The sequence below is a fragment of the Neofelis nebulosa genome, chromosome 17, assembly GCF_028018385.1.
Source record: "Neofelis nebulosa isolate mNeoNeb1 chromosome 17, mNeoNeb1.pri, whole genome shotgun sequence".
In the NCBI taxonomy this organism is placed as follows: domain Eukaryota; kingdom Metazoa; phylum Chordata; class Mammalia; order Carnivora; family Felidae; genus Neofelis; species Neofelis nebulosa.
This window is the reverse complement of record NC_080798.1, coordinates 18,952,012-19,020,592: the sequence shown is the minus strand read 5'-3', so window position 1 is coordinate 19,020,592 and position 68,581 is coordinate 18,952,012. Positions and strand designations below refer to the sequence as shown.

The 68,581-nt window shown below is 44.6% G+C and overlaps 1 protein-coding gene, 2 long non-coding RNA genes, 1 other non-coding gene and 2 pseudogenes across 7 annotated transcripts; 3 read left to right on the top strand and 3 right to left on the bottom strand.

Annotated features, from left to right (window-relative positions):
* Positions 1 to 9,519: 9,519 nt before the first annotated feature.
* Positions 9,520 to 25,529, top strand: LOC131499393 (uncharacterized). 2 transcript variants are annotated; one of them, XR_009255852.1, is made up of 4 exons: positions 9,520 to 11,370; positions 11,842 to 11,880; positions 12,891 to 13,013; positions 22,680 to 25,529. It is a non-coding gene; the product is annotated as an uncharacterized LOC131499393 (long non-coding RNA). The 2 variants fall into 2 exon arrangements; XR_009255853.1 differs by lacking the exon at positions 22,680 to 25,529 and having other exon boundaries at positions 12,891 to 13,198.
* Positions 25,530 to 34,878: 9,349 nt separating this feature from the next.
* On the bottom strand, positions 34,879 to 35,008 carry LOC131500526 (U1 spliceosomal RNA; annotated as a pseudogene).
* A 9,026-nt stretch (positions 35,009 to 44,034) lies between these two features.
* LOC131499113 (histo-blood group ABO system transferase-like) lies at positions 44,035 to 46,151 on the top strand (annotated as a pseudogene).
* A 1,667-nt stretch (positions 46,152 to 47,818) lies between these two features.
* LOC131499432 (uncharacterized) lies at positions 47,819 to 52,241 on the bottom strand. The gene is made up of 2 exons (XR_009255873.1): positions 51,352 to 52,241; positions 47,819 to 49,455 (listed from the first exon to the last, which is right to left on the bottom strand). It is a non-coding gene; the product is annotated as an uncharacterized LOC131499432 (long non-coding RNA).
* A 60-nt stretch (positions 52,242 to 52,301) lies between these two features.
* LOC131499340 (uncharacterized) lies at positions 52,302 to 65,145 on the top strand. Of its 3 annotated transcripts, none has more exons than XM_058707281.1 (3): positions 52,632 to 53,158; positions 53,944 to 54,061; positions 62,971 to 65,145. In XM_058707281.1, the coding sequence occupies exons 1-3, from the start codon at positions 52,977 to 52,979 to the stop codon at positions 62,974 to 62,976; spliced, it is 306 nt and encodes a 101-aa protein (XP_058563264.1). In that variant the 5' UTR covers positions 52,632 to 52,976; the 3' UTR covers positions 62,977 to 65,145. The 3 variants fall into 3 exon arrangements, 2 of the variants coding, with proteins under 2 accessions (XP_058563264.1, XP_058563263.1); XM_058707280.1 differs by lacking the exon at positions 62,971 to 65,145 and adding an exon at positions 57,189 to 58,396; XR_009255810.1 differs by lacking the exon at positions 62,971 to 65,145 and adding an exon at positions 56,670 to 56,705 and having other exon boundaries at positions 52,302 to 54,061.
* A 2,828-nt stretch (positions 65,146 to 67,973) lies between these two features.
* LOC131500524 (U1 spliceosomal RNA) lies at positions 67,974 to 68,137 on the bottom strand. The gene has a single exon (XR_009256338.1). It is a non-coding gene; the product is annotated as a U1 spliceosomal RNA (small nuclear RNA).
* Between the last annotated feature and the right edge of the window lie 444 nt (positions 68,138 to 68,581).

Sequence of the window (68,581 nt, the reverse complement as noted above, 5' to 3'; positions counted from 1 at the left end):
AGGGACAAAATACGTTCTGAATGATCTTAGGGAAAATTGGTTACTCAGCAGTGGCACAGAAAAACATACAATTTAGAATTAGAATTTAAAAGCAAGAAAGGGCTATTGGTGACTTCCCTCTGTGTTTTACATGTGAAAGGGAAAAAGCAGGGCAGGGAAATGCAGGATTTCAGGCTCTGGATGAAGGACAGTGAAATCCCTTCTAAGAGAGGTTTCCATGACAATTACCATCTAAAAATACACATATTTTCAGAAAATAGGGAACTGGCAAGTCCCCAAAGTTACTAAATTGCTACCTTGAGTGGGGGGCAAGGCAAGCAGGGAGGGGGTGGGGGAAGCCAGGAGAGACCTGCTTTGCTCCACTGGACAGACAGCAGCGCTGTGGGGTGAAGAAACCAAACGTGAGGAAAGGGGACCTTTGTGTGGCTCTGTGGTCTGCCCCCGCCTGCATCCTAAAGGGACTCTTCAACCTCACAGGTTGTTTTCAGCTTCTGAAATGAGGAGATAATTTGGCTTAAAGCCGAAGACTTTTACCTACTGGTTCAGAGAAAATATTTGCAAATCATGTACAGTAAAACCTTGGCTTTCCCTGTCCAGCCTGCATTACCCAGTTGTAGCAGAAATATTAAGCTGGCTTACCTAAAATCCCCTCCACTCAATATCCAATCAAATTCCTTATCCCCCACAATCTACCAGGTTCTATCCAATCACCTTGGCCTCCCTTCAATAAGACTCCTATTAAGTCTATTCTGCCAGAATCCCTCTTACCCTTGATACTTCCTGTCAGCAATTTTCTACTCACTGACCTCCCCCCTGTTCCTTGGATATTCTTTTAGGGTACCCAGCTGCAATTTCAACATGCACCTGTAGGTTTCCTCCCCACAACACCAAGCAATTTTCAGCTCAACTCTGCCACCATCTACCTGGAGATAGCAACAGGTTCCACAGGTGAAGGGTTCAGTCCTACAAGACACCTTCCACCCCCCACCGCAGATACTTATCACAAGCCCCAGGCTGTTACCTGTCTTTTGACCACCTGCCTACACACTTTAGTTTCCAAGAACCTCCTCCTTAGGTTTTTTTTTTAATTTCTTAGAGCAGCATGCAAAACTCAGGGAAACACTCACTTGCATTAACCAGTTTATTAAAAGATGTGATAAAAGATTTGAATCTGTCACAGACTTTGAGTCTGGAGTTCTCTCTTGTCTAGCCAGAAAGCAGATGCAGAATTAAATGTGAGAGGGGCTAATGTCCGGGTAGAGACAAGAGCCCTGAGTAAGGGTCCTTCCTCCTCTTTTATTTGGATCAGAAGGCTAACAAACATGGTGGACAATGAAGCAGTTATCATTAACAGTTATCACACACTCAAGTGTGTGAAAGAGGGTTTTGAAGATATGGGTGTTAGGGGTTTGGGTCAATACAAAACAAAATCCCAGCGCCAAGCAGATGGCTGTTAATGGCAGGCACCGGACACCAGGCGCCTTGTCTGTTATCTTAACTTGCCTAGGGGACAAGACAGATAGAGCATGCTACCTCAGGGTCAATGAGGCACCTTTCTTTTGCAGATTAGCTCCACTCTGGGCAATTTCACCCTATGTGGTGGTCTATTACCCTGTTTAGCTATTCTGGACGCTTTTGTCCTAAGCCTTGTTAACCCACTGGTGCAAGCTCAGGGAATTCTTGAACTTATTTCCCACATGAATCAACAGCTAGATGAAGAGATACATAGAGGGAGGTCTGGGGAAAGGGTGTGGAGCTCTCATGCCTTCTCTAGGCCCACCATTCTTCCCAAATCTCCACCTGTTCACCACCAACCGGGAAGCTCTCCAAACCCAGTCCCTTTGCTTTTTTTTATGGAGGCCTCATGGATAGTCACTATTGACTAAATCATTGGCTGATTCAACCTCCAGCCTCTCTCCCCTTCCCAGAGGTGGGGGTGGGGCAGGGCTGAAAGTTCCAGTTCCCTGATTACAGGGTTGGTTTTCCTGTCAACTAGCCCTGCCCTTGGATGGGGTCTAAAAGTCACCATCATTAATAACAAGACACCCCTTTTACATGTATGGCTCTAAGGAGTTTTTAGGAACTGTGGATGAAGAGTAAATATAACTGAGAAATATATATATGTGTGTGTACATATATAAACACACACACACACACACACACACACACATATATATATATATATATATATATACACATGATTTGAATGATGAAATATATCTTTTTTTTAATGTGTATTTTTGAGAGGGAGAGAGAGGGAGAGAGAGGGAGACAGGGAGTGAGTGGACGAGGGGCAGAGAGAGAGAGAGGGAGGCACAGAATCCAAAGCAGGCTCCAGGCTCTGAGCTGTCAGCAGAGACCCACATGGGGCTCGAATGCAGGAACTGTGGGATCGTGTCCTGAGCCAAAGTCAGATGCTTAACCAACTGAGCCACCCAGGTGCCCCTGAAATATATATTTCTTATAAATCATTATATTACAGCTATAAATCCTGACTTTGACTTGTATGCAGAATTGAGCCCAGTTCCATTGAGTCTGAAATCTAGTGTCCCTATTGCAATAGTTCCTGAAGAAAATCTGTTTTTACTACTTAAAGCAGTCTGGTTCTGGTTTGGTGTTTTGTTTTTGTTTGCTTGTCTTTTTAAATTTATTGTCAAATTGGCTTACATACAACACCCAGTGCTCATCCCAACAAGTGCCCTCCTCCTCAATGCCCATCACCCACTTTCCCCTCTCCCCCACCCCCCATCAATCCTCAGTTTGTTCTCTGTATTTAAGAGTCTCTTATGGTTTGCCTCCCTCCCTTGTTTGTCTTTGTTTTTAACATACGTAAGCTTATGAATTAAGAAATATTATCAGGATAAGACAGTGTTGCTCCTGGATTGGAAATAGACTGGGAAGTGTTCTGTTTGAACCAGTGGCCCAGCACAACCCTTGTGTTATGCCCAGAATTCGTGATCCCCAAAGACCGCCAGGGAGCCGAGTCCGATGCAAAAGCAAAGAGCCTTTATTCGAGCTAGCTCGAGCTCAATCCCCTACCTGCACCGACGCAGCGGGGGAGAGAGAGCGAGTTTCAAAAGCACAAAGGTTTTATAGGGGTCTAGGGGCCGTTGGTGAGGTACTGGCTGTGGCCTCAGGGCTGGGGAAGTGTGGGAGTCCTGTTACCCAGGTCGCTGGGCGTGTTTTGATCAGGAAGTTTGAAAGGGTGAGAGGGAGGTTACTCAAGGGGAGGAGGCGTGGTCTGAGGTTTCTGCGATTTTCCCGGAAAAGGGGCCATGTCAGGACATAGTCACTCAAGGTGGAGGACACAGAACAAGATGGAGTCGGTCGCTCTTTCATTCCCCCCTTGCCATGTAGCTTGTGGACCCAATCATGGGACCGGCTGCATTTCTATTTTGTAATCTGGGAGCGTATGGTGACAAGGGGAACAGTTTGGAGGTCTACGTGAAGTTCTGGGAACCAAGTGTCCCTGGGGTGGCTCTGGGAGGTCTGATTAAGTATTGTCTCTGAGCTGGTGTCTATGATCTGCCAGGTGATGTCTTGGGGGGCATGGGGACTCCCGGCAGCATGAGCAGTGACAAGCAGAGCTAACAGAGTTACCAATATTAGGTGGGTCGAATGCACTGTAGCTTGAGCTTGAGCGGGTTGTGTTGGTCCCGACTGACGGCCCATCGCGTGACAAAGTCCTTCCGGATCGAGGAGGGGTCCGCTGGCCGAACGTGGGTGTGATGGACCCAGGTCACGATGCCATCTACTTTGAGAGCGGTGGGGGTTGTCAGCACCACGATGTAGGGTCCCTTCCAGCGTGGCTCGAGGGTCTCTCGGTGGTGTCTCTTGACGTAAACCCAATCTTCCGGCCTGTACTGATGAGGTGTTGGGGTCTGGCCAGCCTCGTAGATGGCACGGAGGCGTGGCCAAATGTCCTCGTGCGCCTTCTGGAGCCCTCTCAAGGAAAGAAAAAGTTCTTGATCTTTAAACTCAGCAAAAGTTCAGCTCAAAGGCTGGGAATAACAGGGGGTTGCCTGCCAAACATGATCTCGTAGGGAGTAAAACCCAGAGTGTAAGGAGTGTTTCTAACCCGGTAAAGGGCATACGGTAGGAGAGTCACCCAGTCCCCGCCAGTCTCCATGGCTAATTTGGTAAGGGTCTCTTTTAGGGTTCTATTCATTCTTTCTACCTGTCCTGAGCTCTGGGGCCTATAAACACAATGTAATTTCCAGTTTGCCCCCACCGCCTTGGCTACTGCCTGCGTTACCTACGAGATAAAAGCTGGTCCATTGTCTGATCCTATTGTGGCAGGAAAACCATACCTGGGTAAGATGTCTTCTAGTAGCTTCTTAGCCACCATCTGAGCCGTTTCATGCTTGGTTGGGTATGCCTCCACCCAGCCAGAGAAGGTGTCTGTAAATACTAAAAGATATTTATAACCATACTTTCCTGGTTTGACTTCAGTGAAGTCGAGTTCCCATTGGGCACCCGGTCTGGTGCCTCTGAGCCTGGTTCCTTTTTTATTTGATGTGGCTCTCGCGTTGGTGAGTTGGCAGGTCTTGCAGGCAGATATGACGTGTTCTATTTTGGTGTCCTGTTGGTGAATCTTGATTCCGGCATGTCCGATTAAGTCTTTTAATTTTCGGGCCCCCATGTGAGTAGACTGATGCATGTGCTCTAATATTGAGACTCGGAGCCGGTCTGGCAGCACGAGCTCCTTGTTAGGTGTATACCACCATCCCTTTATCTCCTGGGCCATGGGGAGTTTCTTGATCCTCTGTAACTCCTCCTGGGAGTATTTGGGCTGGTCTGGTAAAACTGGGTCTCCCAAGTCCGGTAGTTGTTAAGTCGTTTTCTAGCTCCCAACGTTAGCGCCTTGGTAAGGGCGATGAGCTCTGCTCGCTGGGCTGATGTTCCGGGGGGTAGAGCCTCCGCTCATACGGTGTCCGTTTTGTTGCCCACTGCTGTACCCGCATACCTGTGTCCGTCCCGCACAAAGCTGCTGCCATCAGTGAACCAAGTAGCCTCGGCATCGGGGAGGGGCTGTTCGGTCAGGTCCGTCTGGAATCCATGTACTTGTTTCAGGATTCCTGCACAGTCATGTAGTGGAGCACCTAGGTCAGGGTCAGGCAGCAGGGTTGCAGGATTGAGGGCTGCACTGGGGTGGAACCGCACTCGTGGAGGGTTGAGTAGGAGGCTCTGGTAATGAGTCACACGTGTGTTGCTCATCCATCTATCAGGAGGCTGTTTCAGGACCCCTTCAATGGCGTGTGGGGTTGTGATCCAGATCTCCTGTCCTAGGGTCAGTTTGTCTGTGTCCTTGACTAGGAGTGCTGTCGCCGCAATAATTCTTAGGCATGGCGGCCAGCCGGCAGCCACTGAGTCTAGTTTCTTGGACAGGTAGGCCACCGGGCGGTTCCAAGGGCCCAAGGCTTGAGTTAGAACCCCTTTTGCTATTCCCTTATGTTCGTCTACAAAGAGGTGGAAGGACTTTGTAATGTCTGGTAGGCCCAGGGCTGGGGCACTTAGGAGGGCCTTTTTTAACTGATTAAAGGCAGTCTCTTCTTTTTTAGCCCATTTAAATGTTTTCCCCTCTCTGGTAGCTTCATATAGGGGCCTGGCGATCTCAGCAAAACCTGGAACCCAGAGGCAGCAGTAGCCGGTTGATCCTAAGAATTCCCTCACTTCTCTTCGGGAGGTGGGAGTAGGGATCTTTAGGACAGTTTCTTTTCTGGCATCTGATAACCACCGCTGTCCGCCCTCCAGGATATATCCCAAGTAACTTACCCTCTTCCTGCATATCTGAGCCTTCTTCACGGATGCCCGGTACCCTAAGGCCCCCACGGTAGCCAGCAGGTCCTGGGTCCCTCGCTCAGTCTTTGGCTGTGCCGGCAGCAATCAGGATGTCATCAACGTACTGCAGGAGGGTGAGGCCAGGGTGCTCCCTTCTGTACTCACCCAGGTCCTCGTGTAGTGCCTCGTCGAAGATGGTGGGCGAATTTTTGAATCCCCGAGGTAGCCGTGTCCAGGTGAGTTGCCCACTGTAGCCCTCCTCCGGATCATGCCACTCGAAGGTGAACAAGGGTTGGCTCTGGGGTGCCAGCGGCAGACTGAAGAAGGCATCCTTTAAATCTAGTACAGTATACCAGACCTTGGAGGGCGCCAAGGAGCTCGAGAGTATATGGATTGGGAACAGTTGGGTGTGTGTCCGCGACCCTCTTATTTACTTCCCAGAGGTCTTGTACCGGTCGGTAGTCATTTGTGTGAGGCTTTTTGACCGGCAGTAGGGGGGTGTACCACAGAGACTGGCAAGGAACTAGTACCCCTAGGCTTCATAGTCTCTGGATGTGTGGCTGGATCCCCTTCCGGGCCTCCTGAGACATGGGGTATTGTTTGATCCTTACCGCACTTTCTCCTGGCTTGAGCTCTACCAAGACCGGGGTCCTGGGAGTGGCTAGTCCTATCCACCCCCCCCACCCCTGTCTCTGCCCAAACCAAGGGGAATTCTTGTAGCCATCTGTCTATATTATCCTCTCTCGGGAGCGCCTCCTGGTGGAGGCGGTATTCATCCTCCAGTTTCATGGTCAGGACCTGGATGGGGTGGCCCTTGCCATCGGTGACCTGAGGCCCCCCTTGTCTGAAAGTTATCTGAGCTCCAATCTTGGTCAGTAAGTCCCGTCCTAACAGCGGGTAGGGGCATTCTGGTATTACCATAAAGGAGTGGGATACCCGGCCCGTTCCCAAATCTACTGTTCTTCGGGTAGTCCATGAATACTGGCTCATACCAGTTGCCCCTTGTACCCAGGACTTCTTGCTAGCTAGTTTCACTTGTGGGGTGCCGAGGACCAAATGTTGTGCTCCAGTGTCGATGAGGAAGTCAACAGGGGTCCCCTCCACTTTAAGAGTTACCCTGGGTTCGGGGAGAGGGTCCGAACCCCGACTCCCCTAATCACTCAGTTCATCTAGCTCTAGGACTTTTACTCGATCAGTCTTGCTTCCCTTCCTGCCGGCCTTTTTCGGACAATCTCGGGCCCAATGCCCTATCTCCTTACAGTATGCGCACTGATCTTTCTGCAGCCTCTGCTTCCCCCCCCCGTGGTGGTTCCTTTACCTTTTCTTGCGTCGTTTGCCAGCTGCCGGAGACGGCGGTCTCGTTCCTCGGGGGAGTCAGCAGTGATAGCTAGTAGTATTCTGGCCAGGTCTCGAGTCTGCTTACTGCTGGCAGCCGCCATGGCACGAGCCTGCTTGTCCTCAGGAGACTCCTGGTTATTATATACCTTTTCGGCTACCACCAGTAAGTCCTGCAGACTTTTTTCTCCTAGTCTATCTATTTTCTGTAATTTTTTCCTAATGTCTATGGCCGATTGGTTTACAAAGGCCATGATAACAGCTGCCTTGCTTTCTGGAGCCTCTGGATCCATGGGGGTATAGGTACGGAATGCCTCCATGACCCGTTCTAAAAAGGCAGCCGGAGATTCATCTTTTCCCTGTTGCACATTTCCTACTTTGGCCAAATTGGTTGGCTTTCTAGCAGCCATTCGGAGACCCCCCATTAGAGTCTGGCGGTAGACCCGGAGCCTCTCCTTACCTTCTGCCGTGTTGAAATCCCACTGGGGCCGAGTTAAGGGGAATGAGGCATCTATCTGAGCCTGGCTGGTGGTGGGATTCCCCTCTGCGCCCGGAACTAGTTTTCGGGCCTCATTGAGGATTCTTTCTTCAGTCGTGAACAGGACCTGCAAAAGCTGCTGGCAATCGTCCCACGTGGGCTGTTGAGTAAAAAGAACAGAGTCTAATAAATCAATAAGCCCTGCCGGTTTCTCGGAAAACTTAGGATTCTGAGCTTTCCAATTGTAGAGGTCACTAGTGGCGAAAGGCCAATAGTGATGGGGCTGATTCCCCTCCGTGTCTGGGGGTCCGGTGGCTCGCAGGGGCGGAATAGTGGAGTCAGCAGTGGAGGCGGTTTGCTCCCTCTGAGCCCTTTGTCTGGTAAAGGGCGGGCTTCCCACTGGAGCGTTTCCGCCTCCCGCTCTCAGAACTGCGTCTGCCTCCCCCGGAGGGGGAGGATGGTGTTCTTCCGGCATCCTAGGGGGGTTATACGGGGGAGGAACAATTAATTCTTCCTTAAAGTGATCAATCATAATACTTAGAGGAGTAGTCTGAGTCTGTCCCATAATGTCCATCCAGTAAGTCCACAGAACAAAACAGAGAAACACAGAAACAGACAAACAGAGGGCCCTAGAAAGTCTTCCAACTCCATGGAAGCAAAACTGAAAGCTAGACGATGGCCTCGCGCTGACCGGCGGGAGCGACCTGCCTCGTCTCAGACCTTTGAGGGGATTCCACATCCCGCCAAGACTGATGAGGGGATTCCACGTCCCTCCAAAACCGATGAGGGGATTCCACGTCCTTCCAAAAGGGAGGATTGGAACGTCTTCCGAAACTCCCAGCCCGTGGTCCTCCAGTGCGTCCACTTAGACCGCGTCGGGCACTACCAGAATTTCAGAAATGAGCTCACACAGAAAAGACGGAACAGACACTAACCGTGGCCAGTCAGGCTCTCCGGGTCGGGGGTCCCTTGAGGGTCTTGGGGATCCTGGGCCGAGCCCCCAAATGTTATTCCCAGAATTTGTGATCCCCAAAGACCACCAGGGAGCCGAGTCCGATGCAAAAGCAAAGAGCCTTTATTCGAGCTAGCTAGCTGGAGCTCAATCCCCTACCTGCACCGACGCAGCGGTGAGATGCCGGGGAGAGAGAGAGCGAGTTTCAAAAGCACAAAGGTTTTATAGGGTCTAGGGGCAGTTGGTGAGGTAATGGCTGTGGCCTCAGCCGATTGGCTGGGGAAGGGTCGTGGCCTTGGCTGATTGGCTGGGGAAGGGTCGGAGTCCTGTTACGCAGGTCGCTGGGCACGTTTTGATCGGGAAGTTTGAAAGGGTGAGCCGGAGGTTACTCAAGGGGAGGAGGCGTGGTCTGAGGTTTCTGCGATTTTCCTGGAAAAGGGGCCATGTCGGGGACATAGTCACTCAAGGTGGAGGACACAGAACAAGATGGAGTCGGCCGGCATAGGTCCGCTCTTTCTCTTGTTCACCTAAAATTTCTCCTGAAAGATGCCCCTCATAGCCTTGTCTGGAGTGTTTTCCTCTCTCCACCTTGAGGAAATAAACTGAGGCTCACAAAGTGAACTCTAAAGCTTCAGTCCACATATATTTGTAAAGAATCAAAATAGCATCTATTAGCTCCCACTTAATAGGGAACACATTTTGTAACAGACTGGCATTGGGATATTTTCCAGCTTTGGAGGACATCCAGAATCAGGTCTCTAAACATCCATGATCAGTTGCATACTACACTTCATGGAAATCGGAGGGCGTCTCTTTAAGAAGAGCGAAATTCCCTCCAGTTCTCAGAGCTTGGCGGGGGCGGGGGGGCGGGGTGGGGGGAAGGCACCATTTCTCAGCTTCTACCCCTTCCTAGGTTCGTGCCCCACGCTTGCAGGGAGCGCGTCTCACTAAGGTCTGAGGCTCCTGGGAACTACATTACCCAGATGCCCCTGCGTCGTGCATCTGCAAGCGCTGGGCCAATGAAGGCCCTGGACAGACGCCTTTCTGAGAGGGGGGAATCGCCCAGACGGGACTTCCGGCTTCTCTTGGCAGTGGTCCTTTTTATCACTCTTGAGCCTGGCCGTTTGATCCGATTCTTAAATAATTGTTGGAGCCCAAGATAAAGTGAGCGGGAGGCATGAAAGTAAATGTGTTCCCACCGACAGGCGGTGCTGAGACTTGGTGAGAGTGCTGCCTGGGGTGATACTGTGTGTTTGGCTGAGCCTGCAGCACTGTGGCCTGGTTCCTGGCAACTCCCGGCTTTGCCTTGAGGGTCCTGTGTGCCCTGATGGAGCCAGTGCAAGTTGGTACTGTATCCCTCACATCCACATCAGTGGGAATCCCATCTCTGAATCCCAAAGACCCGGATGAGTCCCTATGCACTTCGCTTTCAGTCACGCCCTTTGTTCGGGACTGTGGCGCCTTCCTGGCCGGGATGCCCATTTTTGACTTTCGGTGTGATAAGGAGTTGAATAGTGTTACAGGCAGAGGGACTGTCACGTGGAGAGGCTTGTAAGTGCTACTGAGTGGAGTGTTCGGGGAAACCTGCAGCCTGTTTCCTGTATACAGGAAACAGTGAGTGGTGTGGCAGCCTGAGCAATTAGGCTTTCATTCTGAGGGCATGGAGAGTTTTGAATCGAGAGACCTGGTGTGAGATAGGATTTTAAAAGGTTCCCAAAGGCCGCTAAGTTGTGGAAGGGACTTTGGGGAGGGATGATGAGAGGAAGTGGGGAAAGTTTGAGAAAGTTCCTGTAACAGAGTCTGGGAGCACTACCATGAGGCTGGACCAGAGGGGTAGCCAGAGGACTGTCAAAGTAAAACTCCCCCCTGGGCAAAGTTGAAACAAGGAAGGAAGACAATTCAAGGCTATTGCAGTAGGAGAGAGGGACTGAATTCAACTCCAATGAAATGAAAGGCAGGAGGGTTTTTAAGTCCTGGAGTGAGCCATTGGAAAAGTGCTGGAGGACGTCAGATGGGGAGGTTGATCAGTGGGATCTGCGGGGCGCAGGGAGTTACTCCTGAGATTGCACGTCCTTTTCTCTGTGATTAAGACGTATGTGTTTTCTAATTGGTATTTATAGAAGTTAGACTTCTCCTGGCCCACGGAGACTGAGATAGGGCTGCTGTGTCTTTTGGTGTTCACATGGCAAAGAGATGGTTCCCAAGTCCTTGAGAAAGTCATTTCCTGGGTTGAAAACTGGGCCAGGAGAAGATTTACATATATTTGGGGGGAAAAAAATGGAGAAAGAATTTACAATTGCAAGTTTCCTAAAGTAAATGCTCTAAGAAAAGGGAGTTTAGGAGCCTATAGTCAGGAAGAAACCTGATTGACACTTAGTCAAGCTGAGGAAATGCTAAGGCTGTCTTGGTAAGGGGGTAGAAATGATACAAGGTAGACGCTAAGGAAAGAGGACTATCATCTGCCCACCTGCCAAGGCCTATCCTCCCTACCCCCTATTTTTAGCTTAATGAACTTAAGGAACACCATTTGTTTTAAAATTAAGCAATCACTGTTTCTCTAAATGTGTTCCTATAGGTAGTCAATTAAAATTTAAAATGGATTTAGCAAGGTAAATTAAAAAAAAATTTTTTTTAACCTTTATTTTTGAGAAGGAGACAGTGCGAGCGGGGGAGGAGCAGAGAGAAAGGGAGTCAGAATCTGAAGCAGGCTCCAGGCTCCAAGCTGTCAGCACAGAGCCCGATACAGGGCTCAAACTCACAAACCATGAGATCATGACAAAGTCAGATGCTTAACCGATGGAGCCACCCAGGTGCCCTGAGCAAGGTAAAATTTTAAAAGCAATTAATACTTGGTTTACCCTTAATACGCAGCTAAGCAGTGCACTAATATACTAAAATCAAAAGTGTTAAATGTCATATTTTCTTAAATGAATAAAATACCTGAAACATTCAGAATTTCAAAATCCATCACTTAATTTGCATTGAGAACAATGACAAATATGATAGTCATAGCACACACTCAGCACTTAATATGGACTAATGTGTTTGATCCCAACAGCAGCCCTATGAGGATGGTTCCCTTAACTATCCCCATTTTACAGAAGAAGACACTGAAGCAAGGAGAGGTTGAATTGTCCCAAATCACAGAGCCGATGAGGTCAAGCTAATGACTGAGGCTTCTAAATTAGACATTCAAATGGAGGTCACCTTGATTCAGGGCAGTGAGGAAGGTTTGGATGAACCCTTGAGACCCTACCATGGATACGTATCACTCACAGTCTTACTCTTCTCACAGGGACCCATGGCTGCAGAAATGTTTGTGGATCATGCACAGGTGAGTGGGGGGTATCTCAGTCCCTCACCCACCCCATCTTTACCCATATAGTCTCTGGGGTGTCCTGGAATGCTGTACCTGCCACCCTCATGGCTATTGGGACTGGGGCCCCTGGATTCCTTGAGATTCAAGGTCCTGAACCCACACCAGGCATTATATGAAGGGGTTTCCATTTCTGACAACCAAGAGAATGCTATTTAGGGGTGTTATAGATCAGCATTTGCAGATACTTGGAGGTGAAACTGAGTTGGCAGGATTCAGGGAACTGCACGTCTCCAATACGTCTGGTGGGACCAAGGAGCAAAAATGTAGGAATCAGGTCTAGAATGGCAGTCTCAGGAACTATGCCTCTATTCTGAGGATGTTAGGAATGTTGGAACATTCAGAGTAGAGAAGGGAGGTCATTTGAATCAGGTCTTAACAGATTTCCTCTGGCTGCAGACTGGAGAACAGAGAGTAGGGGTGGGGGAGGAAGGTACTGAATAGTCCAGATAAGTATTGGTAATGACTGGATCATGATGTTGGTTGTGGAGGCAGGGGAAAAAACGTATGGCTTCTGGGTTGGTTTGTAACGTAGGTCTGACTACTTTGTGATATGGATGATTAAAGAGAAAAAGAGGAGCTGGAGATAATTCCAAGGGTTGTGGCTTTTGCAACTGGAAGAAAAGAATTACCCTCTATTGAGATGGAGAAGTCATTTGTAGTGTTATGGAACCAGGCTGGAACGCTGGTGGAAAAACCAAGCGGCACTCGGAGATCTTGGTGGATTGGAGATTTATTTAACATCGGCGGGCGGGCTCAGAGGAGACCGTTTCTCCAAAGATCTGAATCCCGGATGAAGGGTGGAAGGGTAATTTATAGTTGTCAGCTTCCATATCTGTGGCGGGTTTTCCCCGCACAGCAAACAGGGCAAGAAGAACCGGGAAGAGGGGTCTCTAAGCTAGAGACCAGAGCTTGTTTTAGTCCCGTCGCCATCTTATGGTATAAAACTTTATTCATTTTCTCAACAGTAGGAATAATTTTCAGAGGGAATATCAGGAGTTTGGTTCAAACCTGTTGAGTGTGAGAAGTTCCGGAGACTTCTGAGTGGAGGCATTGAATGGACGGCAAGATGCACATGTCTGGATTTGAGGGTAAGGGCTCAAGTTCCAGACACCACGAGGTGATGTCCTATATGGGGACCAGGGTAGAGCTGTGAGTCACATTTGGGAAGGGACATCTTCAGGTCATGGTGACTGAGGGGCAGAGAAGGGGAGGACAAGGCCAGAGGACTGGATCTGTGCCTTGGGCACCTGAGTGGTGTTGGTGAGCATCACAAAGACAGCTGAGGGAGGGTGGTGGCCGTGGGAGAGGAGGTGGGGCTTGTGAGGGTTTGAGGCTTCCACAGAGTGCACATGGGATGGATGTGGAAGCACAACAGTAACGGGAGTGAGATGACAGTGAGGCCAAGGCCAGTGCTTCCTCAGCCCTCTGCGGGCTGGCCAGGCTTTTGTGGTGACCTTGTGGGGCCTGGAGAGGTTTACACAGGCTGGTAGACGAGCTCAGGAACACACAAGGCCAGGGGACAGTGGTGGGAGTGCTGGGTGAGGCTTGACTGGAAAGAGGGAGGCCGAGACTAGTGAGGGGACAGTGTGTGCAGCACAGCAGCAGAAGGGCCTTAAGGTGTGGACCCCTGAATGTGGTTCCAGGTGGGTGAGGCCGAAGCAGGAAAGGATGTGGTGCAGAGGCCTTTAAAGCAGGGCTGGGGGCTTCCCCTGCCAGTGTGGGCCACCCGGGGACCAGTGCAGGATGGATCTTCATTGTATTTGCCAAGTGCTCTTTGGGTGCCAAGGGAAGAGTGGAACATGGGGAGGCCAGGGACATACCCTGGATGGGGGCTGGGGTGGAGGAGGTGACCGTGACCATGGGGGTGATGGATGGGAGGGCAATATGGTCCATGGAGTGATGAGTCAGTGGAGAGAGGGAGAACTGAGGGTCCCAGGGCCTCACTCCTAGCAGCTTAAGGGAGAAAGCTGAACCCGTGTTTGCTTGTGTCTCAGAGGCATGATCTGGGAACCCCTGGGGAATTTGCTGGCAGCAGAGGAGGTGGAGCCTTTCATGCCATGCCTAGTGCTTGAATGACATTTATTTATTTGCCATCATGCCTGTGTGGGAATGATATGGGGTGACACAGGAATCAGTAAGAAGGAGGAGAGAGCTAGCACCAGGAGCATCCGGGCCTTGTCGATCCTGTGAGGGGATGTGCATGGAGTGGATGTCTGGGGGGGGTAGACGGAGGGTCCCAGTGAGCGGTGGCTCAGGGCCACTGCTCTCCCCACCATGGTGGGCTGTTGTGACCTTGGAGCATGTGGCCGTGGACTGGTCTCAGGAGGAGCGGGAGCTCCTTGACAGGGCTCAGAGACTCCTACCGTGCTCTGGTGCTAGAGAACTTTGCACTTGTGGCCTCACTGGGTAAGTCTTTCACACTCACCCCGGCGTCCTTGGCTAGGCTCTTTCATTCTTCGTTTCTGCTCTTTTACTTCCATCCCCTAACATTTAATTTTTTTTTTTTTTTAATTTTTTTTTTCAACGTTTTTTTATTTATTTTTGGGACAGAGAGAGACAGAGCATGAACGGGGGAGGGGCAGAGAGAGAGGGACACACAGAATCGGAAACAGGCTCCAGGCTCCGAGCCATCAGCCCAGAGCCTGACGCGGGGCTCGAACTCACGGACCGCGAGATCGTGACCTGGCTGAAGTCGGACGCTTAACCGACTGCGCCACCCAGGCGCCCCCTAACATTTAATTTTTTGACGGCACAGTTTGCATCTTTTTATGTTGTATATCCATTAACTAAGTTATGTAGCTATGATTATCTTAAATACTTTTTTTCTTTTAACCCTTGTACTAGAGTTAAGTGATTTATACATCACTATTACAGTATTAGAGTATTCTGAATTTGACTACATATTTACCTTTACCAGTAATTTGATACTTTTATATGGTTTCATGCTACTAATTAGCGTCTGTTCATTTCAGCTTGAAGAGCTCCCTTTGGTGTTTCTTGTAGAGTAGGCCTAGCTGTCATGGATTCACTCAGCTTTGTGTTTCTGGGAAAATCTTTATCTCTTCCTCATTCTGAAGGACAGCTGTGCTGGGTAAAGTATAAATATTGGTTATCACATGTTCCCCCAGCACTTTGAATATATCGTCCTACTCTTTCCTGCAAGGTTTCTTTTGAGAAATAGGGATGTAGGTTTATGTGGGTTCCTTTGGATGAGATGACCTTTTCCTTTTGCTGCCTTCAGAATTCTGTTTTTGACTTATGACGGTTTTATTATAATATGGCTTGGTGAAGTTTTCTTTGAGTTTAATCTATATGGGGACCTTTGAGCTTCCTGTACCTGAACATCCATATCTCCTCCCTGAGAGGTTTTTAGCCATTATGTGTTAAATAAGCTTTTTGCCTCCCTCTCTCTCTTTTTTTCTGTGATTCCCATAATGCAAATACTGTTTATTTGTTGGTGTCCCGTAATGCACAGAGGCCTTCACTCTTTTTCATTCTTTTTTCTTTCTGATAGGGGAATTTCAAATGACCTGTTTTTGAGTTCACAGATTCTTTCTTCTGGTTGGTCAGGTCTGTTGTTGATAACCTCTATTGCCATTTTCATTTCATTCATTGTATTCTTCAGCTCCAGAATTTCTGTTTGTTTTATTATTATTATTTCAGTCTGTCTGTTGAACTTCACAGTTTGCTCCTGTATCATTCTCTGGAATTTATTGAATTTTCTGTGTTCTCTTATAGATTGCTGAGCTTCCTTGAAATTATTTTGAATTCATTGTTCAGCAGTTCATAAATCTCCATTTTTCCTCCTGGTCACTTATCAGAAATTACTGTGTCTCGTTTGAAGTGCGTGTTTCCTGTAGCCTGCATTAGCATCTGTATATTTGGTTGAAAGTCACCCCTTCTAGACTTTACGGACTGGGAGTCACCCCTTCCAGACTTACGGACTGGTGTGCGTGGGGAAAGACCTTCCCTGGTAGGTGAGTGCAAGGGCACCAGCCGGGTGGGGTGTGGCGGTTCCAGCTCTGGGGAAGGCCCAGCTGCATAGTCTCCACGCAGCTCTTTCCGTTGAGGCAGCGACAGTGAGGATTGCAGCAGTCCTCGACAGCCAGTGTTGTAAGGTGTCCACGGGGCCGACAAAGACCACTGGGATCTTTGGTGGCAAAAGTGCTGAGGACCACCTCATCTCTTTTCCTCTCATAGCCCATGTTGTGGCCAGGGGGATCCCTCTTGGTAGCAGGTGTGGCTTTCGGGCACCCTTGCAGTTGTGGTAGCACTGGTGTCCCGGGCATACGTGCCATGGAACAGCCATGGACCTGGAGTCTGGAGTTGGGTGCTCACAGAGCAACAATGTCTCTGGGGTCTTGGGAACTGGCTAGCCTACGGATGCAGTGGTTCCGGTGTCTGAGGCACGGGCATGTGCAGAGCAGCCACAGAGCCGGGGACTGGAGCCCATGTACCAGTGGAGCAACAGTGGCTTTGGGCGTTGGGCGGTCTGAAGCAGCAGTGGCTCTCATGCCCGAGATGTGGGCACATGTGGAGAAGCTACGCATCTGAGGTCTGAAGTGCCGGCACACGCAGAGCAGCAAAGACTCTGGGATCCAGGGCATATGCAGGCAGCGGGGGGGAGGGGGGGGCTGGCAGCCCTGGTCCCGGGGTAGTGTAATAGCAGCTCCCTCTGAGGGAAGGACCTGCAGCAGTGATGCCCTCCCCGAGGGTTCCAGGGTGGCACGGCTGTGGCAAAAACTGCTGGTGTCCTCTCTGGAACGGAGTATGGGTCTGTGCTGATTAATGCAAGGTTCTCTGCCGTAAAAGCTGCAGGTGTGGCTGATGTGGGGGATGTTTAAGTTCTCAATGGCAAGGGCTGCCAGGCTCCTTGCAGAGCAGGCTCTGAGGGTCAATGATGGCACCCACCATGTGGTTGATACTGATGAAAGGTCTCTGCCCCTTCTCTCTTCTGCTAGCCATCTCCAGACATCTCAGGTAAGCTGAGCTCCCCGGCAGTCCATCCTGTGAGATTAGTCTTCATTTTTTTGCTCTACTGTGTTACTGTAGGTTCTTTTTTTGTTTTGCTTTGTTTACTTATTTATTTTGAAAGAAAGCGTGAGCAGGGGAGGGGTAGAGAGAGAGAGGGAGAGAGAGGGGGTAGAAGAGAGGGGTAGAGAGAGGAGAGGGATGTGGGGCTTGAACCCATGAAACCATGAGATCATGACCTGAGCTGAAATCAAGAGTCAGACGCTTAACCAACTGAGCCACCCAGGTGCCCCTGTAGGTTCTTAATTGAACTCTTGAGTCCTCTCCAAACTATTTTTAGTCGTGGATAGTTTTTTTAATTGTTGTTTTTCTGTGGGAGGATGAAGGCTTGTAGCTCCTACCCAGCCATCTTGATGACATCAATCTTCCCAGAGTCTCACGATGCAGTAGTGTGTGGACCACCTGCTACGGGTGCCTGTATGAGCCTGGACCTAAAATGTGATATTTTAACATATGTGTATACCTGTGAAACCACCATAATAATGATAATGAATATATAGATCACCCTCAAAGTTACCTCATGACCCTTTATAGTCCCTGTCTTCCTTCCTGGCTCCTTATCCCCATGATCAGAGATTAACTGTCTTTCATTCTAGACTTGTTTGCCTTTTCTAGAATGTTATATAAATGGAACTATAAAATATTTATTCTTTTTTGTTTGTTATTTCTTTTCATTTTGTTCAATTATTTGGAATTCATTCAAGTCACATGTTTGAGTACTTCATTCTTTTTATTACTGAGTAGTGTTTTCTTGTATGAACATACCCTATTTTCTTATTCTGTTCATCTGTTAATGAACCTTTGGATTGATTCAAGTTTGAGGTTATTATAAAGCTGTTATGAACATTCATGAACCAGTCTTTTGGGGGGGTTAATACTTAGTGGTACAATGCCTGAATCAAGGGATTGGTGAGTGTTTGTCATTCTGTGAACTGACAAAACTGTCCCAAAGTGGTTTTACCATTTTACATTCCCATCAGCAACTGATGAGAGTTCTAGCTTCTCTGGAGCTTCATCGACACTTGGTAGGTCAATCTTTTTAATTTCAGCCATTGCCAGATGTGTGTAGTGATATCTCATTGTGACTCTAATTTGTATTCCCTTAGCAACTAGTGTTTTTAGAAATTTTACATACGATTAATGACATTCTCCTATTTTCTTCAGTGAATTGTCTGTTAAAATCTTTTCCTCGTTTTAAAACATTTGTTTTGTTATTTTATTGAGTTTTAAGAATTCTTAATAAATTCTGGATGTGGGAAACCCGTTAGATATGTGGTTTGCCTATATAGGCATCCAGTGTGTGGTTTCTCTTTTCATCTCTTAACAGTGTCTTTCCTATGGCAGAAGTCTTTAATGTTAGTGAAGTCAGATTTGTCTTTTTTTTTTCTTTTATTGAACCCATTTTTTCAGTTATATAAAAGAAATCTGTATAACTCAAGAGAAAAAAACCTCTAATGTAAAGGAGGATCTATAGTTAGATTTATAATTCATTTTCAGTTAATTCTCCTTTATTGTGTGAGACATGGGGGTGAAAGTTCCCTTAAAAAAAGGACATCCGATTGCACCATCTAAATTAGTTGAAGAGTATCTTTTCTCACTGAATTGGCTTTGCACCTCTCTTAAAAAATCAGTTGCTCTTATGTGACGTTATTTTTGGATTTTCTATTCTGTTTCATTCATCTCTTTATCTCTACTTTGGCAAGTATCTTAAAGTCCTAATATGATTTTATAATATGTCTTGAAATTGGATAATATAGTCTTCTAACTCTGTTTTTCTTTTCCAATTTGTGTTGGCTATCCTAACTCTTGCATTTCCATATGGTTTTAGACCCCCTTGTCAACTTCTTTTTTTTTTTTTTTTTTAATTTTTTAATTTTTTTATTTTTATTTTATTTTATTTTATTTATTTTTTTATTTTTTTATTTTTTAATATATGAAATTTACTGTCAAATTGGTTTCCATACAACACCCAGTGCTCATCCCAAAAGGTGCCCTCCTCAATACCCATCACCCACCCTGCCCTCCCTCCCACCCCCCATCAACCCTCAGTTTGTTCTCAGTTTTTAACAGTCTCTTATGCTTTGGCTCTCTCCCACTCTAACCTCTTTTTTTTTTTTTTTCCCTTCCCCTCCCCCATGGGTTTCTGTTACGTTTTTCAGGATCCACATAAGAGTGAAACCATATGGTATCTGTCTTTCTCTGTATGGCTTATTTCACTTAGCATCACACTCTCCAGTTCCATCCATGCTGCTACAAAACGCCATATTTCATTTTTTTCTCATTGCCACGTAGTATTCCATTGTGTATATAAACCACAATTTCTTTATCCATTCATCAGTTGATGGACATTTAGGCTCTTTCCATAATTTGGCTATTGTTGAGAGTGCTGCTATAAACATTGGGGTACAAGTGCCCCTATGCATCAGTACTCCTGTATCCCTTGGATAAATTCCTAGCAGTGCTATTGCTGGGTCATAGGGTAGGTCTATTTTTAATTTTCTGAGGAACCTCCACACTGCTTTCCAGAGCGGCTGCACCAATTTGCATTCCCACCAACAGTGCAAGAGGGTTCCCGTCTCTCCACATCCTCTCCAGCATCTATAGTCTCCTGATTTCTTCATTTTGGCCACTCTGACTGGCGTGAGGTGGTATCTGAGTGTGGTTTTGATTTGTATTTCCCTGATGAGGAGCGACGTTGAACATCTTTTCATGTGCCTGTTGGCCATCCGGATGTCTTCTTTAGAGAAGTGTCTATTCATGTTTTCTGCCCATTTCTTCACTGGGTTATTTGTTTTTCGGGTGTGGAGTTTGATGAGCTCTTTATAGATTTTGGATACTAGCCCTTTGTCCGATGTGTCATTTGCAAATATCTTTTCCCATTCCGTTGGTTGCCTTTTAGTTTTGTTGGTTGTTTCCTTTGCTGTGCAGAAGCTTTTTATCTTCATAAGGTCCCAGTAATTCACTTTTGCTTTTAATTCCCTTGCCTTTGGGGATGTGCCAAGTAAGAGATTGCTACGGCTGAGGTCAGAGAGGTCTTTTCCTGCTTTCTCCTCTAAGGTTTTGATGGTTTCCTGTCTCACATTCAGGTCCTTTATCCATTTTGAGTTTATTTTTGTGAATGGTGTGAGAAAGTGGTCTAGTTTCAACCTTCTGCATGTTGCTGTCCAGTTCTCCCAGCACCATTTGTTAAAGAGACTGTCTTTTTTCCATTGGATGTTCTTTCCTGCTTTGTCAAAAATGAGTTGGCCATACGTTTGTGGGTCTAGTTCTGGGGTTTCTATTCGATTCCATTGGTCTATGTGTCTGTTTTTATGCCAATACCATGCTGTCTTGATGATGACAGCTTTGTAGTAGAGGCTAAAGTCTGGGATTGTGATGCCTCCTGCTTTGGTCTTCTTCTTCAAAATTACTTTGGCTATTCGGGGCCTTTTGTGGTTCCATATGAATTTTAGGATTGCTTGTTCTAGTTTCGAGAAGAATGCTGGTGCAATTTTGATTGGGATTGCATTGAATGTGTAGATAGCTTTGGGTAGTATTGACATTTTGACAATATTTATTCTTCCAATCCATGAGCAGGGAATGTCTTTCCATTTCTTTATATCTTCTTCAATTACCTGCATAAGCTTTCTATAGTTTTCAGCATACAGATCTTTTACATCTTTGGTTAGATTTATTCCTAGGTATTTTATGCTTCTTGGTGCAATTGTGAATGGGATCAGTTTCTTTATTTGTCTTTCTGTTGCTTCATTGTTAGTGTATAAGAATGCAACTGATTTCTGTACATTGATTTTGTATCCTGCAACTTTGCTGAATTCATGTATCAGTTCTAGCAGACTTTTGGTGGAGTCTATCGGATTTTCCATGTATAATATCATGTCATCTGCAAAAAGCGAAAGCTTGACTTCATCTTTGCCAATTTTGATGCCTTTGATTTCCTTTTGTTGTCTGATTGCTGATGCTAGAACTTCCAGCACTATATTAAACAACAGCGGTGAGAGTGGGCATCCCTGTCGTGTTCCTGATCTCAGGGAAAAAGCTCTCAGTTTTTCCCCATTGAGGATGATGTTAGCTGTGGGCTTTTCATAAATGGCTTTTATGATCTTTAAGTATGTTCCTTCTATCCCGACTTTCTCCAGGGTTTTTATTCCCCTTGTCAACTTCTAATGAAAACATACTAGGATTTTGACTGGGATTGCTTTAGATTAATTTGAAGATAATTAACACATTAACAATAGTGAGTGTTTCAGTCCATAAAAACAGAATATATTTCCCTTTATTTAGATATTTAATTTTTCTCAGAAGTATTTTCTAGTTTTCTGTTTATATTTCTTGTACATTTTATCTCCAAAAATTTCATGTCTGAGGCTCTTTTAAAAAGTATTTTTTGTGTCAATTTCCAGTTGTTCTTTGGTACCGTATAGAAGTAAAATTGCTTTATTTTTATTTTTTATTATTTTTGTATTTTTAAATTTTCTTTCTTAAATTGAAGTATAATTAAAATACAGCATTATATTAGTATCAGGTGTTACAATATAAGGATTCAACAATTTTGTACATTACTCAGTGCTCTAAGTGTACTCTTAATCCTTTTCACCACCTCCCCTCTGGCAACCACCAGTTCTCTGTATTGAAGTATCTGTTTTGTTTGTCTCTTTTTTTCTTTGTTTGTTCCTTTGCTTTTAAAAATTCCAAATGTGCATGATATCATATGGTATTTGTCTTTCTTTGGTTGACTTATTTCACGTATCGGTTGCACTCTTAACTGTATGCCCCAGATCATGAGTACTTAAGTTCATGCAAAAACTTGTGCCCAAATGTTTATAGCAACTTTATTCATAATAGCCCCAATGTCATTCAGTAGGTGAATGCTTAAATAAACTGTGGTCCATCATACTATTTGGCAATAAAAAGTACCAAACTATTGATACATGCTACCACTTGAATGGTTTTCAAGGGAATTAAGTGCAAAGAGCCAATATCAATAGGGCACATAGTGTGTGGTTCCATTTATGTAATATTTTTAAAATCACAGATTAGTGGTTGCCAGAGAAGAACTAGGTAGCTAAGGAGGGAGGAAGGTGGCTGTGGTTATAAAAGGGATCCTTGTGATGGAACAGTTTTGTGTCTTGACTGTCACACAAATCTACACTTGACAAAATTGTGTAGATATAAACACACACGAGTACGTAAACTTGAAATATTAGCCTGGTGAACCGTATCATGTCAATTTTCTGGTCTTGCTATTGTACTTTAGTTATGCAAGTTGATGCCAAGGGGGAAACTTATGGGTTATCTTTTTGTTTCTTACAACTGTGTGTGAATCTACAGTGACCTCAAAATGAAAAGTTAAATGAAAGTAAGGGGATGGAAAAAGATACGCTACACTAACACTAGTCTAAACAACACTATTATGCCTATAGTGAAATCATACAAAGTAGGTTTATCAACAAAGAATATTACTAAAGTAAGTATATAAAAGACTGATAAAGAGGCCTTTTCTAAGAGATTATGATAATCATAAATGTGTATACACCTAACAACAAACTTTATTTAAACAATAAGTGAGAAGCTAAAGTAAAACATAGACTAATCCACAATTACAATAAAAAATTTCTGCAGTTTTCTCAATAATTGATAGAACAATTGAATGAATAATTGGTATGGATATAGAATCCTTGAAGAAATCAGTCAGCTAACTTGAACTAATTCACATTTATTTTTAGACTGCTCCATCCAACAACAGAATACACTTTCTTTTCAAGTACCCAAGAGATGTTCACCAAGATCACCATATTCTAGGAACTAAAATCTCAACAAATTTAAAATGATTAAAATCATGAATGTATTTCTCTGGTCACAAAGAAATTATACTAGAAGTCATTAAAGTACATGATCTGGGAAAATCCATGAACATTTGGAAATTAGACAACATATTAATGAAGCCTCAGACACAGAATAATAAGGCAAATTAAAAATACTTTTAACTGAATGAAAATGAAAATCCAATATAGAATTGATACATCTGCAAGTACAAATAGATGAATCCACTATTATAGTTGAAGACTTCAACACCCCTCTACAAAAAAATGAACAGATCTAACGGGCAGAAAATCAATGAGGACATAACTGAGCTTAAGAGCACCATCAGTTATTTATTCTGGTGTACATAGCATCTATAGACTATGTCATCCAACAGTCGTAGAATACACATTCTTCTCAAATGTGGAATATTCACCAAAGAGACCGCATTCTGAGTCATAAAACACAATTTAAACTTAAAAGAATAGAAATCATGTAACATGTTTTCAGACTACCATGGAATTAAACTAGAAAAGATAGCTAGAAAATCTCAGAATATGTGGAGATTAAACAACACATTTCTAAACAATGCGTGGATCGAAGAGGAACTTTCAAGAGAAATTTTAAAATATTTTGAAATAAATGAAATGAAAATATAATCTACCTAAATTTGTGGGATGAAGAAAAATCTAAAATCAGTCATCTAAACCAGAAACTTTAGCAATTGAAGAAAGAAAGGAAAATTAAATCCAAAGTAAGAAGAAAAGAAATAATAAGAGGGTAGAAGTCAATGAAATTGAAAACAGGAAATCAACAGATAAAATCAACAAAACCAAAAACTAATTATTTGAAATATCAACAAAATCAATAAGCTTCTAACTGGGCTAGTTCAAAAGAGAGAAGACACAAATTACTAATATCAGAAATGAAAGAGTTCACAGCACTACAGACTCCATGGATACTAAAAGGATAATAAAAGAATATTATAAACAACTCTATCCCACAAATTTAATAACTTAGATGAAATGAACCGATTCCTTAAAAGACACAGTCTGCCAAAATTCACGCAAGAAAAAACAAACTGAATAGGCTTTTTATGTCTATTAAAGAGTTTGAATCAATATTTAATAATCTTCCAAAACAGAAAGTACCAGCCCCAAGTAGTTTCACTGGTGAGTTCTACCAAATATTTAAGAAGTTATATCATTTCTCTACAATCTCATTCAGAGGATAGAGGCAGAAGGGATACTTTCTAATTCATTCTATGAGGCCAGCATTGCCCAAATACCAATGTTAGACAAAGACATTACAAGAAAAAAACTACAGATCAATATCTCCCATGAACATAAGTACAAAAATCAACAAAATATTAGCAAATCAAATCCAACAAGGTATGAGAAGTTCTACACCTCAGCCAAGTGGGATTTATTCCAAGGATGCAGTCTGACATTGGAAAGTCAATTAATGTCATCCATCACATCAACAGACTAAAGGATAAAAATCGCATGATCATATCAATAGATGCATAAAAGAGTATATGACAAAAATCTAGCATTCATTCATTATTTTAAAAAACCTCAGCAAAGTAGAAATAGAGGAGAGCTTTCTCAGCTTTATATTGAACAGCTTCAAAAACACTACAAATAACATCATACTTAATGGTGAGCAGCTAGAAGCTTTCCTGCTAAGATCAGAAACAAGGTAAGAATATGCTTTCTCATCATTCCTTTTCAGCATAGTATGGGAAGTCCTAACTCAGGCAATAAGGGAAGGAAAGGAAATAGAAATATTTAGGTTGGGAAGGAAGAAATGAAAATCTTTGTTTGTAGGTGACTATATTGTCTGTATAGAAAATCCTAAATAATCAAGAAAAAAAGAACTCCTGGAATTAATAAGTGATTATAGCAAAGTTTCAGAATATAAGTTAATATTCAAAAGTGTTAACTGCTTTCGTATATACCAGCAATGAACAATTGGAATTTAACATTAAAAATAATACCATTTATATTAGCATCCCCCAAAATGAAATACTTGAGTGTAAATGTAACTATATATATAGATGTATATAAGATGTTTGTGAGTAAAACTACAAAACCAATGAATGGAATTAAAGAACTAAATAAATGTAGAGATACTCCATGTTCATGGATAGGAAGATTCAGTATAGTCAAGATGTCAGTTCTTCCCAACTTGATCTATAGATTAAATGCAATCACAGTGTAAATCCTAGCAAGTCATTTTGTGGATATTGGCAAACTGATCCTTAAGTTTAAGTTTGTATGAAGAGGCAAAGGATCTGGAATACCCAGCATAATATTGAAGGAGAACAGAGGACTGACAATATGTAGTATAAAGCTATAGTAATCGAGACAGTAGGGTATTGGTGAAAAAATAGACAGATAAATGGAACAGAAAAGAAAGCCCAGAAGTAGACCCACATAAATATCGTCAACTGATTTTTGGCAAAGCAGCAAAGGTAATTCAGTGGGAAAAAGATAGTCTTTTCTATAGTTGCTGCTGGACAATTGAACATCCACATCTAAAAAAAAAGTAATCTGGACACAGACCTTATACCCTTCACAAAAATTAACTCAGGATGGTCACAAACCTAAATGTAGGAAACCAAACCAAACAAAAAACCCACAAAAACTCCTAGAAGATGGAGAATTAAAGAGACCTTGGGTTTGGTGATGATTATTTATTTATTTATTTATTTTTATTTATTTAAAAAAATTTTTTTTACATTTACTTATTTTTGATAGAGACAGAGCACAAGTGGGGGCGGGGCAGAGAGAGAAGGAGACACAGAATCCGAAGCAGGCTCCAGACGCCAAGCTGTCAGCACAGAGCCCGACAAGGGGCTCTAACTCACAAACCGCAGATCACGACCTGAGCCAAAGTCGGACCACGACCTGAGCCAAAGTCGGACGTTTAACCGACTGAGCCACCCAGGTGCCCCTGGTGATGACTTTTTTTTTTTTTTTTTGGATAACATCAAATGCACAGCTTGTGAAAGAAAACATCATTTAAACTTTATTCAAATTGAAAACTCAGGATTTGCAAAACATGGTGTTAAAAGAATGGGAAGACAAGCCACAGACTGGGAGAAAAATCTTTGCAAGACACATATATGATAAAGGACTGGTATCAAAAATATGGAAATTTCTTAAAACCCAAAAATAATAACATGAAAAACTCAATTAAAAAGGGTATAATAGGTCAGAATAGACATGGTCCCAGAGAATATATACAGATGGCAAATAACCTCTGAAAAGATACTCAACTTCACGTGTTATTAGGAAATTACAAATTAAAAACCAATGAGATACCACTACACAACAATTAGAATGGCCAATATTCAAAACAGAAACACCAAACAAAGGAAGTGTGTGGAACAAGAGGAATCCTTCATTGTTGTTGGAAATGCAAAACAGTACAGTCACTCTGGAGACTGTTTGGCAGTTTTTTTTTTACAAAACTAAATACACTATTACCATACGATCCAGTTGATATTTACCCAAATGAGTTGAAACATATGTCCCCATACAATACTTCCCATGAATAATTTCCCAAACCTGGAAGCAAGAAAGATGCCCTTCAGTAGATGAGTGGAAAAACAAACTGATACAACTATAACATGGAATATTATTCAGTGATAAAAAGAAATGAGCTACCAAGCTACTAAAAGACATGGAAGAAACCCTTAATGGATATTGCTAAGTGAAGGAAGCCAATCTAAAAAGCTACACACTGTATGGTTCCCGCTACATGACATTCTAGAAATGTCTGCCTTCCTGACTCCAGCCTCAGCGACACAAGTGCCTGGATCCTCTTTAGACTGTCACCGCTGCCACTGGCCACTTACGTTGTCCAGACTTTATCCTAGCACCCCCAACCCTTTGTCCATGCTTCCCTAATATCCTCATTTTACCTCTTTCTGTAGAATCCAGGGGGTTATTCTGTGGCTTACACGCCAGGACACATTCTCCAAAGGGCCCCCTGCTCCCTAGACCTGTTACACACCAAGACAAGGACTAGAACATCTCCTCTCTCAATTGCTGTCATACCCGATGGGGACAGGGCCCTGCTTCAAGCTGCTAGTCCCTGGAAAAACAGCAGGAGGAAGCTGACCTGGAACAATAAATTGCTGCAGGTTCATTGCAGCCCCCGTCCTCTCCCAGGAACCCATAGACTCATCTGGAATACTGGCAAGACCTCCTCAGCAACTTCATTCTGTCCTGCCCCAGAATACCCACTCCTATCCCTCCAGATGGGACGAGTTACCCCTTCCTCCTCTTTTTGCTATGTTGGAGGGAGCCTTAAGAGGGCTTTTCAGGCATATACCTTTGGATACTCTTATGCACGAGATTGAGAGGAATCCACCTTTACTTGCTCACATCCAAAAGCCGCACTCCAAACAAGGTGTCAGGCCCCTTTCCGTAAGTGTCCAATGATTTTGCCGTGCAACTTGGTGTCTCTTTCTCCTAGAGGCCTCATCGGGCTGTAGGACCTTTTCTTTTTAGGACGCAGCGTACTCATGTCCTTTGTGTTACTGGAGCCATCCTGGCCGGGAGCCCTAAAGAAGCCATTTGCCTGATACAGGTAGTCTCAGATGTCTGACTGGAGGATTCCCATAAAGCCTTGCAAATCTGCCGGCAAGTGCTTACCCCCTGGGCTAGAGGTTGGGCTCTTTGGGGGGATACTGCACGGACCACACCTGTGACTTCTGGCTGGGGCTGGATGTGAATGCCCTCAGGATGCGGTTCCTCAACTGAACTTGTTCTAGGGTTGGGAACGTGGGGAAGACGGCAATCACAGCAGCTAGAGCGTCTGAGCACTTCTGTGGACCAGGGCCCACAGGTCACATGCATCATCTACCAGATTTCAGCCTCTCAGCCACCTTGAGAAATGGGAGTAATCCTCACAGTCTTACAAGTGAGGAAACGGAGGCTCAGAGAAAGTGTGTGAAGAAATGCTGATGGCTCCTGAGGAGCAGAATCTGCTCCTACCGCCCCCTGTTGGAGAGACAGGCTCGGTGAACTCGCTTGTGTCTGCATATATTATAGTCCTCTGGGCCTCTGATATACATCTAAAAAGTGGGAAAAAGTACCTCCCATTTCCATGGCTGTGGTGAGTGGAAAGTAAAATCATTGGTGCGAAGGGGCTCCTGTGCCAAGCAACTGACACGGAGAAAAAGAACAAAGATGCGGTTTTTGGTTGCAGGATAAGTGCTGAGCCTGGCCAGGACCAAGAAACCGCCTCTTACATTTCAGTTTTTTTTCTGTGGTGGACTGAGCTGCCTCCACATACTCTTACTACAAAGTGGCTCTTATATACAGAGCTGGGTTCCTGGGTCCCAGGGCTTCAGAACTCCTCCTGTGGCTCTGCTCCGTAGGCGTGATTCTGGAGCTCTCTCATGTCTAACTGCCCCACTCTCGCCTAGTTCAGTGATGGCCCACTGAGAGCTGCCTGAGGGAAGAGCCTGCGAGGCCTTCACCACCGGGACCTTCTCAGGATGAGTGTTCCTATGATCCTCGTGGCAAGGAGCCTATGGGATCCTCCCTAAACTGGATACACTGGCAGTCACTCATCTTCTTGTGATGTGTGCTCTGTTGGTGGCAATGGAAGGCCACCTTGCTCGGGATGTGATGTGGCCCTGGGGCTGCCCTCACCCCTCAACCCCACTCCACATCACGGGTAGAGGCTGCTTCTAAAATGGGGTACGAGCCTCTGTCTCCGTGGAAGCTAAGGGGAAAGAAGGTGGCACGGGGAGGTTGTGGGCAGAGAATCTACACTCCAGCCAAGTGCATGTAACCAGGAGTTAGGTTCCACTGCTCACACATTCCGGGGGCTTACTGGAACGGTGCTAGCCATCCAGATGAGTTGGACGGGTGCAAGGTCTCAGATGAGTACTCTCACCTATAGATGAGCGTACAGGTATGATGGGTGCCTTGTCTAAAGACGAGGAGAGATGATGAAGGGTAGTTTGTTCTCACAACACAGACAATATCTTGGCTGTTGCCCAACTTCCACAGAACTGCCTGAGGACTACTAGGCATCAGTAGCACGGGTGCTTTCCATGTGCTGCCTCCCCTCTCACTTCCCTCTTCCAAACTATAGAATCTTTATGTAATCTGGTGTTGGGGAAATTATCATGACAGGACATCCTTCTAAATCTCTGATACCAAAATTTAGGATTTGGAGGTGAAAGCCACAATTTGTCTTTTCATGTCTGCTGCTGACATGTCATTTCCTCCATTAATCATGAAGCCCCCCCCCCCACCATTTTCACCTGCCCGAGTTCATGTGCAGCGATAGTGGACAGCCTCCCCCGCCCCCCAGCAGACATGGTGCCTCCTCAAATACTTGTATGTCTTCTTACTGCTTGGCAGCTTTCTCCGCCACGCGGGAGCTTGGCGGGCCATTGTCAGGCTCACTCTGAAAGTGCAGGGGTACTTAATATCCATAGAGCAGCCTTTAAAAAAATACACACCTCCTTGATCTCTAGCGGATCAATTCTGAGATACGTCGCATACTGTCTCTGAGAGGGCTGGCCGCAGGTTTGAGACCTAGTTGCTTATAGCGGCGGCTTTTCCTCCTCCCAGTTTCATACCTGTTCACCCTGAAATCACACCCCAAATAAACATCCTGTCCCCAGAACTTTGTCTCAGAATCTGCTTTGGCAAGAACACAACTAACATAGTGAACCAGGTACAGCTTCTTAAGCAGGAAGGGAAGGCAACCAAATAGAAGGCCAGTGAAGAGTGGGGGTGAAGGGTGGGGGCAGGGCATGGCTGTTGATCTTCCGAGGGAACCTTGGTTGGGTAGAGAGGTTTTCTTTTCTCTTTTATTTATCTAGGGGCCATGCATTGTAGATGCCCAAACTGTCCTGGCAACATGTTCTTATGGCACCCTCCTTGCCTCAGCCCATGGGAATCCTTGGGATTCCAGGCAGAAGGATGCACTAGCCACTTGCTCAGGGCCTACGACCCGAGCAGAGAGAGAATACACGGAAAAAACTCTGGGTGCCTCCCATTACAGAGGCAACAGAATTGAGATATGTCCCTCAGAAAAGAAAAATCCTAGATCCATTACCCCAGTTATACACAGTACTCGTGCCAGGTCTTGTGATGAAGATTGGCATTGGCAAATGCACATTGGCATTGGGTTTGCCGTTATCTTAGCCGGAAGATTCTCTTTCATGTCTTTTTTCTTTTCAAAGTATAAAAGAAGGATAAACTTATTATTCAACAGAATTCTTTTTGAGGTCACCTGAGGAATGCCCAGAAATCCTTCATCCTTACCCAGAACACTTCCCCAATTACCCTCTGATGCAAAAAAAAGCAAACTTTATGTTTTCACTTTTGGTCTGTGCATCCGTTTTGTTACTGTGTAAACATTCAGGTATGGGAGACACTTGAGGCTTCAGGCATCGTTTTATTCATTGTAGTAAAATATTCAGAACACAAAGTTTGCACTCTATTTTTAAGAGACAATTCATTGACATTAAGTGTATTAACATAAATGTAACCATCACCACCATCCATCTCCAGACCTTTTTTCATCTTCCCAAACGGAAACTCTACCCATTAAACAATAACTCCCCATCCCCTTTATCCCCTGCCCCTGACAAGCACCAGTCCACTTTCCGTCTCTATGAATTCAACTGCTCTCCAGTTACCTCATATAAGTGGAATCATACAGTATTCGTCCTTTTATCACTGGCATTACACTTAGCATAATGTCTTCAAGTTTCATCCATGTTGAAACGTGGCAGAATTTCCTCGCATTTTAAGGCTGAATATATAAGCCACATTTTGCTAATCCTGTCATCCTTCAGCAGGCACTTGGCTCACTTGCACCTTTTGGCTATTGCGAATAATGCTACTATGAACATGGGTGTACAAATAACTTCCAAGTCCCCACTTCTTTGGGTTAGTACCCGGAAGTGGAATTTCTGGATCATGATGGTAATTATATTTTCAATTTGGGGGGAGGGGGAGGTACCATACTACTTTTCATAGTTCTGTCCCGTTTTACATTCCCGCCAGCATTATACAAGGGTTGCAGTTCCTCCATATCCTCACCAAAATTTTTTTTAAGTTTTTATTTAAATTCCAGTTAGTGGGGGCACCCGGGGGGCTCGGTCGGTTAAGGGTCTGACTCTTGATGACGGCTTGGGTTATGATCTCACGGTTCACAAGTTTGAGTCCCGCATCAGGCTCTGTGCTGACAGTGCGGAGTCTGCTTGGGATTCTCTCCTTCTCCCTCTCTTTCTCTGCCCCTCCCCTGCTCCTGCTGTCTCTCTCTCTCAAAAATAAAGAAATAGCCTTAAAAAAATAAATTCCTGGTAGTTAACACGCAGTGTAATGGTAGTTTCAGGTGTAGAATTTAGTGATTCAGCTCTTCCATACAACCCTTGGTGCTCCTCACAACACGTGCCCCCCTTAATCCCCGCCACCTATTTATCTGTCTCCACCCATGTCCTTTCTCATAACCATCAGTTTGTTCTCTGTAGTTAAGAGTCTATTTCTTGGTTTGCTTCTCTCTTTTTTCCCCCTTTCTCATTTGATTTGCTTCTTAAGTCCCACCTGTGAGTAAAATCATATGGTATTTGTCCTTCTCTAACTGACTAATTTCACTTAGCATAATACTCTCTAGCTCCACCCACATCACTGCAGATGGCAACATTTCATTCTTTTTTATGGCTGAATAATATTCCATTATATATATATAATATATTATATATGTAATATTCCTATATGTGTGTGTGTGTGTGTGTGTGTGTGTGTGTGGATAGATAGATAGATAGATAGATAGATACCACATGTTCTTTATCCAAAATTTTTATTTTCTGTTTTTGGTAGTAGCTGTCCTAAGGGTAGTGAAGTGGTATTTCACTGTGTTTTTGATTTGCAATTCCCTAATGTTGAACATCTTTTCATGTGCTTACTGGCCATTTGTATATCTTCTTGGAGAAGTGTTTATTCAAGCCTTTTGCCTATTTTTTAGTTGCCTTGTTTTGTTGTTGTTGTTGTTGTTGAGTTATAATTCTTTATATGTCCTGGGTGTGAACCCCCCTTTTTAATGTTTGTTTGTTTGTTTGTTTATTCATTTATTTATTTATTTTTGAGAGAGAGAAAGAGGGAGAGAGAAATCCCAAATAGGTTCCACGCTGTAAGCACAGAGCCCGACTGCATTGTATTATATTATTATACAGAATATTTAACTGTTCTCAAAATCTGTGCTTTGCTAATTTATTCCTCCTCCAAACCCTGGAAACCACTTTTTTTTTTTTAACTATCTCCACAATTTTGCCTTTTCCTGAATGTTAGACCATTGGAACCATACAAGATACAGCCTTTTTTACTATGAAAACTAATTGAATTTTATCTTCTTTTCAACTTGATTGAGATATCATTGACGTATACTATTTTGTCAGCTTAAAGTGTGCGACCTGTTGAATTGGTACTTATATATTGCAACACGATTGCCAACATAGTATGAGCCAAAACCTCCAACTCATCACATAAGTTACCATTTCTTTTTTTGAGGTGAGAACATTTAAGAGCTGTCTTAGTAACTGTCAAGTGTATAATATAGTTTTATTAACTATAACCACCGTGCTGTACATTAGATTGCCAGAACTAATTCATCTTCTAATGGAAAGTTTTTACTTTTTGACCAACATCTCTTCATCTCCATTTCTCCCACTCCCAAGCCCCGGGAAAGCCACCATTCTTTTCTCTGTTTCCTTGAGTTTGACTTTTTTAGATTCTACATATAAGTGATACCATACAGTATTTATCTTTCTTTGCTTGACATGTTTCATTTAGCACAATGTCCTCAAGGTGAAATCCACATTGTGGCAAATGGCAAGATTTTCTTCTTACTTATGGCTGAATTAAATGTATTGAATTAAATACATATTTAGAATTTCTATATATATATTCACATCTTCTTTATCTCTTCATCCATTGATGGACACTTAGGTTGTTTCTATATTGTGGCAATTGTGAATAATGCTGCAGTGAACATGAGAGTAGAAATGGCTCTTCAAGATCCTATTTGTATTTTCTTTAGATATGTACCCAGAAATGGTAGTTCTGTTTATGATTTTTGAGGAATCCCTATAACGTTCTGCATAGTGGCTACACCAACTTAAACACCCACCAGCAGTGCACAAAGATTCCCTTTTCTCCACATTCTCACCAATACTTGTTAATCTCTTATCTTTTTGATGACAGTCATTCTGACAGGTGTGAAGTGATATCTCATTGTGATTTTGATTTGCATTCTCCTGATGATTACTGACTTTGTACCTTTTGGCCATCTATACATCATCCTTTGAAAAATATCTCTTCAGACCTTCTGCCCATTTTTTTAATTCAATTGTTTGGTTTTTGTACTATTGAGTTGTTTATAGTTATATATTCTTTATATTTTGGGCTCTTTATATATTTTGGATATTAACCCCTTACCTGTTACAAGTTTGCAAATATTTTCTCCCATTTGGCCTTTTCATTTTATTGATGATTTCCTTTGCTGTACAGAGTGTTTGTTTGTTTAATGTAGTACCACTCGTTTATTTTAGTTTTTGCTGCCTTTGATTTTTTATTTTTTTAAGTTTTTTTCTTTTTTTTAATTTTGAGAGGAGAGAGAGAGGGGGAAAAAACACAAGTGGGGGAGGGGCAGAGAGAAGAAGAGGCAGAATCCCAAGCTAGGTGCTGTACTGTCAGCACAGAGCCTGTTGTGGGACTTGAACTCACCAACTGTGAGATCATGACCTGAGCCAAGATCAAGAGTCAGGGGCTTAATCGACTGCGCCACCCAGGTGCCCTTGCTGCTTTTGCTTTTGATGTCAAATACAAAAATTATTGCCTAGACTGATGTCAAGGAGCTTACCCCCTATGTTTTCTAGGGGTTTTATGTTTTCAAGTCTTATAGTCAAATCTTTAATGCATTTTGAATTGATTTTTGTGCATGGTGTAATAGAGGGGTCTAGTTTCATTCTTTTGCATGTAGTTTTCTGCTTATCCTAGAACCATTTATTGAAGAGAATATCCTTTCTCCATTGTATATTCTTGGCCCCTTTGTTGTAAATTAATTGACCATGTATGAATGGGTTTATTTCTGGGCTCTTTATTCTATTACATTGGTCTCTGTGTCTTCTTTTATGCCAATACCATACTGTTTTGATTACCATAGCTTCATAATATAGTTTGAAATTAGGAAGTGTTTATTTCTTTTTTTTTCCAAGTTTTTATTTTATTAAAAAATTTTTTTAATGTTTATTTTTATTTTTTTAACGTTTTATTTATTTTTGAGACAGAGAGAGACAGAGCATGAACGGGGGAGGGGCAGAGACAGAGGGAGACACAGAATCTGAAGCAGGCTCCAGGCTCTGAGCCATCAGCCCAGAGCCCGATGCGGGGCTCGAACTCACGGACCGCGAGATCGTGACCTGAGCTGAAGTCGGATGCTTAACCGACTGAGCCACCCAGGCGCCCCTGTTTATTTTTATTTTTGAGACAGAGACAGTGTGAGCAGGGGAGATGCAGGGAAAGAGGGAGACACAGAATCTGAAGCAGACTTCAGGCTCTGAGCTGTCAGCACAGAGCCTGATGCAGGCCTCAAACTCACGAACCATGAAATCACGACCTGAGCCGAAGTTGGAGGCTTAACCAACTGAGCCACCCAGGTGCCCTTTAATGTTTATTTATTTTTGAGAGAGAGAGAGAGAGAGAGAGAGAGAGAGAGAGAGAGAGAGAGCAGGGGAGGGGTGAAGAGAGAGGGAGACACAGAACTCAAAGTAGGCTCCAGGCCCTGAGCTGTCAGTACACAGCCCAATGTGGGCTCGAACTCATGGACTGTGAGATAGTGACCTGAGCTGAAGTCAGAAGCTTAACTGACTGAGCCACCCAGGTGCCCCTCCAAGTTTTTATTTGAATTCCAGTTAGTTAAAATATAGTGTGATATTAGTTTCAGGTGTAGAATTTAGTGATTCCTCACTCACATACAACACCCAGTGTTCATTACAAGTGCCCTCCTTAATACCCATCACCTATTTAACCCATACCCCTGCCCACCTCCTCTCTAGTAACCATCAGTTTGTTTTCTATAGTTAAGAGTCTGTTTCATTTCCCACATTTGGGAAAATCACAGAGATCAGTACATTCAGAGTGCAATGAATAAGCCTTGCCCCAGGAAAACCACCTTCATGATCATGGTATCTCTCCTGCCAGGTAAGTACAGCTTTGTTATTCCTCAAAATTGCCTTGACTATTTGGGGTCTTTTGTGATTCTGTACAAATTTTAGGATTTTTTTTTTTCTGTGAAGAATGCCATTGGAATTTTGATAGGAATTGCGCTGAATTTGTAAATCACATTGGGTAATACAGACATTTTCATGACATTAATTATTCCACTCTATAAGCACATAATATCTTATTAAGCACATAAGCACATAATATCACTTATTTGTGACTTCTTCAGTTTCGTTCATCAATTTTGTGTAGTTTTCAGCATATAGATCTTTTACCTTCTTGGTTAAATTTATTCCTAAATATTTTAGTCTTTGTGATGCTTTTGTGAATGGGATTTTTCATAATTACTCTTTTTGTTAGTCTATAAAAATGCAGCCAATTTTTATATATTGATTTTATATTCTGCAACATTACTGAATTTATTTTAATGGTTTTTTGATGGACTCTTTTCTGTATTTAATATGTCATCTGTAAATAGAGAAAATTTTATTCCTTCCTTTCTTATTTAGGTGTCTTTTATTTCTGTTTTTTATCTAATGATTGATCTAGGACCTTCCACTATGTTGAATAAAGTGGAGAGAATCGGCATCCTTGACTTGTTTCTGATCTTACAGGAAAAGCTTTTAGCTTTTCACCATGCAGTGTAATGTTACTTGTGGTCTTATCATACGTGGCCTTTATAATGTTGAGGTACATTCCTCTGTACCCAGTTGGTTGAGAATTTTGTCACAAAAGGATGTTAAATATTTTCAAATGTTTTTTCTACATCTATTGAGATGATTTATGATTTTTATTCATTTTGTTAATATGGTGTATCATATTGATTAATTTGTGGATGTTGAATCATTCTTTTTTTTTTGAAGTATTTTGAGAGAGAGAGAGAGCATGCAAACAAGTGGGGGAGGGGCAGGGAAAGAAGGAGAGAGAATCCCAAGGAGGTTCCACACTGATAGTGCCAAGCCAGATGTGGGGCTTAAACTCACAAACCATGAGATCATGACCTGAGCAGAAACCAAAAGTTGGATGCTTAACCAGTTGACCCATCCAGGCACCCCACGTTGAATCATTCTTTTTTTTTTTAATTTTTTTTAACGTTTATTTATTTTTTGAGACAGAAAGAGACAGAGCATGAACGGGGGAGGGTCAGAGAGAGAGGGAGACACGGAATCCGAAACAGGCTCCAGGCTCCAAGCTGTCAGCACAGGGCCCAACAAGGGGCTTGAACTCACGGACTGCGAGATCATGACCTGAGCCCAAGTCGGACGCTCAACAGACTGAGCCACCCAGGCGTCCCAAATCATTCTTGAATCCATGGAATAAATCTCACTTGATCATGGTATATAATCCTTATACTGTACTGTTGAATTTGTTGTCCTAATATTTTGATGAGAGTTTTTGAATCCATATTCATCAGGATATTGGCCTGTTTTCCTTTTCTTGTAGTGTCCTTGTCTGGTTTTATTATCAGGGCATTACTGGCCTTGTACAATGAATGTGGAGGTGTTTCCTCCTCTCCTGTTTTTTGGGAAGTTTGAGAATGATTTGTATTATGTCTGACCCTTGAACAATGTGGGGGATGGGGCACTGACACACCATGGGGGGTGGGGCTATGCATAAAACTGGGGGAGGAAAGAAGTGGGGATCCAATGAGATTGGCTCTCCAGGAATAGCATTTCTAGGACTTCCGAAATGAATTACTGCACGTCCTCTTTGCTCTGTGATGTAAGCTTTGGAAGGAACCTAACCTAACCTAGAAGATTAGGGAATGAACTTTCTTCCTTTCATTTCAGAAGGATCACTAATCTCATGATGCTTATTTTTCAGATCCCTCATTACTGAGCAGTGGCCCTTTTTAAATGTAGGGAAATCCTGGGGGATCCTGAGATCTTTTCTCTGTAAGACCCAGCTGCAAAATAATGTATCTTTTGACTCATCTACTGTTGACTGGAAGCCTTACTGATAATGCAAACAGTTGATTAACATGTATTTTGTAATATGTGTTATGTACTGTATTCCTACAGTAAAGTAGCTAGAGAAAAGAAAATGGTATTAAGAAAACAATAAGGAAAAGTGGCTGTACCAGTTTGCATTCCCACCAACAGTGCATGAGGGTTCCCCTTTCTCCACATCCTCACCAACACCTGTTGTTTTAGCCATTCTGACTGGTGTGAGGTGATATTTCAGTGTGGTTTTATTTATGTTTTCTTGGATGATGGGTGGTGTTGAGCATCTCTTCATGTGTCTATTGGCCTCATGTGTCATTATGTCGTCTTTGGAAAAATGTCTCTTCATGTCTTCAGCCCATTTTTTAATTGGATTATTCATTTTTTCGAGTGTTGAGTTTTATAAGATCTTTATATATTTTGTTTGGATACTAGCCCTTTATCAGATTTGTTATTTGCAAATATCTTCTCCCATTCTGTAGGTTACTTTTTAGTTTTGTTGATTATTGCTTTTGCTGTGCAGAAACTTTTTATTTTGATTAAGTCCAACAGTTTGTTTTTGCTTTTGTTTCCCTTGCCTCCGGAAATATATCTAGTAAGAAGTTGTTATGGCCGATGTCAAAGAGGTGTTCTTCTCTAGGATTTTGATGGTTTCCTGTCTCACATTTAGGTCTTTAATCCATTTCGAATTTATTTTTGTGTATGATGTAAGAAAGTGGTCCAGTTTCATTCTTTTGCATGTTGCTGTTCTGTTTTCCCAACACCGTTTGTTGAGGAGACTGTCTTTTTTCATTTGGATATTCTTTCCTGCCTTGTCCAAGATAGTTGTGGGTTCATTTCTGGGTTTTCTATTCTGTTCCATTGATCTATGTATCTGTTTTTGTGCCAGTACCATACTGTCTTGATCACTACAGCTTTGTAATATAACTTGAACTTCAGAATAATGATGCCTCTCGTTTTGCATTTCTTTTTCAAGGTTGCTTTAGCTATTTTAGGGTCTTTTGTGGTTCCAAACAAATTTTAGAATTGATGGGAAAAAAAGAATTGTTTATTCTAGCTCTGTGAAAAATTCTGTTTGTATTTTTGATAAGGGATTACATTAAATGTGCAAATTGCTTTGGGTAATATAGACATTTTAACAATATTTGTTCTCCCAATCCATGAACATGGAAGTTTTTCTATTTCTTTGTGTTATCTTCAATTTTTTTCATCAATAGATTTCTATATGTTGATTTTGTATCCTGCAACATTACTGAATTCATGTATCTGTTCTAGCAGTTTTTTGGTGGAGTCTTTCAGGTTTTCTATATAGATTATCATATCATCTCAAAATAGTGAAAATTTGACTTCTTCCTTGCCAATTTGGATGTCTTTTATTGTTTTTTTTTTGTTGTTGTTGTTGTTTTTGTTGTTTTTTGTCTAATTGCTGTGGCTAGGACTTCCCATAAACTGTTAAATAACAATGGTGAGAGTGAACGTCCCTGTCTTGTTCCTGACTGTAGAGGAAAATATCTCAGTTTTTCCCCGTTGAGGATGATATTAACTATGGGTTTTTCATGTATGGCCTTTATCATGTTGAGGTATGTTCCCTCTAACCCTACTTTGTTGAGGGTTTTTATCATGAATGGATGTTGTATTTTGTCAAATGCTTTTCTGACAATGCTTTTTCAATGCTTTTCAATGCTTCAATCCATTGAAAGGATCATATGGTTCTTTTCTTTTCTTAATGTGGTGTATCACATTGATTGATTTGTGAATATTAAACCACCCTTGCAGCCCAGGAATAAATCCCACGTGAAGGTGGCGAATGATTCTTTTAATGTATTGTTGGATTGAGTTTCCTAGTGTTTGAATTGAGAATTTTTGCATCCATGTTCATCAGGAATATTGGCCTGCAGTTCTCTTTTACAAGTGGAGTCTGTATCTGTCTGGTCTTGGAATCAGGGTAATGCTGGCATCATAGAATGAATTTGGAAGTTCTCCTTCCTCTTCTATTTTTTTGGAATGGTTTGAGAAGAACAAGTATTAACTCTTCTTCAAATGTTTGATAAAATACGCCTGTGAAGCCATCTGGTCCCGGACTTTTGTTTGCTGGGAGGTTTTTGATTGCTGGTTCAGTTTCTTTCCTGGTTATTGGTCTGTTCAGGTTTTCTTCCTGTTTCAGTTTGGTTGTTTATATGTTTCTAGGAATTTATCCATTTCTTCCAGGTTGTCCAATTTGTTGACATATAGTTTTGTATAATATTCTCTTATAATTGTATTTCTGTGATGTTGGTTGTTATTTCTCCTCTCTCATTTGTGATTTTATTTATCTGGGTTCTTTCTCTTTTCTTTTTAATAAATCTAGGAAGGGGATTATCATTTTTATTCATTTTTTTAAATAACCAAATCAGCTCCTGGTTTCATTGATCTGTCTTTTTTTATTAAAAAAAATATTTTTTAACGTTCATTTATTTTTGACAGAGAGAGAGAAAGAGAGAGAGAGACAGAGCGTGAGCGGGGAGGGGCAGAGAGGGAGACACAGAATCTGAAGCAGGCTGCAGGCTCTGAGTTGTCAGCACAGAGCCCAACGCGGGGCTCTAACTCACAGACCGCGAGATCATGACCTGAGCCGCAGTCGGACGCTCAACTGACTGAGCCACCCAGGCGCCCCTCATTGATCTGTTCTATTGTTATTTTCATTTCTATATAATTTATTTCTGCTCTGATCTTTATTATTTCCTTCCTTATGCTGACTTTAGGTTTTGTTTGTTCTTTTTCTAGCTCCTTTTGGTGCAACGTTAGGTTGTTTATTTTGAGATATTTTTTGCTTCTTGCTTAAGGTAGGCCGGTATTGCTATATACTGCCGTCTTAGAACCACTTTTTCTGCATCCTAAAGATTTTGGACCATTGTGTTTTCATTTCTTTTGTTTCCATGTACTTTTTTATTTTTTTATTTATTTATTTTTTTTTTTTTTATTTTTTTTTAAAAAAATTTTTTTTTCAACGTTTTTTATTTATTTTTGGGACAGAGAGAGACAGAGCATGAACGGGGGAGGGTCAGAGAGAGAGGGAGACACAGAATCGGAAACAGGCTCCAGGCTCCGAGCCATCAGCCCAGAGCCTGACGCGGGGCTCGAACTCACGGACCGCGAGATCGTGACCTGGCTGAAGTCGGACGCTTAACCGACTGCGCCACCCAGGCGCCCCTCCATGTACTTTTTTAAAAAAACTTTTTTTTTTAATGTTTATTTATTCTTGAGAGAGAGAGAGAGAGAGAGAGAGTGTGAGCAGGGGAAGGGCAGAGAGAGAGGGAGACACAGAATCCGAAGCAGGCTCCAGCTCTGAGCTGTCAGCACAGAGCCTGACGCGGGGCTCGAACTCACGGACCGTGAGATCATGACCTGAGCTAAAGTCGGACGCTTAACTGGCTGAGCCACCCAGGTGCCTCTGTTTCCATGTACTTTTTAATTTCCTCTTTGATTTCCTGGTTAACCCATTCATTTTTTAGTAACAAGTTATTTAACCTGCATGTATTTGTGGTCTTTCCAGATTTTTTTTTTTCTTGTGGTTAACTTCATAGCATTGTGGTCAGGAAAGATGCATAGTATGAATTCTATCTTGAATTTGCTGAGGTTTGTTTTGTGGCCTAATATATGATCTATTCTAGAGAATGTTCCACGTGTACTTGAAAAGAATGTGTATTTTGTTGTTTTAGGGTGGAATGCTCTGAATATATCTGTTAAATCGATCTGGTCCAGTGGGTCATTCAGTGCCATTGTTTCCTTGTTGATTTTTGTTTAGATGATCTGTCCGTTGATGTAAGTAGGGTGTTAAAGTCCCCTACCATTCTTATACTGTTATTGATTAGTTCCTTTATGTTTGTTATTAACTGCTTGATGTATTTGGATGCCCCTATGTTGAGTGAATACATATTTACAATTGTTATATCTTCTCACTGGATTGTCCCCTTTAATATTATATGGAGTCCTTCTTTGGCTCTTGTCACAGTCTCTGTTTTAAAGTCTATTTTGTTCAAAGTAAGTATTGCTGCGCCAGCTTTCTTTTGACATCCATTTGCATGATGGATGTTTCTCCGTCCTCTTACCTTCATTCTGCAGGTGTGTTTAGGTCTAAGATGGGTCTCTTGTGGGCAGAATATGGATGGGTCTTGTTTTTTTTATCCATTTTGTCACCCTTCTTTTGATTGCAATTTTTAGTCCAATTATATTCAAAGTAATTATTGATAGTATATGTATTTATTTCCATTTTATTACACGTTTTGTGGTTGTTTCTAAAGATTTTGTCTGATCCTTTCTTGTCTCTCTTTCATGTTTTGCTGATTTTCTTTAGTCATATATTTGGATTTCTTTCTCTTTATTCTTTGCATATTTATTAGTGGTTTTTGATATATGATTACCATTAAATTTGTATATAATCTCTTCTGCATATAGCAGTCTATATGAAGTTGATGGTCATTTAAGTTTGAACCCATTGTTTTCTCCTCTCCTCCCCATGTGTTAGATATATGTTATTATACTCTATGTTCTTTTTTTGGTGAGTTCCTTTACTGATTTTTTTACAGAAATATTCATTTATACTGCTTTTGTGTTTCCTACCTTCATACTGTCACTTTTGGTCTCTCCTTTCCCCTCAAAGTGTCCCTTGTAATATTTCTTGAAGAGCTGGTTTAGTGGTTATGACTCCTTTAGTTGTTTGTCTGGGAAAATCTTAATCTCTCTTTATATTCTGAATGATAGTCTTGCTGGATAAAGTATTCTTGGCTACAGATTTTTCCCATTCAGCACTTTGAATATATCATGCCATTCCCTTCTGGCTTACCAAATTTCTGCTGAAAAACCTTCTGCTAGCCTTATTGGTTTTCCCTTGTAAGTTAATGACTTCTTTTGTCTTGCTGCTCTAAAAATGTTTTCTTCATCACTGTATTTTGCAGGTTTAATTGCAATATGTCTTGGTGTGTGTTTGTTCTTGTCAATTTTGTTGGGGGTTCTCTGTGCCTCCTGGATCTGATGTACTGTTTCCTTAACCAGATTAGGAAAGTTTGCCGCTATTATTTCTTCAAATAAAATTTCTATCCTTTTTCTCTCTCTTTCTCTGGGATTCCTACAACATGAATGTTATTGTGTAATGGAGTTACTGAGTTCCCTAAGTCTATTCTCATTCTACATAAGCCTTTTCTCTTTTTTGTTTAGCTTCATTCCATTCCATTACTCTATCTCTAGGTCACTAATTCATTCCTCCACTTCTTCCATCCAGCTGTTCATTCCATCAAGTACATTTCTCATTTGGTTTAACTGTGCCCTTTATCTCTTCTGTGTTATTCCTTCTCTGTGTTAAAGATCTCACTCATGCCTTCCATTCTTTTCTCAAGTCCGTGAGTGTCCTATGATCATTGCTTTAAATTCTCTATCAGGCATGTTACATATATCTGTTCCACTTAGATCTCTGGCTGTGGCCTTGTCCTGTTATTTCATTTGGGGTAAATTTCTCTGTCTCCTTATTTTGTCTGCCTCTGTGTGTCTCTTTCTCTGTGTTAAGAAAGTTAGCGGTGTCTTCTGCTATCGAAGGTTGTGATTTTATGAAGAAGAGGTCCTACAGCACCTTGCAGTGCAGTATCCCTTGTCCACCCAGACCTGGCACATCAGGAGAGTATCCTTTGGGTGTTGATTATGCCCTGCTGTTGTGTCTGAGTCACTTTTCCTTTCACTGCAGTCATCTGCATGGACTCTCTGCCTGTTATGGGCTATGCTTGTTCTCTGTGGTGTTAGTGGGACCCAGGCAGGTTATCTCCGAGGAGGCAGGCCTGCTGGGGAACTGTGAGCAGGTCAGAGATGTTGGAAAAAATTACGCTGGGCCACTAATGCTATGCTGGACCCCCTGAAGTGCTGTGGCGGAAGGGTCGTGAGGCTGGCGGTACACTGTCATTCTTATGCACAGCCAGGCAAATGTCATGATCCACACCACAAAGAGAAGATGACTGCGGTAAAAGACACTCAGAACACTCTTCCCTCCCTCTTCCAACACAGTAAGAACTGTTCTAAGAAGACTTTTTAACCCCTGAAAACCCACATCTCCAGCCAGCACTTCTTTTTTTTTTTTTTAACGTTTATTTATTTTTGAGACAGAGAGAGACAGAGCATGAACGGGGGAGGGTCAGAGAGAGAGGGGGAGACACAGAATCTGAAACAGGCTCCAGGTTCTGAGCTGTCAGCACAGAGCCCGACATGGGGCTCGAACTCACGGACCGCGAGATCATGACCCGAGCAGAAGTCGGCCGCTTAACCGACTGAGCCACCCAGGCGCCCCAAGCCAGCACTTCTGCATGAAAGCAGGAGCAAGGTGTCACAGAGAGAGCAAGGTGTCCTGAGAGCACCAGCCCACTTCGTGGTGCAGGTGGCAGGTGCTCCTTCTCCACCAAGGGGCCCTTTTTCACCTGCTGTTGGCTCCCCAGTGTGGCATCAGAAGTCTGTGTCTGAGGCTTCATTTTCTAGGAGGCACATGTTTGGAGTTTCCCAGGACATCAGCGGGAGGAGGTGTATGAAGTGGCAATAGGATAAGCCCTGCGTCAACAAAGGGTCGTGTCTTGAGGCCTCTGTCTGAGGAACAGCTGACATGTGAAGGCTCAGCGAGAAAACCAAAGAACCTGACTTTAGAAAGAACCCAATAAGGGAAACCTTGAAGACACAAGTGAGACGAAGGGACAGAATACAGAATATTCTCAAATCGGGCTGCTAAGGCAGCTTCAGCACTTACCCGCCAGCCATGTACTTGTGGGCCAGTCACCCACCTGTACAACGTGGGTAACATAGCACCCATCCCCCAAGCTTATTGTAAGGATTGAACAAGATAATGCACATTAAGCTCAGCAGCCTAATCCTAACAATGGTGTGAGGTCTGTAGCATAAAAAGCAAATGCTAGTGGATTTTAAGTAATTATTAAGAGAATGAAGGAAAGCATTCCTAATCTGTAGGTTTTCTGTTCCCTCCACCATGGCTTCCAAATCAGGCCTCCGAGCAATTGCCCATGTTAGCTGTATGGATATGATCTTGAAAACAGTCTGATCTTGACCTTGAGGATTTTTTCAGGAAACTCGGTGCTTAGCTCTCAGCTGTTAACAAGGGAGGGCCACACCATAAGTCCTGACCAGGGCATCACTGGTGACTACTGCCCTGCCTTGCTTTCGTCACAGTCTCTGGCCTTTACCTGCTCAGTGGTCTACCTTGAGCCAGTCCCCTGAATCTGTTTCGGGAGCCCTGACTTGTCTTCTTCCTGCTCGTCCTTAAGTTCTAGCTGTCTGTTGGCTAAGTCCTGACACCTGGTTTCTTTGACAGCACTTCAGAAGGAACCTAAATTTATTAGGGTCTCCTCGGATCCTTCCTTTCTCCGAGGGCATCCAGGACATCCCTGTGCTCAGGTACTCACTTGCACCGGTTCAGGCCTCAGGGGAATGTGGGCTGCTGGAGTAGTGAGCAGGAGGTGGGAGTGTGGGTGCTTTAGGGTCGGGCCATCAGCTCCAACTTGCCTCAACCTCCGAGAGGGGAAAGTTAGGAGAGACAAGTACCCTTGTATCTTGGAGAAGACAAGAGGTGCATCCTTGGGTCATGCAGACATGGCCCAGCTAATGCACATACTGGGTGCAACACAGAAATGCTGTTCACTTCATCGAGTGACCTTTCTTCTTCTCCTAGCTCTTATCATCATTATCTTCAGGTCTAAGGGTTACCTGAACCCAAGAAGCCAGAAGCTGGAAAGCGTCCAGGTTGATGCAAGCATGGCTGTTAGAGACCAGAATGGTCTGAAAAGTGTAAAATTACCAAGGATGGTGTATCAACAGCCACAGGTGCTAACAGCCTCTAGGAAGGACGTCCTTGTCATGACCCCTCGGCTGGCTCCCATCCTCTGGGAGGGGACTTTCAAAACTGACATCCTGAATGAGCAGTTCCGGCTCCAGAATGCCACCATTGGATTCATCACGTTTCCTGCTAAAAAACCCAAAACCCACCTGAAGATATTGCTGGACCTGCAGAGATGTACTTCATGGCGGGACACAGGGTGAACTACTACGTCTTCACTGACCGGCCAGACTACGTTCCTCATATTAACATCCAAAAAGGAAGGCAGACAATCATCCTCAAGGTCCAGAGCCATGCCCGCTGGGAGGACATCTCCACGCTCCGCACATCAATTTTCCCCGGCACGCTTCCACCAGGAAGCGGATTACCTTGTGTGTGTGGATGCGGACATGAAGTTCAGCGACCACACGGGCGTGGAGATCCTCTCCTCCTTGTTCCGCACCCTGCATCCTGGCTACCGTGGGCTCAGTCGGACCCACTTCCCCTATGAACGTTGGCCTCAGTCACAAGCCCATATTCCTGAAGATGAAGGGGACTTTTATTACACAGGGGCCTTTTGGGGGAGGGGGGTCAGTGCCAGAGGTTTACAGGCTCAGCAAGGCCCCGCCACGAGGCACTAATGGCCAACCAAGCCAACCACGTCAAGGCCGCGAGGCATGGTGAGAGCCACCGGAACGAGTATCTGCTTTACCACAAACCCTCCAAGGTCCTCTCCCCCGAGTACCTGTGGAATCAGCAGCTAACATATTATTTTAAACCACAAAAATTTAACTTGTCCAAAATCATAAAGTGGAGAAGATTTAAGGTCTTAGAGATGAATTACCAACTGAAAGACTGATGAGCAGAACTTCTAGGAAGGGCTCGGAGAGAGGTAATGCTTAGCTAGCCTGGGTCTTCCTTCCTTCTGGCATGGTATTCTTCATTAAACCAGTTTTAGCACAAAGGGTGTGACTCTGCTTTTCCTACCTGATGGAGGCCTAGAACCACCTCTCCTAACGTAGGCCTAATACCATCCCCTCCCCACCCCTCCTGCAACCACCGAAAGCACACACGTTTAGGCTGGCCTGATTCTTGGATTCAGGCACAAATTCCCAGGGTTTCCACCACCTCTAGCTTCTCACTGTGTGATACCACCACCCCTCAGGATGGAGGAGGTGGGTGGTCTGAGTCTGTCCTGACAAAGGATCAGAGGTGAGATCTTTTCCAGAACAAGGTAGGAAGCCTTCAGACACACAGATCACCACAATAAGGTTGGTCAACATCCCTCACCATACATAGTTACAAAAATTTTTTTTTCATTTTTTTCTTGGGGTGAAGACTTTTAAGATCTACTCTTTTAGCACCTTTCAAATATGCAATACAATACAAATTATAGTCATATGCTGTGCATTATATCCCCATGAATAGTTTCTAACTGGATGTTTATAGTTTTTGACCCCTTTAACCGGTTTTGCACACCCTCCAATTCCCCCTATGGCAATCGCCAATGTGTTCTCGGGCTCTGTGAGTTTGATTTGTTGTTGGTGTTTGTTTTGTTTTTTAGATTCCTGATGTACGTGATATCATACAGTATTTACCTTTCTGTCTGACTTCATTTAATTTAGCATCATGCCCTCAAGGTCCATCCCTGTTGTTGCAAATGGCAAGATTTCATTCCTTTTAATTGGTGAGGCATAGTCCTGTGTGTGTGTGTGTGTGTGTGTGTGTGTGTGTGTGTGTGTGTGTATAGATATACCAAACCTTTATCCATTCATCTATGGATGGACACTTAAGTTGTTTCCAAATCTTGGCTATTGTAAATGATATTGCAGTGAAGCGGGGTAGAGCTGTCTTTTGGAGTTAGTGTTTTCATTTTCTTCGGTAAATACCTAGAAGTGGAATTGCCAAATCATATGATAGTTCTGTTTTCAATATTTTGAGAAATCTCCATATGGTTTTCCTTACTGGCTGTACCTGATGGAGGTAAATACCCACCAACACTGCCCAAGCGTTCCCTTTTCTGCAGAGCCTGGTCAACATTTGTTATTTCTTGTCCTTTTCATAAATCCATTCTGACAGATGTGAGGTGATATCTCATTGTGTTTTGATTTGCATTTCCCTGATCCTGAGTAATGTTGAGCAGCTTTTCATGTGTCTGTTGGCCATCTGTATGTCTTCTTTGGAAAAATGTCGGTTAAGATCCTCTGCCTATTTTTTATTCGGATTGTTTGTTTGTTTTCTATTGAATTGTAAGAGTTCCTTATATATTTTGGATATTAACCCTTTTCAAATATATGATGCGCGAATATTTTCTCTGAGCAGTAAAAGTCTTCGGCTTTAAGCCAAATCATCACCTCATTTCAGAAGCTGAAAACAACCTGTGAAGTTGAAGAGTCCCTTTAGGGTACAGATGGGAGGGCACCACTAAGCCACACCAAGGTCCCCTTTCCTCACGTTTGGTTTCTTCACCCCACAGCGCTGCTGTCTGTCCAGTGGAGCAAAGCAGTTCTCTCCTGGCTTCCCCCACCTCCTCCCTGCTTGCCTTGCCCCACACTCAAGGTAGCAATTTAGTAACTTTTGGGGACTTGCCAGTTCCCTGTTTTCTGAAAACATATGTACTTTTAGATGATAATTGTCATGGAAACCTCTCTTATTTAGAAGGGATTTCACTGTCCTTCATCCAGAGCCTGGAATCCTGCATTTCCCTGACCTGCTTTTTCCTTTTCACATGCAAAACACAGAGGGAAGTCACCACTAGCAATCTTTATTTCTCTTCTGTGGTTGTTCAGTTTTCCTAATGTTAGTGGCTCTTTCTTGCTTTTATTTTTTATTTTTTTATATTATTATTTTTTTTATTATTTTTATTTTTTATCTTTATCTTTCTTGCTTTTAAACTCTAATTCTAAATTGTATGTTTTTCTGTGCCACTGCTGAGTAACCAATTTTCCATAAGAACATTCGGGAACGTATTTTGTCCCTGTTGTAGGTCGCAATCACTTATGAACTCCGGACAGCAAAAACAGGATCAAAACAAGTTTATTACGGCCAGGCCAGACAGGGAAATACAACAGGTCCTGAAAATCTGTCTGCGAACAAGCTTTGGGAATGTCTTATAAAGCCTGTATCGACCAATCGGGTTGCAAAGGGTGGCAGTTTGAAAGGGCAGGCACCAATCACACAATGTTGTAGGTTTTTAAAATATAAGGCGGGCACCAATCACACAGTCCTGAAGAATTTTAAAATATAACTTGATGACTCTAGCTAGTTGAATGCTGAATCATGTGGTTTACAATATTAGTCTTCTATTTAGTTCGAACAGGATGCCGTGCCTGAAAATGGGGAAGGGTGATTACGCCGAGCAGGTTTACAGAAGCTCAAACAAGCAGTTAAGAGGAAGTTTTATTTCTCAGTAACTCAGCAAATGTGGTTTTAAGCAGAACTAATATTTAGGGAACAGGAACAGCACTTCTATGAAAGCCCAAAACAAACACTGGTTCAGCATCTCATACTCGGGGGTCCTTCTAAACTTACAGAGGTCATAGTTAGACACCTAAGATACGGTGGGGCAATGAGTTCGTGACTTTTTACATGTTGGTCTTGCCTAGGCCAGATCTTGGTAGAAGGGGTTGGGGGAGCGTTTTGCAACCTAAGTTATCTATTTAGCAAGCAGGCGAAGTTACAGAAGCGAGATAGGGGATATAGGGCTGTTAGTAATTTCCGATAACCCTAATAGGGAACCACATAAGCTTTTATCTCAATTATTCATGAAAGGTGAGTGTAAGCCGAACTTATATACAATAAGCTTTCTGATGTCTCATAAGTTGACCTATTACAGTCCCTAATGCAAATTTGCGGTGTCCCTGTGGGGCTAGTGGAGCTTCAGACCTTGTGGCAGCAGAAGGAAATCCTGCTCTCAGGTCTTCCTGTCCCCTTCCTCCCTCTGTCCTGCAGCCACATCTTCAGAGTGGAGGGGGTTCCCAGAGCTGGCCTCTCAGACCTTTCAAGCCCTGTCTACCCCCAGAGGCCTCATGCCCACCTCTGACCTCGCAACTCAGCTGCAAAGGAACAAGGTTGTGGCTCTATCCCTTCTCATTGCTCATGTTGGGCTTTAGCCAAAACATTGGTTGCTTTTGTAAAGTGTGACCATCTCCCGTTGAAAGCCATCTATTGTTTACAATGTAGACTCTACCGGAGCGCCTGGGTGGCTCAGTCGGTTAAGCATCCGACTTAGGCTCAGATCATGATCTCACGATCCGTGTGATTGAGCCCCACGTGGGGCTCTGTGCTGACAGCTTGGAGCCTGGAGCCTGCTTCAGATTCTGTGTCTCCCTCTCTCTGACCCGCCCCCGTTCATGCTCTGTCTCTCTGTCTCAAAAACAAATAAACAAAAAAAATTTTTTTAATGTGGACTCTACCTGGAATGATCTGCCTTCACCATGTTTTAAGTTTGAAGAAAGCAGGTCTAATGTTCTGTGTACCTTGGCCATTGTTCCGTTGTGCCAAAGGCAAACTAGCTCTGAGGAACAGGAGAGAAGGGGGTCTGTCGGGGGGGCTGTGGTTGCTCCTCTGAGGGGATTGGGAAGCCCTGCCCAGGGCCCAGGGGACGCTCACGAAGCACCTCTTCCTCCTCCTGTTTCCAGCTTCCAGGCCACATTTACTGATGTGGAAAACAAAGGCAGAAGAAAAACAATTGAACAGCCTTACAACTTACAGCCCATTGACAAGTCCTTGAGACGACAGACAGTGACCTTCCAGGAACTCAGCTGCCTGCATGTTAGTAGTTTGCTAAGGGCAAAAAGCAGTCTTAGCTTAACATTAGTCCAACCTCCTGGATCCTGTAAGTCTCCTTTAACATATAATAATTCCCTTGGAAACTTCCTTTATCTCTACCCACCCTCCCCCAGATGTATGTTAGCAATCATCCTCCAAGCATATGGTCCACCGACATACATCTGAAGTATCTCATGACTGAGGTGTTTCTAGAAAGTAATAAATGACCTTTTCCTAACACCAGTGAGCACCTGGAGGACCTGGAAACTTTCCTTCCAAATTCGTTACACTTCTGCTATCCCTAACCCCCTCCCGACTTGAAAGTATATAATGGGCCACTTCACTTCACACAACCCAGTGCAGCTCTTTCTGCCCAACGGTCCTGTCCCTGTGCTTTCCTAAAACCTCCCTTTTTGCACCGAAAACCCTGCAAGAATTCTTTGTTGACCATTTGCTCCGGACCTGACCATTTCACATCATTACCACCAGCAAGGAAAGCATCTTCATGACAATGATGGCCACTTCCTAAATAAAGCCCGAGAATGTAATCTAACTCAGCAAAAAAAGAAAGCCACTTAAAGGTGAAATGAGAGGGGCGCCTGGGTGGCTCAGTCGGTTGGGCGTCCGACTTCAGCTCAGGTCATGATCTCTCGGTCTGTGAGTCCGAACCCCGCATCGGGCTCTGTGCTGACAGCTCAGAGCCTGGAGCCTGTTTCGGATTCTGTGTCTCCCTCTCTCTGACCCTCCCCTGTTCATGCTCTGTCTCTCTCTGTCTCAAAAATAAATAAACGTTAAAAAAATTTTTAAAAAAAAGTGAAATGAGAATGGTGGAATATTGAAAATGTTTTTAAGAGCATTTAAAGACGTTATACATATAAAATGAAAGGTAAATTTTAAAAAAGAATGTGAATCTCTTATTGTTCTTGTAATTTGTCTAAAAAGGAATATATATATATATATATATATATATATATATATATATGAGAATATATATGAGATGGGGGAGCATAAGGCAGGATGAGGGCAACATACAAGCTCGCACACCCCTCCCCCACAGGTGGGATCTGTGTGATATCCCTTAGTCACTCCTGGCTGCCCAAGACCAAAGGAAAGGAAAGAAAACAAATGGTTAACTGATAGCGATCACGGTCCTGCAGGACAGGGGGTGGGGGGGGGGGGGAGTCTTCATTAGTTTACACATCTCTTAGTAAATTACAAGAAAAAGGCAATCTTATCAACGGCCAGCCCAGCGGATCTCCAGAGCCCTATAGACTCAGTTTCCTGGAGCCCCAACCTCACCCTCCCCTGGATCCAGGGTGATGTAGGGAACAAAGGCAAGAAGGGAATGGCAGACAGTGTTGGATTTCCTTATAACCTGGGGCCCATTGACAAATACTTGAGGCTGGCAGAGGAAAACATTTCTCCAGGGACTCCCTACCTACTTGATGTTAACGCTTTGCTAGAGGAAAAACAACCTTAGCTTGGCAACAGCAGGCCTGCAGTGATCTCTGAATCTTTAGCATATGAAAGTCCTTGGAAACTTCCCTTTTGACTTTACCTCCCTCAAGTCCATGGTATATAACCAGCCTTTCTACACAATCCCACTGCAGCCCTTCCTGCCAACACGGGCCCGGTCCTGTGCTTTAATAAAATCACCTTTTGCACCAAAGGTGTCTTCTAGAATTCTTCCTTGGCTGTCATCTCCGGACATATGATGAGGTTTTGGAGTGTCCGGAGATGACACATATACCTGACCCATGGTCTGGAATTCATCTACCCTTACCACAGAGTATTCTTAGAAATGGAGGTTTCCCTTGGAATCCAGGAGTTCACCAGAAAGATGTGGTCTCCAAGGACTTAGGCGTGGATGGGATGTGCTCCAGCTCTGGTGTGGCCCCTCTCTCATCATCCTGCCACTGCCACTGCCACTTTTCATCCTCGTCCTCGCCCTTCCAGGTGTCTCTCAGGTCAGCCTCCTTTGGACGAGGGTCTGGGAGAGTGACTGGGACAGCAGAGCTTCACAGAAGTTCCTCTCCCCCGGTGGGGCAGGAGGGCTGGCCGAGGAGAGTATTTGCGCCCTTGGGGAAGGATCTTTACCCTTCCTGAGCGGCCAACACACTGGAGGTGCCAGCAGACACAGTGGCTTCTCTCTGGGAGTCCCGCCTGCAGAGTCCCCACAGAGCAGGGACCCCGAGGGGAGCCGCGGGGCCAGATACGGCCCCTGGGGGGCGACCCAACAGCGAGGGGTGCAGGCCCAGGAGGCTGCAAGCATCCGAGGTGAGGGGCGGGGCAGGGGTGACCCAGGATCCATGGGGACACTGGGGGGCACCGGCGGGCGGGGGAGCTGCCTGCACAAGGTGGCACGAAGAGCTGTCCGCTTGCGGGCGAATCCCTGGACTCTGTAGAAAAGTCAGCGGGTGTCCTAGCTTGCGACCCCTCGGCGGCCAGCGCGCCCTTCGCCCCAGGCTCGCGAGGGCCACCGGGCCGGGTGACAGAGAACGGGCGAGCAGCGGGCCACGCACGGGCTCCAGAAAAGTCGACGAGGGCAAAGGGCGAGGCCAACGGTCTGGCCCCGCGGGACTCGCTAGCCTCTGGCCGCGCGCACCGGGCTGCAGTTGGAGGGACCTGGCGTCGCCTGTCTCGGTGGGACCGGCCACGACCGCGGCGTGGGCGCCCAACGCCTCAGCGCCCTGGGTCCTCCGCCCTTTCCTTTGGGTCCCCGAGGGCGGCAGCCGGCACCCTCCGATGGGGGACCGGGCTCAGCGGCGGGGCCAGCCGGGTTCGGCCGGATGCGGGGGACGTGGGGGAGCTGGCCCCGGGAGGGAGAGCCCCAGGTCGCCGGGCGGGCGGCAGCGGGGCCAGCGTCCAGGTGCTGAGCGACACGGGACAGAGCGGCCCCGGGCGCCAGAGCCCCCGGGCGCGTCTCTCCAAGCGCCGCCGCAGAGGACAGCAGTTAGGCCGGCGCCCCGCCGCCGCGTGCGGGTAGCCCAGGGCCCGGGACAGCCACCTCCAGATGCTTCACGGGGTGGCCCGGCATCCCGGAGCCGGCGGCGGCGCGGCCGCCCGGGTAAGCTGAGCCCGCGGCACCCGCGGCTGGGCCGCCGGGATCCTGAGGTGGCACCCAGGTGCCCCGACCTGCCCGCCCGCCGCCCCCACGTCAGCCGGTCCCGGAGCGCAGGGCCTCTTCACTTAGCTCTACGCATGTGGGCGAACGGTCTTCAAGGCCCAGAACTTGCCTCGGCTCGCCCAGGTGGTGGCGGCCCTGCCAGGGCTTGACCCGGGCTGCCTGGCGCTCCTGGAACCATCAGATCCTGGCGAGTCCTCGTCATGCACACGTCACGAATTACTTCGTGGTGTTCTGTTTCGATGGTCCTTAGGGCGCTCGGCGCCGGGGCACACGAGTGATGGATGAGCGCCCCGGAGGGCCAACTCGGGGACACTTGCAAGTGCGCCTTGGGCACGCCGGGCCTCCGTCTCTCAGAAGATGAGGGCGGGGGCCACGCGTGGTCAGAACATCTCGGTGGCAGATTGCTCCCGGAACTGAGTCGCGCAGCAAACCCCGCGGCTGTCAGTGAGGCGTCTTCTCCCAGGTGCAGGGACAGGGGTGCACATGGGGGAGGGGGAGGGGCCCAGGGTCCCCTGCCCCCGGAACTCCTGCCCGGAAGGCACCGACATTTCTTAGAATCAGTCCATAGACCAGGCTTCGGAATCCTAGTCCAACTCGGCAGTTTACCAACGCTAACTTATCCAGGCGTCAAAGATGCTGTGTATCTCCATCTCTTCAGGGCTTTGGAATTTTCTCTCGGCAATATTTGGTACTAGGATAACAGTGAGGCCTGTGGGCTAGATTCCACACATGGCCTGTGTTTGTAAGACCCCAGAGCTAAGAACCGTGCTGGCAACTTTAGTTGTAACACCCCTGCGCACGCACACACACACGCACACACACACACACACACACACACAGAGACAGAGAGAGAGAGAGAGAGAAATATGTGACAAAGATCTGTGATCCACAAAGCTATAATATATATGTATTATCGGGCTTTTTTCGAGAAAGTTTGAAGCCACTGCTCTATGGTTTGGGGACTGTAGGTCTTCCACGGCTTTTGCCAATTTGTTTGTAAGTACTCGGGGTTTGTGAATTTCATTTTTCAATAGTCCATTGGTGGTTTTCAGGAAATACTCTCTATGATCTTGTGGACTGGGACCTTGCGAAAATCACCTCACTTCTGGTAGTTTCTCTGTAGGTTCCTTAAGATTTTCTACAATATATAATGTTTCCTATGAATCATGATTTTATGAATAGAGCTAGTTTTCCTTCCGTTTCAATCTGCACGCCTGGTATTTCTCTTTCTTACTTTTACCTTTGCAGAGAGCAACAGCTGTCAGTACGGCACCGTCAGGCTTTTCTTTCCAATGAAGACGCACCACCGACCACACAGCTGTCTGTGAACGGCCCCGCGGGTACAAGGCCAGGCGATACATGGCAGGTGGGTGCAGGGTCTCAAGCCTTACCCAAGGGCACCGACATCACTTACAGTAATTCCATAGACCGGCTGTCAGGGTCCTGACTGAAAATGACAACTTACCAATATTTTCCAGTGACAAGTGTGATGTGTGCATATACACATATATTGTGCAATGGGCCGTATACACGTGGTGGTCTTGGCTGGTACACAGACAAAACAATTGCCTGTTGTGTATTGGCCTTTATACTGGAAACTCAATTCATTGCGTGCTTCTTGATAGTTTCTTTGTATGTGCCATTGGATTTTCTACATGGGCAATCGTGTGTTCTATGCCTAAAGGCACTTTTCCTTCTTTTTTTTTTTTTTTTTTTTTTGAGTTTATAGATTTAATCTGAGAGAGAGAGAGAGAGAGAGAGAGCAAGTGGGGAGGGGCAGAGAGAGAATCCCAAGCAGGCTGTGCACTATTGGCACAGAATTTGATGCGGGGCTGGATCCCATGACTGTGGCATCATGACCTGGGCCCACATCAACTGTCTGATGCTTAACGGACTGAGCCACTCAGGTGCCCCTGTAATTTTCTTCTCTTTTGCGATTTGGACCTAGAATGACTTAGCAAACTTTCCTTCTCTCCTTTCTGAAAGGATTTGTGTCACATTGGTAAAATAATGTCATTTTAGGTTGTATAGAGTTCATCCGGGGGGAAAGAAAACCCTTGGAGGTGGAAATTTCTTCCTTGAAAGGTGTTTATCATCTCTTGTTATCATTTTCCTGTCTTGCAGATGGCCAGTCAGACCCCCTTTTATATTGGTAGTATTGCTAATTTGAATTTTCTGATTTCTTCTGCAGTCTAAGTAGGTGTTTATAAATTTTCATCCACCTTTTAAAAATTCCTCCTTTAGCTTAGTTTTAAGGGCTGTGTTATCTCTATTTCTACTCTTAATTTTATTGTTTCTTCATTTCCACTTCGTTTGGATTTAATATACACTAGCTCCTCTTAGGACGGAATCTTGAACCATTGTTTTTGATTATTCTTGTTTTTTAATATAGACACTTAAAGCTGCAAAATTCTCTGAAGCATTCTGCTTAGCTGTGTTATTTATTTCACACAGTTTCATTTCGTCTCCTTTAATTATCATTCAGTTAAAAATATTTCCTGGGGCACCTGGGTGGCTCAGTGGGTTAAGTGTCCAACTTCGGCTCAGGTCATGATCTCACGGTCCTGAGTCCCAGCCCCATGCTGGGCTCTGTGCTGACAGCTCAGAGCCTGGAGCCTGCTTCAGATTCTGTGTCTCCCTCTCTCTCTGCCCCTCCCCAGTTCGCACTCTGTCTCTGTCTCTCTCTTTCTCTCTCTCTCAAAAATGAATAAACATTAAAAAAAATGAAAATTTTTTTTCCAATTTTCCTTATTTTTCTTTGACACATTCGTTATGAAAAAGTGTGTTTTGTATTCTTTCTGAATATTTGAGAATTCTTACTCATATTATTATTGATTCTACTTTAATTATATTGTAGTCGCAGAAAACATTCTACCTGGTGTCCACTAGGTCATGATTGCTCTTCCTTCCCTGACTTTTCATGTGGTATTTCCCCGACCTGATAGTAATCCATGTCTACCTGGCCACTTCCTTCTTCTTCTTGAGGTGTAACTGATGTCCCATCCGTCCCAGACTTAGTTTTACGTCCTTCCTACCTGCTCCGAAAACCCCACCACTGCCCCCTCCCGTGTGATATTCGGTTGATTCATCCGACTCTCACCATATTGTACATTCCTGTGCAGCAAGGGACACCTGTAAACTCTGTATCACTAGGGTCAACCGCGATGTGTAGGACAAAGTCACCACCAGACAAATGTTTAATAACATATACGTAAGAGACTGAGGGACATGCCGGCGTTTTTTCTTTCCCCCATCTTAAGCTGGTTTCAGTGGGTTGGAAATGTGTTAGAAAAGATTCTGTTTTCAGCAGTAAAGTCTAGTGGCCACACAGCATGACTCTAAGGTGAGCCAAGCTTGAGTGACTTTGTATATCTTGCAGTTTGATATTTCCGTGGGTCAGAGGAGGGGAAGACTTGTCGGTTTTCCAAATAGAACTTATGCAGTTGTTTAACCTGAAAAGACAACCATTTCTGATTCTTTAAAGCAGCATGAGCGCAATGTCTGTATGTTGACCCCCGACTTAAATTTTACAAAATTATAAAGCAGGCATGAGTCTTCCTTTTTCCCGCCAAGCCCGTGCTCACTGTGCAAAGTGTGAACGCGTGGGGATTATTGGCAGAGTCAAAAGTTAAGGAAGACTCATGTCTAAGTGAGTCCAAGATTCTAAATGCTTCCAAGACTATTTCTAAATGATTAAAGTTGAACAGTGTGGTTTGTTTGGTGAGGGGGACGTGGCCTCCAGTGGGGGCAGGTATTCGGAGAAGCACAGGAGGAAGAGGAGAGAGAGAGTCGCGCCCTATCTCCCCCGTCTGCACCTGGCTTTCTCCTGGGCTGCTGTCCCTCACACTCACCGCGCAGACTTTGGAGGGCAGCTCATGCTGTCAGTAGTGGGGCACCTCCACCCCCTGTTTCCTGGGCCCCGGAGCTTTGCAGACTCACCCCATCGCCACCTCAACCCATCGCCACCTCTACAGGTCAATTCTTCCTCCCTCGTTGAGTTAAAGCCGCCATGGGGCGCCTGGGTGGCGCAGTCGGTTAAGCGTCCAACTTCGGCTCAGGTCACGATCTCGCGGTCCGTGAGTTCGAGCCCCGCGTCGGGCTCTGGGCTGATGGCTCGGAGCCCGGAGCCTGTTTCCGATTCTGCGTCTCCCTCTCTCTCTGCCCCTCCCCCGTTCATGCTCTGTCTCTCTCTGTCCCAAAAATAAATAAAAAACGTTGAAAAAAAAATTAAAAAAAAAAAGCCGCCAAATACGTAAGCAGAGGACAAATGGACAAGAACGACGTATGTGTAAGGATATTATATCTGGGAAAGAAGGTAAGGACCCGTTGAAGCCAATGGGTAAGAGGAGAGGGACAGCTGTAGGCAGCAGTGGGTGTCCTGCCAGTTTTGAGACTAGAGGAAAACTGGCCTAGAGCTGGATTCTTCCAAGCCAACAGTCGAAACCAGCGTGTTGCACGCTTGATATTCATAGATCTCTCCCTTCTCTCCACAGTGGACCTTTCAAGGCAGTGTGTTGACCTCTGGCCAGTCTCAGCGGAATCCACAATCTTCGATACCTACACAAACACTGAGCTGGTGGGGCTCCCGCTTGCTCTAGGGAAATGAAACACAGGTTAAGATTGTTTGACATAACTAGTTGGGCCTGAGACCGTTCCCAGCACAGAAAATCCATTAGGCGGGGATGGTGGTTGCCCGCCATTTGGAGAGGAGGATTTTGCTTCTTGGTTGCCGGGATCCTATTCTTGCCCGAGAAGACAATGATTGGGTTGCTGCCCCCACGCTTGTGTCCCCAAGGAATCCCTGGGCAGGTGACAAGGATACCCCAAAGCAAGGATGCTCCTGGCCGGACCCACTGAAGAGGCACATATGACCTGCTCAAAAGTTCGTAAAAAGTGCCCGAAGCACAGGTGTTTTCTCCGTGGTGGTAGCTTCTACAAAGTCAAGGAGGGGGATCCTGGCTGGGAAGGCCCAGGTGTTCCGACTGAGGGCAAGACTGCAAATGTCTTCCTAAAAGTGATGTTGTCCCATCTGACTGCGACAGATGTGCTCTGGCCATGAGCCAGCTGCTGTGAGCGATGTTGGAAACAGAAGTGTCCCCAAACCCTACGGTTGTCCTGTCCCACTACTACACTCCCCGTCCTGTGGACCTGTGGACCCCAGGCGCCCTGACTATATTCATGGACAACAGTTCCTCCAGCCACACATGTGGTGCCCTGGCCAGCCGGTCCTGAGGAGTGACAGAGGGCAGGGACAGAAGTATCTCCAGACATGTGTTTCTTCTCAGTGGTGCAGGCTTCTCCAATAGTGACTGGTTTGCTGTGGTCATATGGGGCCCAAGGGTGCTGGCCGGCCGCAGGAAGGATGACTGATTCTCCACCACAGTTCTTGTCCCGGCCCCCCTCACTGGAAGTGTCCCTGTGCTCCGGCCAGGTGGAACCCAAGTGCTCTGACTCCAGGTGGGACGAGGAGAACCTCCACACGCAGGTGCGGCGCTGCCCTCTTACTTCAGTGATGCGTTTGCACCAGATGGTGGTCGGGTGCCTGGAACACAGGAAGGAACAGAAGTGTCGTCAGGCACGTGTGTTGTCAATGAGGGCGTCTCCTCCAGTAGGAACAGGTGTGGGTGCCTGGGGGTTCCAGGTGGTCTGACGTGGGGCAAGAAGGAACGTGTCTCCCCGGGGAGCCTTATTCTCTGCAGATGAAACAAGACAACCCCGGAGGTGCCACCAAAGCCCGGCTGACCGATGCCAAAGGGGGAACGTGGGCGTGTCAGGTGTGCAGAAGCTGACCGAGCTGTGCTCCCACTGGGTGCCTGTGCGTCAGTAGAGGTTAAGTCTGGAGCTTGTGCTGGGACTGCCAGATTGCCCATAGGGTGAGAGCTAGCAAATCTATCGGCGGGGGGGGAGGGGGGGGGCATGTCACATGGACCCTGGGAGGGGTTTGTGGCCATATCAGTTTCATCAGAGGCAAAGGCAGGCTTGCTTGGAAGCCCAGGTGGCTGAGGTCCTGACCGCTGGAAAGCAGGTAACTGCGAAACCAGTTACGGATCGATTGGTAAAGACAGACACTGGGGAGAGTGCCTCTCTGCTACTGCCCATCAGTGCTTCCGAATGTGACTGAGGGGTGGCTCCTAGACTCAAGGAAAGGCTCAGAATTGGGGGTAGGGCTCCTGGTCGTAAATGCAGTGGACTAGTAGAGACTGGACGTGTTGCACACTGAATTTTCCTGCGTCAGGAGGAGATAACTCACAGCGGATCCCGGGGGAATCAGGAGGTGAATGCCTGGAAATGGGGAGCCGAGCCCATGTTGGTTACGGCCAATTGCAAAAGAGGCTGGAGGTCATGTTTGCGGATGCACTGACTGCTTCAGTGGAAGTGACAGGGAATCTGTGATGGACTGGCCAGTGAAAACTGAGGTATCGGTAGAAGTGAGGCAGGGACACCGGGACTGGACGAATGGGTGGGTGCCAGCTGGTCAGAGGACAGCAGCTGGGGTGCGGAAGGGCAGAAGCTTGCTTTAACAAATTGCCCACCTAGAGCAGCATGTTCACGTCTGCTCCCGTGAACGAATATACGTAATTTGACGTGCCTCCCAACTACCGCCTCTCCCGAGGCAAACCATGCACTGTTCAGCCTGATGCTGGTGACTCCTCCCTGGGATGTGTGACAGAGAAAAGACTGGCCAGGATGAGTGGAAGAAAGGGCACCGGAGAGCAAAAAGGCAGGGCCGGTGTCCCTTCTGCAGTCCCTTTGGGATATCCGCACCTGGTTGCAGGTGTTGGGGACCAGATGTGCCCCTGCACTCTGCGGGCACAGCTCAGGACTGCAGATGCTCCTTGCCAGCGGCCCGGGGACCGCCGGGGCTTGGGGTCTACAGCCCCCTCGGCACCTGGCCCAGGGCCGTAGCTGTGGCCATCCCTGCCTCTGGGTCCACTGGCCATTTGTCCCGGGGTCAGAGGAAGCAGAGCCTGCTCAGAGCCCAGCACTGGGGCAAGCTGCGTCTTGCTGCGGTGGGGGCCTGGCTCGCTCTAGGTCAGTGTAAGAGAGAACCTGACGGAGGGAGGGTATGAGGTTGGCTCTTTCCTAAGGAGACTGGTACAAGTCCTGGAGCAAGACAGACCTCCTTTGTGGCGGTCCTGGAAAAGCGTGAGTCCCAAGCATCACAGGCTGGGTTGCAAAATGTCCTGAGGTGGGGGCGGATGGAGTGCCCTAATGTGCCCAGATGCCGTACCCCACAATATCCCTTCCATGCAGGCGGGTTCTCTTCACCTCTTTTTACAAATTTTACAAATTGCAAACAGCATTTAACCCTTAGAACTTTGCTCAGCTCCCCCATGTGGCAGTGCAGCCAGGATTTGAACCCAGGCTGTCTGATTGCAGAGCTCATGCATTCACCACCTGACTGTGGTGCCCCCTCATCATGTAGGCATCACGGACGACCATTTTTATAGTCAGGCGCTCAGCACCTTGGCACTCCTCTAAGCATCATACACGCTGCCTACTAGGTCTGAATTGGTAGCACTCATAAGGCACCCACAGGCCACCCTGGGCTCCAGTGTCCTCAGAAGGTGTAGGACAGAGATCAGCGGTTGCCAGCATATCCCGTGGGGCATTTGTCTTAGCCTTGTGGCAAACCACACAGCTGACCGTGAGCGTTCTCTCCCGGGTGCAAGGACCCAAGCTGCACTGCAGTTGGGCGCAGAATCCACTCTGGCTTAAAAGTCTGTGTCCCAAGGCATAATCTCTTGTGGTAACTCCTTAACCCTGCTTTGCCTTGGGATGAAGGAAATTCCCTCCCGATTCCTACCGTACTGAGGGATTTTTTTGAAAGCTATGTTAAGCCTCATCAATTACTTCCCCACAGCTTTGAGATGTGCGTATTCTCTCAATGTGGTGAATTACACTGATTGATTTTACATATTAAACCAGCTTCGAATTCCTGCTACAAATTCCATTCGGCCATTCTTGGTTACCTTTTTGCATTTGACAAGTTTTGATTTCCTAAAAGATTAAAGATTGTCATATCTGTTTTCATGAGGTATATTAATCTGTACATTTCTTTATTATTATGTTTTGGTATCAAGGTGGTATTAACCTCATAGAATGAATTAGGAGAGTCTGTCCCCTCTCTATTTTCTGAGAGTTTGTGGAACACGGGTAAAATAGCTTATGTGTATGATGAGATTCACCAGGAAAACTATTTGCCTCTGCAATTTTCTTCCTGGAAAGGTGTCTATAATCACTTGTTATCCTTTTAACAATTCCTGGTCTGTAGCAATGCCTCCTTTTCCCCTGATATTGGTAATAATTTGAATTTTCACTTCTGATGTTACGATTAGTCTCAGTAGACATTTATCAGTCTTCTCAGTCTCTTAAAAATCTAACTTTAATGTTGTTGATTTCCTGTGCTGTCTGTTTTCTATTTCTGATCTCTGTCATTTCTATCTTGGGTTTAACTTGCTTTCTGTTTCTCTGGTTCTAGGATGGAAACTTGTTATATCTTATTGATTAATGTAAACAGCGGAAGCTGTAACATTCTCTTAGGCCCTGCTTTAACCACATTCCATAAAGTTTAATTTGCTCCACTTTGATTACTATTCATTTCAGAGTGTTTTCTCATTTTTTGGTTGTTTCTTCTTTGATGCATTGGTCACACAACCCTCTGTTTTATGTTATTTCTAAATAATTGCAGATTTTGTGGATACTTTATTAGTTTCTGCTTTAATTCCACTGTGTTCAGGGAAAAACCCTCCCTATATGGGTTCAATCCTTGGAAATTTGTTGATACTTAGTTTTTGGCCCCATATAGGCCAACTTTATGAACACTCCACGTTCACTACTATTTCAGCTACTGTTGGATATAGTGATTTACAAATGCCACTAAGTCAAGATAAATCTTCTGAACTCTTACTTGCTTTCTGTCTACTTGGTCTGACAACTAGTGAGAAAGAAGCGTTAACATCCCCAAACACGATTGTAATTTGTGCGTTATCCTTTAGTTTGGTCAGTTTTGGCCTTACATATTGAAAGCCTGCACTTAAGTTCCTGGACATCTTTATTTATATCTTCCCGATGAACATTTTTAAGTGTGCAGACTACCGCGGTACAAAATGCACTTTGTGTGCATCAGAGCACATGGACTGAAGCTCACGGCAGCAGTGGTTATAACCAAATAACCAGTGGGTGTGTTACTGGTAACAGGGCGGTACAAAGGAGCATCAGCAGCGGAATGAATAAATCGCTAGCTCAACAGCAATGAACATGGATACTGCACATACACCCGAGATAACATGGGTGCGTCTTATGTTTACTTTGACCAAAAAGAGCCCATAAATTATGATTCCCTTCACATAGAGGTCAGTAACAGCCACGATGAAACCATATTCTTGGGACTCCTACCCAATAGGAAAACCTATCCAACAAGGAAGGTAATACCGACGTTCCAAGTCAGGATATGGAAATCCTCTTGGTGTTGGGGGAGGAGCACACGGTGACTGGGATGGAGTTGTCAGGACTATGGACATGACTAATATTCTTTGCATTGCTTTTGGTGGTGGTTGCATAGGTATCAACTGTAAAAAGATTCATGAAAATCTACATAAATAGTTTTAAATTTCTGAGAGCTGTGCCATAATTCACAACGTTACGGACTGAATCGTATTTCCTCAAAATAAGTTGAAGGCCTAGCCCCTATTACCTCAGAATGTGAGTCTATTTGGAGATAGAGTTTTTGAAAGGTAATGAAGGTAAAAGGAGCTCATATGGGTGGACCCTAATCCAATATGACTGGTGTCCTTATCAGAAGAGGAGATTAGGACACAGACAACACGGACTGAGGGACAACCCTGTGAAGACACAGTGACAAGGTAGCTTGTCTGCAAGCCAAGGAGAGAGACGTCAAAGGAACCCAAACCTGCCAACACTTTAATCTTGGACTTCTAGCCTCCAGCGCTGTGAGAAAAGAAATCTCTGTTGTTTAAGCCACCCGATCTGTGATAGTTTGTCACGGCAACCCTAGCGAACTTATGCACATACTAAGAGTTTCTCTAAGAGAAACATGGGACAAATAGAAGTGTATTCTTACAGAAGTGCAACCGTATGGAATCCAACTTTTTCATTCACAAATATGTGAATTTTAATGCAGCTAAGAAAATACCTGACTGCACGGAAACCAAGAGCTAGAGTTACGTAAATGTAACACTTAAAAAAGAAAGCCTGGATATTAGGCTTCAATCCCAGGTCCTTTACAGATGAGATCTCTGTTGTCACGGACAGGGGTAAGACGTCAAGCCAGGATTCATTCCTCACAGACCCAGCATGTGAGCCTCCAGGTGACTATCAAGTGAAACAGAGAAAATACCCATATAGGTAAGTAAAAACGTCTCCAAAATGATTCACTTGCTTTCAAAAACCAGGGAAAATCTGCATTATTTAGAAGCAAAGTATTATGATTCAGGTCTTTGTTTGGAACTTAGACAAACCATAATCGGAGTCAGGCTGTGCTGTGTAAAGGTGCCTGGCATCTAGAGCCTGTAACAGTGACGTGAAGATACTCGTTAGCTGAGTTGTGTGGAAAATTATTACAGTCATACAAATAATTTCAGACCTACTATTAAGAAAATATAAATCTGGGGCGCCTGGGTGGCTCAGTTGGTTCAGCATCTGACTTTGGCTCCGGTCATGGTCTCATGGTTCGTGAGCTCGAGCCCCGCGTCGGGCTCTGTGCTGACAGCTCGGAGCCTGGAGCCTGCTTCGGATTCTGCGTCTCCCTCTCTCTCTGCTTCTCCCCCACTCACACTCTGTCTCTCTCTTTCAAAAATAAACGTTAAGAAAATAAATAAATAAGAATTAAAAAAATTGATAAAAAATTTAAAATATATATATATAAATCTGCTAAAGAAGCAGTAGATATATCTATATGTTTTGATATAAACAAATGTATACATCAAAGGGAACATGTAGATTGAATTTTGAAACCCATGATATTTTGCCCCAGGTGTGACTCCCATGAATGCTGTGTTACGTGGCAAATAAGATTTTTGTATATGTCAGTAAATTACTAATCAGTTGATCTTCAAATAAGATTTGCCTGGATTATCTGGGTGGACTTATTCTAATCTCAGGAGCCCTCAAAAGCAGAGTAGTTTCTTTGGCTGGTTGATCAAAAAGGAAGTAAGAGAGATTCAGAGCATGAGAGAAGCCCTCGACCCACTGTTGTGGCTTCAAAGTCAAGGAGGACACATGGAAACCCTGAGCAGGACACGAATTCTGAAAATAAAAACAAAACCGTGATTGCGGAAGATAGCCCAGGGCCCCAGATGAAAACTGTAGCCCCTGCCAATACCTTGAGTTTGTCCCTGTGAATTTTTATTCAGAACGTCCAGCAGAGCCCTCGAACTTCTGATCAGGAGTTCAAGTGCTCAGAGACCACAAGGTAATAAAATCATGTGTTTTCAACCACAGAATTTGTGGTCATTTCTCTTTTAGAGCAGTGACCGAAAACAAATACAGGGATAGACCCGCGACAAGAGGAAAGAACTGAGACAGAAGAATGATATGAGGTGGGACCAACGTGGATAAGGAAACTGCTTCACTTTCTGTGGCAAAATACATTAGGTTAGGGTATAATTTACACAGGACGCCTCATCGCAAAATCACTCCTGTGTGAACCAGGCCAGCCACAGCAACTACAGAGAGCCAATAATCTCTACCATACCTGGCATTAAAAACAGTTTTGCGGGGCGCCTGGGTGGCTCAGTCGGTTAAGCGTCCGACTTCGGCTCAGGTCACGATCTCGCGGTCCGTGAGTTCGAGCCCCACGTCGGGCTCTGGGCTGATGGCTCAGAGTCTGGAGCCTGCTTCCGATTCTGTGTCTCCCTCTCTCTCTGCCCCTCCCCCGTTCATGCTCTGTCTCTCTCTGTCTCAAAAATAAATAAAACGTTAAAAAAGAAAAAAAAATTTACAAAAAAAAAAAAACAACGGTTTTGCTTTCAGCTCCTATTTTTTTTGGCTAGTGTATGGGTTTGCTGCAAACTTCTGCACCTGTCACGGAACACTGGGACTTCTGTCCCCAGGAAAGGCACTTCCAGTACATGGGACTTTCAGTGCTGAGATCAAGACAGTCTGGTCGAACGAGGGTGTTTGGTTAATGCATCTACACAAGGGGAGCGCGTGTCCAAATCTGCTCTGTTAAGGCAAAGTCTCTTTTTAAATTTTAGGCCAGTTATTTGCTCTGCATCGGTAGCTCTCTGATGGGTTTGAAAATATGGAGTCACAAATTTGATGTTCACCAAGCTTTTTTGTTGTAGAAATGTTCTCTTCCATCCTGGAGCTGAAGCCCAAATCTGCATCTTTTGTTGTCTGAGAGCTATATTCTCCCACAGATGTGTGATCAAATTTCTCTTTTATACAATAAAAGGACATAATTTTTCTGTGGGTAGAGGAAAAGTACTTATTGCAACGTGTTGTCATTTTAAAATTCTGCTTCATGTTATTATGACCCATTTTTACTTTTATTGTAGGTTAACTTTTTTTATTGTAGGGTAATTTTTGTTTGCTACATTTACCCAAGGCAAAAATTGTAAAACAATGTTGATTCCAAAAGGTTTGTCTCTCAAATGTGCCCCTTCACTATGTTCAGTATGTCCCCTCTCTTTCCCAATATATTAGGTTTTAATTTTATTTGTTTTTGAAATGTTTTCTTTTTATGTAAGGACACTCCCAAACACATTATTTTCTGCTTCTTTAGAAGAGTAGTTGCAAAATTGAGAGACTGTACTGGAATATATTAACAACTCCTCCTCCCTCTCCCCCTCCTCCTCCTCCCCCTCCTCCTCCTCCTCCTCCTTCTCCTCCTCCTTCATCTTTTTCTTCTTCTTTCTCTTCTCCCCTTCCCTTCTCCTTTTGTAATGGCTTGAAGCTACTGTACTGAGTCATATACTGTGTGAATGAGGCTTTGTTTATTCAGCAAATTCCCTGTCATTGAACATTTCGGTGGTTTCCCGTTTATTTTACTTTTGAGATATTACTTCAATGAACAAGTATTTGTATGGTTATAGGACATATTATCAATGTTAATTTTAAATGGGAGATATGAGTTAACTATGAGGGGATAAGGAAGAAGTTAGTATGCCTATTTTGATTTTTCTCTAGATTTCAGTGAATACAATTAAAATCCATATTCCCTAGATATTAATGTGATAGATTTGACCAACTTAGAAATGTGGATTATATTCCTCACTTGGATGAAAGCTGGGGGGCACCTGGGTGGCTCACTCAGTTACACGTCCCACTTTGGCTCTGGTCATGATCTCTCGGTTCATGAGTTCAAACCCTGCGTTGGGCTCTGTGCTGACAGCTTAGAGCCTGGAGCCTGCTTTGGAATCTCTGTCTCCCTTTCTCTCTGCCCCTCCCCTGCTCATGCTATGTCTCTCTGTCTCTCTGTCTTTCAAAAATAAACATTAAAAATTAAAAAAAAAAAAAAAGAAAGCTGGCATCCTAAAAAACTCCACCCTCATTTTTTCTTTATAACATGAGTTTGCTCGCTAGAGACAACCTCAGACCCATAGACCATATTCTTAACCAACGGGTCTTGGCTGTTCTCCATTAGGATCCTTCAGACAATGGAAACTTTGGGAATGAAACATTTTCTGGTTCATGTCAACTTGGCTTCTACTGACAGAGGGGGATGGGTGTTTTTCCTATGAAGGGGGCCATATGGATCCATTCTCAGAGAATTGTGGTTGTGCGTTTTGACCCAACTGCAGCTCTCTGAGCGTTTGACACAGGGGTTTATTTGCCTTTCTTTTGGCAGCCTTGGAATTTTCTCAAGGCTGGAGTAGTCTTCCAAGCAGCACTTGCCAAAAACAACTAAAAGCATATACTAGCCACTGGTGCCAGGGGATTGGGATAACAGACATTGGAAGCAGTAGACAGACCAGAATGTCTAGAAGAAGCCTGTTGGAGGAGGTACAAGGAGGACTAAGGGCTTTGAAAAGCTCCCACATATACCAGAGAATCTAGAAGGCCATGTACATTCCCAGGGCAAGTATGTGCTTAGAAGACACCTGAAAAGACCCCAGGGTTTCACCTCTGGATGATCTTTAGGCTCCACATAAAGAAAATGAAGGCTAAGGCTGAAATGTAAAAGGCATGACTAAGCAGTGAAGGAGAGGCCCTACTCCAAGAAATTTATAAAGGATAGGAGAGTATATTTTTGTCTTTGTCTCCAGGCATTTAAAGAAGTCCCTATCAAATAGCTATCTGACCATTAAGCTAATAAAACAGAGACTTCAGTGACCACCCACAATAAATAATAGAATGAAAACTTCATCAGAGAGCTTCAACAGCAGATTTGAGGAGACACAAGAAATGATCCGTGAACTTAGAGATAGGTCCATTGAAATTAAGCTAAGGAGAAGAAAGTAAAAGGAACAAAGAAAAATGAACAGAGCCTTGTGTATCTGTGGGACAACATGAAGGATACTAACATAATGGGAATCCTAGAAGGAGAGTAGAGAGAGTGAGAGAGGAGGCAGAAAGAATATCCTAAGAAAAAAGGCTGAATATTGGGGCGCCTGGTTGGCTCAGTCAGTTAAATGTCCAACTCTCGGTTTTGGCTCAGGTCACGATCTCATGATTTTGTGGGTTCGAGCACCACGTTGGGCTCTGGGCTGACAGTGCACAGCCTGCTTCGGATTCTCTCTCTCCCCCCTCTCTCTGCCCCTCTCCTGCTCACACTGTCTCTGTCTCTCTGAAAAATAAATCAATAAAAAGATTTTTTAAATGGGTGAATATTCCCCAGACTTTAGAAAGACAGGAATCTGAACACCAAAAAACTCAACAAATCTCCGAATGGGATAAGCTCAAGAGATCCACACCCGGTAACATTATAACGAAATTGTCATAAACCCAACACAGAAATTGTGAAAGCCAATTGTGAGCCAAGAGTGGCTCATCATGTAGAAGGGATTCTTTTTTTTTTTTTTTAATTTACACCCAAGTTAGTTAGCATATAGTGCAATAATGATTTCAGGAGTGGAAGCCAGTGATTCATCACCTACATATAACACCCTGTGCTCATTCCAGCGAGTGTCCTCTTTAATGTCCCTTGCCCATTGAGCCCATCTCCCCCACCCACAACCCCTCCAGCACCCTTAGTTTGTTATCTATTTTTTGGAGTCTCTTATGTTTTGCACCCCCCCCCATTTTTATATTATTTTTGCTCCCCTTCCCTTATGTTCATCTGTTTTGTATCTTTAAAAAATTTTTTTTTTGTTTAGGGGAAAGCACAAACACAGTCCCCAACTACCACAAGTTATGCAGTCGAGTGTCCCACATTTAGGAAAATCACAGGGGTCGGCACATTCTGAGTGCAATGGGTAGACCTCGCCCTGGGAAAACCACTTTCGTGATCATGGTATCTCCCCTGCCAGGTAAATGTTTTGTATCTTAAACTCTGGATATGATTGAAGTCATATGATATTTGTCTTTCTCTGACTGACTCATTTCACTTAGCATAATACCCTCCAGTTCCATCCACGTAGTTGCAAATGGCAAGATTTCATTCTTTTTGATTGCCGAGTAATACTCCATTGTGTGTGTGTGTGTGTGTGTGTGTGTGTGTGTGTATACCACATCTTCTTTATCCATTCATTCATCAGTGGACATTTGGGCTCTTTCCATACTTTGGCTATGTTGATAGCTGCTATAAACACTGGGGTGCATGTGCCCCTTTGAAACAGCACACCTCTAACCCTTGGACAAATACCTAGTAGTGCAATTACTGGGTCGTAGCGTAGTTCTATTTTTTTTTTTTAATTTTTTTGAGGAACCTCCATCCTGTTTTCCAGAGTGGCTGCACCAGTTTCCATTCCCACCAGCAGTG

Excerpts from the sequence above, each read along its gene's own strand:
- LOC131499340 (XM_058707280.1), top strand. The coding sequence starts at position 52,977 with ATGAGCGCCCCGGAGGGCCAACTCGGGGACACTTGCAAGTGCGCCTTG. Across the intron at positions 53,159-53,943 it reads AGTGAGGCGTCTTCTCCCAG|AGAGCAACAGCTGTCAGTAC; the intron begins GTGCAGGGACAG and ends TTACCTTTGCAG. Across the intron at positions 54,062-57,188 it reads GGCCAGGCGATACATGGCAG|TGGACCTTTCAAGGCAGTGT; the intron begins GTGGGTGCAGGG and ends TTCTCTCCACAG.